Source organism: Ursus americanus, chromosome 12, assembly GCF_024610735.1.
Source record: "Ursus americanus isolate L20-20 chromosome 12, mUrsAme1.1.p, whole genome shotgun sequence".
NCBI lineage: Eukaryota > Metazoa > Chordata > Mammalia > Carnivora > Ursidae > Ursus > Ursus americanus.
The window spans coordinates 58,048,306-58,118,262 of NC_142138.1; the positions used below are offsets into that span (position 1 = coordinate 58,048,306).

The 69,957-nt window shown below is 52.8% G+C and overlaps 1 protein-coding gene and 1 long non-coding RNA gene across 3 annotated transcripts; one reads left to right on the top strand and one right to left on the bottom strand.

Annotated features, from left to right (window-relative positions):
* Positions 1-25,211: 25,211 nt before the first annotated feature.
* LOC148109199 (uncharacterized) lies at positions 25,212-28,871 on the bottom strand. The gene is made up of 4 exons (XR_015726213.1): positions 28,543-28,871; positions 28,285-28,413; positions 25,772-26,182; positions 25,212-25,652 (listed from the first exon to the last, which is right to left on the bottom strand). It is a non-coding gene; the product is annotated as an uncharacterized LOC148109199 (long non-coding RNA).
* Positions 28,872-32,175: 3,304 nt separating this feature from the next.
* Positions 32,176-51,429, top strand: CSF1 (colony stimulating factor 1). 2 transcript variants are annotated; one of them, XM_045801559.2, is made up of 9 exons: positions 32,176-32,456; positions 35,618-35,740; positions 36,994-37,056; positions 38,616-38,786; positions 42,308-42,455; positions 43,620-44,656; positions 45,239-45,291; positions 45,632-45,690; positions 49,312-51,429. In XM_045801559.2, the coding sequence occupies exons 1-8, from the start codon at positions 32,418-32,420 to the stop codon at positions 45,675-45,677; spliced, it is 1,680 nt and encodes a 559-aa protein (XP_045657515.1). In that variant the 5' UTR covers positions 32,176-32,417; the 3' UTR covers positions 45,678-45,690; positions 49,312-51,429. The 2 variants fall into 2 exon arrangements, with proteins under 2 accessions (XP_045657515.1, XP_045657516.1); XM_045801560.2 differs by having other exon boundaries at positions 32,253-32,456; positions 44,526-44,656.
* Positions 51,430-69,957: the final 18,528 nt, after the last annotated feature.

Sequence of the window (69,957 nt, forward strand, 5' to 3'; positions counted from 1 at the left end):
AGGGCACCCCCTCAATCAAAAAGGGGAGGGGCCTGGGGCGACAGGGCAGTGACCCCCACCCTGACACCAGGCACTTGGGAAGAATCAGAAGTCAACTGTAAAAAACCCGGGGTTTTCTGCCATTAAAAGAAATCGGTTGCCTTTACCACCTCACAGGGTTGTCATGAGATCCCATCACTCACACGACGAGTACTGATTGAGTTCTAGGTACCTGGGACGTCAAATGAAAATCTCTGTCCTCCTTCGCCTTCCGTTCTAGCAAGAGCGACAGACCGCAGACACTGAACAGATCAGTCCATTCCATGGTATGCTAGGAGGCATGAAGTACTACTGTGGGAACAGGGTGAGGGGGTGATGGGCTCTGGGCTTGGGTGGGGGCGACGTTAACCTCAGTGATCAAGGTGGGCCTCAGAGGGCAGGGGAGACGGAGCTGCAGGTGTCGGGCACCCCGCACCACGGGCAGGGGGGAGCCCATGCCCTGCGCGCCCCGAGGACCAGGAGTTGGCCAGTGAGGCTCAGGCAGGGGGCATGATGGGAGAGCGGTGGGAGCAGAGGTCAGAGGGGCGAGGGTGGGCAGGTCAACGGCGCCTTTGTAGGCCATTAGACAAACGGAGCCAGGGAGGGTTTGATCCCTCTAGCTACTAGGCTGAGGAAAGACCTGGGGAGGTGGTGAGAAGAGGCAGGGTGCTGGCTACAGGGAGAGACAAAAGGACTTGCTGGTAGTTTTCACGGGGGGTGTGGGAGAAAAAGGAGTCAAGGCTGACTCTGCAGTCTTTGTGTGTGTGTGTTTATTTTATTTTATTTTTAATTTAAATTTTAGATAGTTAACACAGTGCAATATTGGTTTCAGGAGTAGAGTTCAGTGACTCATCCCTTACACACAACACGCAGTGCTCATCACCACAAGTGCCCTCCTCAGTCCCCATCACCCGTCTAGCCCATCCCCTCCCCCGCCCCCCACAACCCGCAGTTTGTTCTCTGTCCAGAGTTTCTTATGGCTTGTTTCCCACTCTCCTTTTTTTTTTTCTTTCCCCCCTTCCCATATGTTCATCTGTTTTCTTTCTTAAATTCCACATAAGAGTGAGATCATATGGTATCGGTGTTTCTCTGACTTATTTCACTGAGCGTGATACCCTCTAGCTCCATCCATGTTGTTGCAAATGGCAGGATTTCATTCTTTTGATGGCTGAGTAGTATTCCATTGTCTAAATACCACATCTTCTTTATCTGTTTACCAGCCGATGGGCACTTGGGCTCTCTCCACAGTTGGGCTATTGTTGATAATGCTGCTATAAACATCGGGGTGCGTTTACCCCTTCAGATCTGTATTTTTGTATCTTTTGGGTAAATACCTAGTGGTACAATTACTGGGTCGTAGGGTGGCTCTATTTTTAACCTTTTGAGGAACCTCCGTCCTGTTTTCCAGAGTGGCTGCACCGGTTTGCATTCCCACCCACAGTGTAAGAGGGTCCCCTTTCTCCACGTCCTTGTCAACACCTGTTGTTTCTTGTGTTGTTAATTGGAGCCATCCTGACAGGTGTGAGATGGTGTCTCCTTGTGGTTTCGATTTGTATTTCCCTGATGCTGAGTGACGTTCGGTATCTTTTTATCTGCCTGTTAGCCATCTGGATGCCTTCTTTGGAAAAGTGCCTATTCATGTCTTCTGCCCTTCTTTTTTTTTTTTTTTTAAATGATTTTTTATTATATTATGTTAGTCACCATACAGTACATCCCCGGTTTCCGATATAAAGTTCGATGACTCATTAGTTCATGTCTTCTGCCCTTCTTAACTGGGTTCGTTTTTGGGGGGTTGAGTTTGATAAGTTCTTTGCAGATTTGGGATACCAACCCTTGATCAGATATGTCATTTGCAAATATCTTCTCCCATTCCGTAGGCTGTGTTTTAGTTTTGTTGACTGTTTCCTTTGACTGAGCTTTGGCCTGAGCTCCTGGAAGGATGGAGTTGCCATTCCCTGAGATCACGCGTGTTATTATAGCTACTGACCACCTACTCCAGGCCGGGACCTGGGTCACCCACTTTGCACCCTGGTCCCATTCCATCCTTATAAGCCCAGGAGGTGGGAACTGGTCCCCTCAGCCCAGAGAGAGTGACAAACTGACCATGGTCCCTCAGCACAGAAGTGGCAAAGCCTCAGGCTGGTCTGACCCATGAGGCAGACGTGCACATCTGTCCCCAGGGCTCGAGACAGCAGTTCCTTCACCTCGCCTGACTTCGTCTGGCCTGGTACTTCACCCCCTCTCCCCCTCACACCGATCCGGCTCAGAGCTACAGAGCTCCCCAGGCCTGATGTTTTCTATGTGCTGGGGACTTCTTTTGGATACACCTCAAGACGTATTTGGGTATCTGAAATTAAGCAGGGGGTGGCCAGGACTAGGATGTTTGGGGACTTCGTCAGAGGCCTCGGGCGGACAGGTGGGCTGAGTCAGGGAGGGAACAGGTGGTGGGGAAGAGAAGGAAGGCTCAGCAGCTGCCACAGTCAAAATCTGGAATTCCTACGAACACAGTCAGCTCTGAAACGCCCCTCGCCACCATCCCTGCGCCCACGCCGGGGTGCTGCTTTCCCACCCTCACGACTTCCTTTGCCCTTCCAGACCACTGTTCTCACAGTTCCTAGGCAAAACACGTGGGCTCAGAGATCAGACCCTGATCTCCCTCAGAGCTGGGGGCAGCGTGTGTGTGTGTGTGTGTGTGTGTGTGTGTGTGTGTGTGTGTGTGTGTGTAGGGAGGGAGGGGGATTGAGAGGGTGGAAATCCACAAGCCCTGCACCACTCACTTCAGAGGTCAGAACACTGCCACCTCAGCCCTGTGATGCCCCGGACCTCCTTTTTTTTTTTTTTTTCAAAAATTATTTATTTATTTATTTATTTATTTATTTATTTATTTATTTGAGAGAGAGTGAGAGAGAGAGAAAGAGAACACGAGCAGGGGTAGCGGGAGAGGGAAAGGGAGAAGCAGACTCCCCCTGAGCAGGGAGCCAGACTCTGGACTCATTCTTTTTATTTTTTTTAAGGTTTTATTTACTTATTTGTCAGAGAGAGAGAGAGGGAGGGAGCTCGCATGAGCAGAGGGAGTGGCAGGCAGAGGGAGAAGCAGGCTCCCTGCTGAGCAAAGATCCTGATGTGGGACTCGATCCCAGGACCCTGGGATCATGACCTGAGCCGAAGGCAGACGCTTAATGGACTGAGCCAGCCAGGCGCCCCCACGGACCTCCTTTTAAGGGTGACTTCAAATAAGACATAGAGGTGCTTCTCCCACATATCAGTGCCGAGCTCTGCGCGTCCAGGGCTGGGTCCAAGGCTGCCAAGAGCCGACCTAGCAGCAAGCCCAGGCCAGGAGCTCCTGGACGGATTCTGGGTTCCTTGCTGAAGTCGTGCTGAGGAGTCAGAAGCAAACCCCGCCGCCTGCCTGAGTCACGAGGGAGGCTTTAAACATGTATGAACACTTATTCTGTGGTAGACACTTTCGCGCACACACACACACACACACACACACACACACCCTGCTTTCTCATAGGGATTATCCCCAGTTGAACAAAACTGAAGTTCAGAGAGGTCAAGAGAGGTCCTGAACCTGTCCCCCGCACAGCTGGGGTCCCTGATTGTACCCTCCGCTGCCCGACTTCAAGGCTCCCGAGGCCCAAGGTCTTTGACATGCCCAGCGCCCATTCCTCAGCCCCCACGACACCTCCTTCCTCACTGGGCCCACAAGTCTGCTGAGGGGCAGCTCTGGGTCAACCTGGCTTTCTCACCAGAGGCCGCACCCTCTCTGGAGCCTCCCAGCCCGTCTTGGGATGGGGGCAAGCCTGCAGGGCTGACCTAAGCCTTGGGAATGGGAAAGGGGGTGCCGTGCTCACACAGCTTTGGGATGTTTTTGATGTCCCTGTCCTTTGGGGGAGAGCAGACCAGGACTGGGCATGCGAGTAAGAAAGAGTACCTCTCTCGTAAGGAGGTGGTCCTGGGGCTGAACGGGGCAACCTCGATCCCCTCTGATACTCTTAGACCGTCCTCTCCCTGTCCCACCCCAAAGCCTCTCCACAGCAAGGGGGAGCCTAGATATTTCTACTGGCCCTGCTGCTGAGACTCCACCTCTCCCACCTCCGTTCCCCCTTTCTCTGAGTGTCTCCCCTCTGTGCAGGCCCCTGGACCTACCCAGTTTCTCCTGGTGGAGAAGAAAACACTCTCTTCTTGGGTTGCTGGGACTGGTGGGGTAGGCACCTGCTTGATGAGGCCCTGTACAGAAAGTGCTTATCCCAAAGGGCAGAATTGCTAGAAAGGGCTTGTCTGACCTCCCAGAGGGACACTGCACAGAGTCTGCCCCTGACCTTGCCAAAGCTTCAGGGAGGTTTGATCTAGGTTCAGGGCTTTTGGACCTCAGGAGGCCAATTCGGAGGTGCTCCGAGCCTGAGATGGGGGGTGGGGGCGGGGGGATGCTGAGCGAGGTCAGAGGCAGGCCTCCAGGGTGTGACAGGACACACACTTTGCCTGCTTACCATGCTGTTGGCTGTCCCCAAATCCCACCCTTCTACCCTGTCTCCTAAATGGCCGCTGACCACTCCGTCGCTCAGATCCCATGTGTGGAGAGCTGCTACAAAGAGCCAGGGGATTTGCACACGCGGGAGGCCCCGGTGGAGGCCAGAGACAGAGCCCGGGAAGGGGGCGGGGCCGGCACACAGACAGCCTCTGTTGGCCCAGGCGGCAGGAGGACCCGAGCTAGTGCAAACACTGTTGTTTGCAAATAAACAACCTCAAGCTGGGGGGAAACAGCTCATCTTTGTTTGAACTGCTTGGGGCTGATGTGACTCCTGCAGCCGCCCACCTCCTGCCCAGCCAGGGTTCCTCCGTCCTCTGTCTACTGCCACTGGGGAACTGGGGTCTGGGACACAGCACTGAGGTGACCCTCAGGCCTGAGGCACCTGGTCTCTAGACTTGAGGGTGCGGTTCTAGCACCCACTGTCTCTCAGGAGTGACCCTTTGCACCTCGTGATCGTGGGAAGCTGACTTTGGATCACGGGCCCCCTGCCCGTCCCCGTTGGCCTGGACCTCGGCCACCTCAGTGAGTGCTCCAAGACCTTCTCCCTGTCCAGCAGCGGGGCCGCAGCTCTGTGCCACGCACTGTCAGAATCCTAGATCAGGGAGCCTTGGCCTGTGGATAAAGAACCGGAATCCAGGGGCGTCTGGGTGGCTCAGACGGTTAAGCGCCAGGCCCTTGATTTTTGCTCAGGTCATGATCTCGGGGTCCTGGGATGGAGCCCCGTGTCGGGTCCCGTGCTCAGCATGGAGTCTGCTTGAGACTCTCTTTCCCTCTCCTTCTTCCCCTCCCCCTGCCTCTGAAATGAATAAATACATCTTTAAGAAAAAAAAAAAAAAAGAACCCGAATCCAGAGAGGTTAGGTGACTTGTCCAACGTCACACAGCTGGTGAGTAGCTGAACTGGTTGACTCTCCATGCTCTTGCAAGAATCCTCTTCCCATTTTTTAATATGGGTCCCTCCCAGACCCCAGCCCACCCAGGAGAGCCCAGGCTGGGCCGGGACCAGCGCTCTCTGTGCACATGTGGTGCTTATCAAGCAAGCAGGCATGCCTCGCAGGGTTTCGCAATGCGTTCTGGTCACCCCAGCGGACTTGGAGCTGCAGGAGGACACGGGCCCTCCTTGCAGTCTTCTTGCTGCTACCCAGGTCATTGCCACACCCGTGCCCAGAGCCAGGCCCCAGCAAATTCTGCTCAGTGAGAGAGTGGGGTGTGGGAAGGCCTGGAGAAGGAGCAAGCTGAGGCCTCAGGCTTTGCCCCCCAGGGAGGGCGCAGAGGCCCGGGCTGTGCAGGAAGGCAAGGCGGGAAATGTTTGCAGGAATGGGACTTGTAAAACTGGGAGTGGCCAGATTCATTCAGATGGGCCGTGGAGCAGCCGGTTCACAGAACCCGCTGACATACTCCGAACTGCAGGCCAGTGACGTGTCCCCAGAGAGGCTGGAGGGGAAAGGCCAGCCAGAGCCAGCAGAGGCAGGATCCCGCACCGGAGGCACTGGGCTGGCAGAGGGTGCCACGGAGAGTTTTGTGGGCCCTCGGGGAGCAGGCAGCTGGGACTTTTCTAGGAGGCCTTCCTTCTAGGATTAATTAACCCCTGCTACTCTCCGCTCAGCCAGAGGGTCTCAGCAACTGGCACGTCTCCAGGCTTCCCATGAGCCCAGTGTGGGGCTAGGAGCTGGGCTGGGGTGGGGGAGGCAGACAGCAGAAATAGAAGCCAGTGTCTGCTTTCCAGGGGCCTGTAAAATAGGAGGGGAGGGTAAACAAGCACACAAATCAGATCACAGTGGGAATGGTTAACTAGCAAACGTGGGTGACCGAATACAATAGGAGGCCGTGGGGGAAGGTCCTAGCGCAGCTGACAGCAGGCATCTGGTCTTTTATTTCCATTCTTTCCTTCTACCACTCCTCCTTTCCCCCCTGCCCTCCTCCTCCACCCCACCCCCCACACAGCGCCCCTACATCACAGGGCCAGCAGAGATGCTGGACAATATCTTCCCGTAAATCAGGACTCCGTGAGGCCTTGGTGACACCTCAGCTCCATCCCTGAATTGACAGCTCTCAGGGCACTCCCACTGCTGGCCGCCACCCCAGGGCACCCCTGACATCTTCCATTTCTCCACCAATGGACTGACTATCAGCGTGGGGGCGGCCAGGACACGTGGTTTGGGGCAATACGGTGCAGAGGCAGGAAAACCTGGAAAGCGACGTGGGGATGTGCATATGGTCTCCGGCACGAGAAAGAATAAGGACTAGAATTGTTCTCTAGTGAGATTTCTCCAGCAGATGCTATGGTTCCCACTTCTGAACCTTCACACTTTCCCCAGAGCTGGAACTTCCCCACCTCCTCTCACCAGACAGGTCCCGCCCCAATTTTGAAACTTGACTTCTAGGGAAAGGCCTCCTGTCTGACTAAACTCAAGGGTCTGGCCCCCTCCATGTATTCAATCCCCCCTCCCCACCGCCCCAACTGGGCCAGGATCTCTCTGGTCTCTCCTGTGTAGAAACACGTTTTCCACTCAGCAAACTCTCTGAGCTCTGTGCCTCACTCCTCAGCAAGAGAGAAAGTGGTACCAGGGAGCCTTGCCCCCCAGAAGCTTCCAGTCTCGTTAGGGAGAGAACACATAAACCCTCCAGAATGCACTTCCCCTGACAAGGCAGCCTGGGTTGAATGTCAAATGAGCATAAGAGTCATTACCCTTTCCGGGTTTTATTTATTTATTTGCTTATGTATTTATTGCTCTATTCACCCCTCTGGAAACTAAAAACAAACCAGATGTCCCTCAACAGTCATTACTTTTAAATAGTGCAGATGAGAAAGAGGCTTCTTCTGAGGGTGGGAAGACACCCCTGCTTCTTGAAGAATCTTTTTTTTTTTTAAGATTTTATTTATTTGAGAGAGAGTGAGTGAGAGAGAGAGAGAGCACAAGCAGGGAGAGCTGCAGGCAGAGGGAGAGGGAGAAGCAGGCTCCCCGCTGAGCAGGCAGCACAACCCGGGGCTCAATCCCAGGACTCTGGGATCATGACCTGAGCTGAAGGCAGATGCCTAACTGACTGAGCCACTCGGATGCCCCTGAAGAATCTGGCTCTTAAAAGAATTTGGACAGGGGAAGAAGAAGGGTGGGGGGCTCCCAGGAAGGAGGAATTGCTTGAGTCAAGGACGGAAGGCTGAAAGAGCAGAGATCAATTTGGCAAATACAGGGCACACATGACACTTCTCTTCCATCCCTTGTCCACAGAAGACATTGTGAACTGATGGTCATACCACTTCCCACAGCCTCTGAATGCATAGTCATTCTCAGTGTCACCATCACTTATTGGTTAAAGCTGGCAATGGAAATAAGTCTGTTGGCCCTTTGTGGCCTAGAGTGTTCAGAGGCCTAAGAAAACGGGTCAGGCTGGAGCAGAAGCCATATGGAGTTGGCCACGCAGGAGCCCAAGGCAGCTGATTCCTTACTCCAGCGCACCTTCTCTCCTACCTTGTCCAAACACCCATTCCTTGTACGCTGGAGGCCCATGGTGGGGCTGTGTTGGGGAGGGGACATGCCCAGGTTCAGTGGGGTCTTGGGGGCAGAGAAATCAGTAGACTCTCTCACTGCTCTCCTCCCAAAAGAAGGTATTTTCTCCCCCTAGGCCTGCCCTGAAGGAGTGAAGCATCAGTGAAGGCTTTCCCACTCAGATCCCAGGCCACAGGGAGCCACTGGAAGTTTCTTGGCAGTGTCATGATAAAAGTGTTAATTATAAGATATTAGTATGAAAGGTGAATCTGCCCTGTGTTCTTCTAAGAGAGAATGCTTCCCGTTGGGACATTCCCAAATGAGCCTGAGGTTCTGTAGAATGGGGGTCCCCCAAGCCTGAGGGCTCCAAGGGACAGAGTACCCACTGAAGTGAAGGGAGGAAGGCTGGGAAGCAGGGTCTGCATACCTGAGTTGGGGTGGAGAGGAGAAGGAGGCCTTCCCCTCAGGAACAAAGCCATGAGGTCAAGGCCCCTGGAGGCTCCGAGGAGGGGCAGGAGCGGACGCCAGGACCCACACACAGCTGTAAGAGCTTTGGTCGGTTGTCAGACTTCCTAAATCCCACCCCCAGGTTGGATTGATTGGTCGCTTGTTTCCCGGAAGTAGATGAAGTAGAGGAGGATGTTGTAGGCTTGTCTTGGGGGATAGAACAAAGTGGAAAACTGGGGAGATGGTGGCCCTTTCTGCAGGCAGGTTCTGGGACTCTGAGAAGGGGGAGCTAGAAGGCGAACTCCAGGCCAAAGAGTGGGCGCTGGGGAGGAGAAACACAGAGAAGGATGCAGCGTGCAGGAGCCTGCTCATGAAAGGGGGGCCGTCCAGGAAGCCCCCCCGGCCTCAGCAGGGGCAGAGCGGAGCAGCAGCGCTGGAACCTCCACCAGACCGCTGGCCTCTGAAAAGTGGCGGCCATCCCACCACCTTCCTCAGCAGTCACAGGCTCTGGAGACCAGACACAGAAGCTGTGAGCTTGCTCGACTGGGGTTAACTTTCTTCCTCTTCTTGACTACTCACCAAATCCTAAACAGTTCTCTCACTTGTAGAAAGGGACACGGAGGGGAAAGCATTCAGAGTGAAGGTAGAAGGGGCTGGACCCAGAGAGAGAAGCTAACTTTTTCTCTTCAAAGGTCACCACTGACGTCCCATTTTCCAACCCCAGTTTCCACTTCTCAGAGCTCCCCCTCTCTAGGGCAGTTGACTGTTGCTCAATCTTTGCTTCTTTAAATGTTATCTCTGGGGCTCCCAGCCCGTCCACCTTCGTGATTCTCTCTCTACAGCTCTAGTTCCTCTTCTTCGATTTCATCTATAGTTTACTCTTCTTTCTGAATCCCTTAAGCAAGGCGTCTCCCAAATTCTGTCATTGATCTCGTCTCCTTGGACACCGGCATGGTCTCCGTGGGGGATTCTCACCGCTCATGCAGCTTTGATGGTCACTTGCTTGTTGGTGAACCTCGATTGGCAAATACAGCCTCGATTGCTCCTTCAGTTCTAGGCCCTCAATTGCAAGAGCCTGCTGGACAGGTGTAATTGGAAGCCCTCTGCAATCCCCAAGCTCAACACATCCGTTGTTGGGGCTTCCAGGACACTTGGGTCACCATGCTGGAGGCCACACTTCAGGAGCCGGGCCTGGAGACAAGGCTGCCCTTGTGGCTGGGTCTTAGCCTCAGTTTACCAGCATCGGTCTGCCATCATCCTGCAGGAGGCTACCTGCTCTTCCTTGTCTCTGGCCAATCTGCCTTCTGCTTTCCGCCATTGACATGCAGGGTTGAGACAACTCTGGCCGGGTCTGGGTTACTGATGTTGGACCTAGAGGACCAAGATGTTCCACTGGGAGTCGTAGTGCTGGGTAAACTCTAAATCCACTGGAAACCATTTCAGTCCTGGAGAGTGGTCTCTACTGAGACCTCACAGGAAGATAAGAGGAGATGTCCCAGGCTGAATGGGGAGACAGATTACTCTCTCGTTCACCCCTGAAATATTAATTGAGCTCCTTCTCTGGGCTAGGGACTGTGTTAGGGGTTTGGGACACAATGGAGAAGACAGACAAGGTCCTGCTCTCGGGGAGCTCACAGTCTAATGAAGGACCAAGAACAAACAGGTGAGGAGAGAGTGCTGCATGTTCCAAAAGAGAAGCACATGATTGAATACAGGGAGTGAAGGACAGGCTCTGAGACCTAAGGGATGATGAATGGCTAAGAGAAAAAGAGGGAGAAAAGATTGTTCCAGGCAGAGGTGACAGCATGTGGGAAGGCCCAAGTCAAGAGGGGGCTCAAGACTTCCAAAAGAAGCTCAGAATGGCTGTAGAGTGTAGAGTAAGTGGCCCATAAAGAAGAGGGAGAGGTGGGCAAAGGCCGTGATATGCAGGGCACAAGGGATGATGGTGGTAAGGATTTCAAACTTTAGAAGTTAAACCAGTGAAAGCCGTGATAAAAATGTGCATTTCAATAAGATATTTTGGGTTGCTATGTGGCAACCACATATTAGGGCCCAGAGAGGGCATTGTGGTGGGTAGAAGATGATGGTGGCCTCTTTAGGGTGATGGCTGTCACTGGAAAGGAGTGGCCAGATTTTAGGGATCTTTAGGAGGATTCAGGAGCTAAAGAAGAGCAGTGGAGCCAGGGACAGCTTTGCTGGTTTTCACTTATATCATGCAGTGTACAGTCGAGTTTGTCTCACGGGAAGTTCAGTTGCGGGTATGTAGAGTGAAGGTTATTGTGGGGCCTCGATAAAGATGCCAAGTCATGCTGGCTTGCAGACAAAACAAAGAATAAATCTGAATTTCAGAAAAACAACAAATAAATTTTTAGAATAAATCTGTCCTAAATATTACAGGAGGCATACTCATACTAAAACATTTTTTCATGGTTTAGCTGGAATTCAAATTTAACTGGGCATCCTATATTTTTATTTGTTAAACCTGATCACCCTACAGGCCATTGTATGCACGGATCTGAGGCTCAGGAGAGAGGTCTAGACAGAGATATATGCTTGACAATTGCCAGCCTAGAGAAGCACTTGAAGCATTGGAAATGTAGAGGTGCTTAGGGTCAATACATAGAGGAGACAAGGGCTCGGACAGAATCTGATGAACTCCAACATTTAGGGTTTGGGTAGCGAGAAAAAAGAAGGGAAAAAAAGAGAATGTTACAGAACTAAGAGTGGTAGAAATGACTCAGAACCGAAAAATCAAATGCACCTAGGCTAAAAGCTTAATTTAATATTAGAAACTTGAACTTGTTTAAATGTTGATGGGAAGACAGGAGTAGATAGGGAGATGCTGAAGATAAGGGAAAAAAGGCAACAGGCAGGATCCCTGAGATGGCAGAAAGAAAGGGTCAAGATCCAGAAAATAAGTAGCCAGATTAAACAGGATATACAACTTCCATTACACCAGGAGGCACATGGAGGGTACAGGGGGGTTGATAGAACGGATGGCAAGATGTCGAAAGATTTCCGGCCTCGAGGTTCCTATTTTGTCTTTGAAGGAAGAGGTGATATCATCCACTGAGAATCAGGGGATAAGGTTTAAAAATGTGGTTGTGCAAGGACTTGAATAGGTGTTGACCAGGGAAAACCCAGCAGGCAGTACTGAGGACCCAGTCAAGCTGGGTGACCCCCAGTGATGTGGACCCAGTGAGCTTGCTGTTGTGGTCTTCCCCAGCAGAAATCACCCTCGACATAGGTGCAGTTTAGAGGAAAAGCAGAGCTCGTTGATCCACAGTTGGGTTTTTGCCAGGTGGTGCAACAAAGGGGAATTTACATACAAGGGAAGGATGAATGAAATTCTGAGTCGCACAATCTAAGCCATGAGAGAGGAGGGTGAAGAAAGAGGAAGGATAGGGAGGAAGCGGGGACGGGGGAGGGGGCGCATGGACAGGTGCTTTGGATGGAGTGAGAAGACAGGTGCAGGCTAATGATTGAGTGACTATGCGGAGAGGATAGAAGGATGTCAGAATTAGTAATTTCAGAGGTGGGGGAGTTCTGGGTAGTGACTAAGTCTGGGGAGTGGTTATGGGAGTGGGTGGCCATGACACAGTAGGACAGAAGGTTGTCAGAGATAGAGAAGCTGAGCGACTAAGAGACTCGGGTGTGGGCTGGGTCATATCATGGAGGCTGACATCATCCACAGTGACGGTACACATCTTGCTTCTTGGGTCCTCCACACATCTTGCTTCTTGGCAACGCGTCCCTGTTTGTCAGGCCACGTGGGTTGCTATGGTGGTGGGTGGGAAGACGGGAGGTGGCGGCGGCTAAAACTAGGAGGGGACTGGGAGATTTTGTGTGAGCTTTGAACAAAATGGATTCCTCCATGTCCTTCTAGGCTGAAGGCATCCGGCCTGTTGGCAATAAATAGGCAGCAAGACTAAGAGAATCTTCTAAGAGTCCTTCTCTTCTCAGTGTTACTTAAGGAGCCCAAGGAGCCAGTATGGGTAACAACCCAGAACGGCATGCCTCATCTTTCCAACCCCGAAAGCCTGGGCCTTCTCTTGTGTTCTTTTGGGCGCTCTGGCTAGAAAATTCAGCTTGACTTCCCGTATCAAACTGGTCACTCGTTCTGTCTCTTCTGTCGCCAGTACCCCCATTCTGATTCATATCATTGTCATCTGTCTCCCAACATTGCTTCCCAAGTAATTTCCCTGCACATCCCCCATCCTGACTTTCCCCAGCTTCTCCCCCTCTTCAAGAGGCCAAGGCTAAAGAGAAGACACTCCTAGCAATGCTTTCGCCCCATAGACCCTTCACAGTCAGCAGTACAATCTTCCCAAAACACTGCTTAGTCTCCATGACTCCTGTTCTTAATATTTCCCAGAGGATCTCTGTGTCTACAGAACAAAGATCAAACTCCTTGGCACGGCCATCATGATTCCTCTTGACCTTGCCCTGTGCTCCTTGCCCCCCGCATCTTCGGCTCCTCCCTCCATGCACTGCGTACCATTCCCTCTGGGCTAGTTTACGTTTGCTGTAATAAGCCGTATTCCTTCTGACTCTGGGGCTTTGTACCTGCTGTCCCCTCGGCCTGGAATGGCCTTCTTCCCATTCATTCTCCACCTCCAGCCTGTAGGGCTTAGCTGATCACACCCTATCTGAGCCTCACATTCAGAATTAACTCCTTCCTCGGCAGGAAAGGCAGCAACCTGCCAAGATCTCTACGGAGCATGTATTTTCCGCTTTGTGATAGAGTCAACTGTTGAGAAGTCCTTTGTGTCACTTACCTTGCAAATATGTTTTGTGGCGTGAGACTCTGAGGATACCAAGAGAAAACACTAGTCCCTGCCTTCGAGGCGCTCCTGTCCTGGTGGGGGTGCTGGCTAGCTGCCAGGCCATGACAGAGCCTTGAGGCGCATGCGGAGACGGGGGAGAGACCACCGTGTAGTGCCTCCCCGGGGCAGAGCCAATGTTGCTTGAGATCAGAAAGCTGTTTTATTCATCTGAGCCCCCCGCCCCTGCCCAGAGCCTGGTGTGTCATAAAAGCCCCCTAGGTGATCTGTTCTCATGAACCTCGGGCTCCCTAAAGGCAGGAGCTGTGTCTTCTTTCCTTCTTCTTCCCTCCGGCACCTTGCACGAGGCCTGGCAGCGTCGACATTTGCTGAAATGCACTGAGAGAAACACTTGCTCCCAAGTAGCTAGTGCTCTGGGGACCTGTGAGTAAACAGTTGGCCTGGGAGTTGTCTCAGACCAGACGAGTGCTCACGATTCATGTGACTGCTGTCTAGACCCAGGCACCAGTGGGTCACGGTTTGTCCTGGGGAGCCCCCTGAGATCTGGCTGACTGGCGCCACCTCCCAGCCCACCCTCTGGCCACTCTCTCCTGCATGTGGCCCCGGGCACAGGGAAGGGAAGCTTCCAGCAAGTGGAGGCAGGGTCAGGAACTACGGGGAGCCGGCTAGAGTGACTCACTGGGAAAGCGGATGGGAGCCCTGCGAGGCACCAGCAGAAGCCTCCTCCCCCAGCTGGGATTGGGCCCCATCTTGGTTTTAGAGGTGTGTATTTGCAGTTATGGCTGTAGCCACTGAGTCACCTTGAGGAGAGTACGGATGGACCGGGGCGGGGGGGGGACCCCATTCCCTAAGTGTGGGGAGATATAAGGGCAAAGAGCAGGTACAAAGGTCCCCAGGAGACTCTGTCCTCTCCCCTCAACCCACCCTCTCCAAATTTATCTGCAGGGAGCAGGAAGAAGTTGTTATGCAGAGTGTGAAGAAGTTTTAATAAAAGCTGGAAGGTGTCCCACATTCCCGGGCAGAGGAAATTCCCCCCTCCCCCAAGGGTCCTAGGGTTCCTACCAGGAAGTGGGAAATTCCCAGCAGCTCTGAGGGGAGGTGTGGAGGAAAGAAAGTGCTAGCAGGTCAGCCCTGCAGTAGCAGGGGCATTCCTTCCTGAGGCAAATCCCTGTTTGTCCCCTGGAAGTAGAATTGGGCTTCGGGGATCCAAGGTGTCCCTTCAGGTCTTGGGGCCCACGGTGCATGGTTCCCACGGTTCCCACGGTTCCCACACAGGGCAGGCTGCCCCACCCCCTCCCCTCCCAGGCATTCCCTGCCCTTTCTGGCTCCTTCTGGGTTCCTCCTCCTCTTCCCCTCCCAGCGCTTCTCCCTGGCCCTTCTTCATTCCCCTCACAGTCTTCCTCCCATCGCCCCACCTAAACCAAGAGAAACCAAGGAGGCTTGGCTAGTTCTTTCTGTAGAAGGTCCACAGGGCACCGTGAGAAGAGCCTAGGGTCTGGTCTGTGCTCACCTGCTGCGCTCACTTCCCTGGGCTCTGGCTCCGTCTGGGCAGCCACTCAACTGCTCTGAGCCTAGGCTTGCTTCTCTGTCCAAGGAGAATACCCGCCCCCCCACCCTTTGCAAAGCGGCTGTGAAAGGCCACTGCATGTAAAGACTCTGACAATTTGCTTTCAATATTCAGTTACTCATTTATTCAAACAGCTATCCCACACAGTATTTATCTGTGCCTACTACGTGCCAGGCCCTCTTCTATATGCTAAGGATGTAGCAGGCAGGGGTGCCTGGGTGGCTCAGTCGTTAAGTGTCTGCCTTTGGCTCAGGTCGTGATCCCAGGGTCCTGGGATCCAACCCCACGTCGGGTTCCTTGTTCAGCAGGGAGCCTGCTTCTCCCTCTCCCTCTGTGGCTCCCCCTGCTTGTGTTCCCTTGCTCTTTCTCTCAAATAAATACATAAAATCTTAAAAAAAGAAAAAAAAGTAGGATGTAGCAGTGAAGAAAACAGGCAAAAATTCGTGTCCTCCTGGAGCTTACACTTTAGTAGGGAAGGTGAACAAGAAACTGACAAATAAATACAGATTTAATATATAGGAGATAGAACGTTCTGCCATGCAGAAAAATAAAGCAGAGTAAGGCGACAGACCATGGGATAGCTCCATCTTAGGGTGCTCAAGAAAAGCCTCTCGGAGGAAGTGACATTTGGACAGAGACCTGACTATACGGTGGGAGAGGGCCAGGTGACAATCTGGGGGAGAGCATTCCAGGCAGAGGGAACAACAGTGCCAGTGCCCCGAGGCAGGGAGTTTCTTGGCCCCAGGACCAGCATGGAGCCCATGTGGCTGGAGTGGAGTGAGCGGGGGCCAGCATGGGGCGATGAGGTCAGAGGAGAAGGCGGGGCCAGGGCCTGGAGGGCCTTGTTTATCACATTAGGGAGTTTGGGTTTTATTCTAAGTAATGTTTTTGAGCAGGGGAGTGACATGATCTGATTTATGCTTTTGAGATTACTCTGCATGGGGAGTTCACTGCCAAAGTGGGGCCAGGAAAGCAGTCAGGAGGCCGTGATCGTCATTCATGACCACTGATGCCCCTGTACCGCCACCCCCTCCCCGTTTCCATCAGGGGAGCTGGCCCAGTGTCTAGCACCCCCCCCCCAGTCTCTCCTCCCCTTCCCTGCCAGTCTCCCAGCTCATTCCTCACTGTGTCTGGGGTCTGGCCCCCCACACTCCACAGAGCCTGCCTCCCCTCCGCTCGCCTGCTCCCGGGGGCTTTTCCAGCAGAGAACTCTCGGGGTCCCCTCCTCCTGCTGGGACTCCGCACTCCCTGGGCATCTTGGCTCTGCACGCACTATCTGGGGCTCCGCTCCCCAGCCTGAGGTGTCAGCCTCTGCCCCAGCCCCCTCTCCCACTCTGCGTCCACTCGACTCGGCCACTGCTGCTGGCATAGCTGTCCCCTCCCCGGCGAGCTCTTCTGTCCCCTGTGTTCACCAGCTGCCTGCACTGAACAGCTCTCAGGGGCCTTCAAGGTGAGGGTGAACCAGACAGATGGAACCCCTGCACTGAAAGAAGTTAAGTTCCAGGTATAGAGACAGAAAAAAACACATAAATGATTCACAACAGAAGGTTGGAGAGGGATCCATGCTGTGGGAAAATTGAGGCAGAGTAAGCAGATAGCAAGGGATGGGGTAAGGGGCTACTCCAGAGGGATCCAAATTATCTGTGGGCACAAGCCATGTGAATGTGTGAGCAAAGAGTGTTCGGGTTGAGCAGAGAGCAAGTGCAAAGGCCCTGAGGTGAGAAATGAGCTTGTAAAGAAAGCCCATGTGGCTGGAGCAGGGAGGCGGGTGGTGGGTGAGGCTGCTTCATGTATAACTCCAGACTCCCCTCCTAGCCTCAGACTCCAGTGTCCTGGTGACCTTCTGGACTTCTCCAGTTAGAGGTTCCTTCTGCAGGCATTGCTACAAAATCAATGGTTCCAAAATGGAACCTGTTTTCTTCCTCCTGAAACCTGTCCCTCTTCCTGTCCTCTAAACTAACCCCCATGCCAGTAAACTGGGAGTAGCTGGGACTCCTCTTTCTCCCACACCCCACACACCCAGCCAATCATGAGCCCCACTGAAACGCCTTTTAACATATTTCTTGTATCTGTCCCCTCTCCCTCTGGATCAGGCTTTCACCCCTGCTATGAGGACTTTGCAAGGGTCTCGTAACCGGCTGACCTCTGAGAACTCTCTGATCAGCAAGATGGAACATACTGAGAGAACAGCTGATCTTACAAGGCAGCACGTACAACGTCAAGGGAGGGCTAGGGCTGGGTACGGTAAACTGGAGGGCGAGCGCAGGCTCCATGGGAGAGGGGCATCTCATCGTCTCCCAGTTCGATGACCCTATACATCCAGGGCCTCCAAGTCTACCCCTCCACACGGACCTCTCTCCGGAGAGCTTGCTCTGTCCACCGCTGGGGCACCTGCTGGCCCTCGACTGCCCCTCGGAGAGTCCAAACTGAACACGTTCAAGTTTGTGCTCGTCCTCCTCCTACCCACACTCTGCTCCTTGCAGCCAAATTCCCCCCTGCTTCATCGGAAACCTGGCAGCCAGGCTGACTGCTTTCCCCGCCACCCCCAGCTAGGCAATCAGCTAGTCCTGTTAGCTGCAAGGAGTTCTGGACCCTCCTTCCATGCCTCAGCTCCCGGGGCCAACACTCGGTGCTAGCCACCAAGCCTCTAGCCCAGAGGCAACCCACTGCCTCCTAGCCGGTGTCCGGGGCCTCCTGCTGGCCCTCCTCCAATCTGAGGCCTTCACTGAAGTCACTCTGGACCCTCTACGGTGCAAGTCTGCTCAGTGGGAACCTCTGCTATAATGGACCTTGCAGCATTCTCGTGGCTCTGAGGATAAAGTCCAAACCGTGCAGAGCCACTGGGAAGCTCTCAGCCTCTTCTCCCACCATGCCTCCCTGCACCCTCGACTCCGGACTTTATGACCAACGCTCAGTTCCTAGAATGTACCATCCTACTTTCCTCTTCTGCTGCTTCCCCTTCTTTCCCTTGCCTACCTAACTCCTCCTCACCCCTCGCGAAATCAGCAGTGTCACCTCCTCCAGCAAGTCCTCTGTGATCTTCTCAAGGTGGCACCACGCATTGCCCTAGCACGCTGAGCCCCCCTTGCTACGTTGCAAGTGTCTGTGTGTCTCTGTACCGTCCACAAGCCTGGCAGGTCCGTGAGCGCTCACCTTATCTAGCTTCTTGGTGGTAGAAACCTCAGCCCTTGGCACAGGGCTTGACACATCGAGGCGTCCCACAAATATTTTCTGAACGAATGGATGATGAGAGAGTGCAAGTGGGGTTTAAAGTAGGGGCACATCTGGAGAGGAAAAGACATTCAGGCACAGAAGGGGCACGCCAAAGGCAAAGGTGTGGAGGTGGCCGTGGGCACTCTCACATTCAGGAGTAGAGGAGCCGAGGGCATGAGGGCAGTGAAGGGCCATGAGGTCAAAAAGGGAGGTTGGGGCCAGCTTAAGGCATTTGGGCTTTATTCTAGAGGAAGTGAAGTGCCTCCAAAGATTGTAGGCAAGCTTGACATGTTTAAGAACGCCAGACGGACTAGAGACCAGCCCCATTTGGGGGGGGGGCTGTTGTGAGCCCCTCTCTCCGGTGGAAGGCCCTCACCTAGCCGCAGGCCCCTGGCAGTCTTGGGCTGTGGAAGGAAAGCGCACACCCTGGTGCTTCCTCCTCCACTGGCAGAAGCTGATTGCCCTTCCCGGTGACTCACCCCAGAGGGGTCGGCTCTGAGCAGAAAGTCATTGTTGACAGGAAGAGGGGTCAGACTTTCCCTTCCCCAGCCAGCCTCCTGGGTACCAAGATAGCAACACAGGACAACACAGAGTGGGGAGGGAGGTCCCCGAATAGGCTAGGAGCACACCCACCCCAACCCGTGCTGCCCGCCTACCCGTTTGGGACCCACCGCGCCACATGACGGCCAGCCTGACAACACCAGTTGTGGGTGAGTCAGGCGGTTCAAGAAACCCTCTTCAGCCAGCTGGGGAGGTAGTGAAGGCCATGAAGGAGAGAGGAGGCACCCTTCGGGCCCTCCCAGGCCTGTCAGGGTGAGAGGGGGTACACCGGCCAGGGCTGGCTCTGAGGCACGCCCTCTGAGGAAGATGCTAGAACCACTGAGGACATCAGAGTCGGGGACCACGTCTGGCCATGCTTTTTAAGGAAGTGAGCCCGGAAGGAGGAGATGGAGGCCTCCAGGCCCCCAGAAGGGTGTAACCTGGAACCAGGACCAGGTCAGGAAACCCATCCCTCTGACATAGAGGTTGGCAAGAGCAAACCTAGCATAGCTGTCGCCATGGCAGGCTGGCTCCAACTCCGAAAGTTGTTGGAGTTGAGAAGGTGTTCTCCACAGAAGAGTGATGTCCCGTCGCCTCGTTCCTGGACTCGGCCATGCCACGGAATTCTGTGTGAGCCATAATGTTTAATGGGAGAAGGCCGCGGTGTCTGTAGTGAATGACGCTACGCGGTGCCCTTAAAATTTTGTTAAGAGGGTAGATCTCGTGGTAAGTGTTCTTGAGTGAAACAAAGCAAAACAAAACACAAAGGGACACAAAGAAACTCTTGGAAGTGGTGCGTATGTCTGCCACCTTAATTGTGGTGATGGTTTCACGGGCATGCGCATGTCCAAACCCATCACGTTGTATGCGTTAAATATGTACAGTTTTTTTCTATATCAATAATTCTTTAGTTAAAATGTTTTTAAAAAGAGAGAGAGGGGCACCTGGGTGGCACAGTGGTTAAGTGTCTGCCTTCGGCTCAGGGCGTGATCCCAGTGTTCTGGGATCGAGCCCCACATCAGGCTCCTCCGCTAGGAGCCTGCTTCTTCCTCTCCCACTCCCCCTGCTTGTGTTCCCTCTCTCGCCGGCTGTCTCTGTCAAATAAATAAATAAAATCTTTATAAATAAATAAATAAATAAATAAATAAATAAATAAATAAAAAAAAAGAGAGAGAGAAGCTGCTCATGAGGGGGGGGTTTCCTTGTCACAGGGGTCTTGGCCTAAATGTCCCGTGCTCAGGGAGGCCACCCCCACTGCACCTCTCATGGAGGTCGCCCTGACATCCCTCTCCCAGCCCCTACTCAATTCTTGTCATAGCCCTGACCACCACCTGCTGTTCCTCCTGATGTGTTTCCTCATTTCTTCCATCTGCCCCCCCCCCCCACGATGCGACTCTGCCCACTCAGGGACCTGGGCTCGGTTGCTCAGGGCTATGGCCCCAGCACCTAGAACAGGGCCTGGCACAGAGTTAGTCCTCAAAGATTTAATTTATTCATGAACGAATAATGATTGCTAACACTGGGACGCCTGGGTGACTCAGTCAGTTAAGCATCTGACTCGTGATCTCTACTCGGGTCATGATCTCAGGGCCCTGAGATCAAGCCCCGTGTCGGGCTCCACTGAGCCTGGAGCCTGCTTAGGATTCTCTCTCTGTCTCTCCCTTTGCCCTCCCCCTGCTCTCTCTCTCTCTCTCAAATAGAAAAATCTTAAAGAAAATCATTGCGAACACTTACTGAGGGCCTCCTATATACCAAACACTTTCTTCATGCATTAACTCGGGCTCAGCAGACTACAGGCTTCAGGGCAAAGTTGGCTCTCTGCCTACTTTTATAAATAAAGTGTCATTGCCCCGCTTGACGAATCAAGTATGTATTGTCTACAGCCGATTTTCAAATACAATGGTGGAGTTGAATAGTTGTGACCCAAACAGTATGGCCAGCAAACTGGAAATATTTACTAGCTGGCCCTTTACAGAAAGGGCCTGCTGGCCCCTGTGTTAACTCATTCAATCTTCACCAGCACCAGTGAAGTCCGTACTATAATTATTGACATTTTACAAATAGGGCAACTGAGGCACACAGAGCTTGTCCCAGGTTACACAGTGAGTACAGAGGATGGATTTGAATCCAGACAGTCTTGCTCCGAGGCCCATATTCTTAGGTAGCTGCCATGTGCCATTACCCTTCTAGGAAGAGACCAGAAAGAGGGAAGATCAGGACAGTCCTAGGCATTATGGGGTCAGCACATAAGAAAGGAAAGGAAAATGAAAAGTAAGGAAAGCTAGGGCAGCTGGGAGGCCAGCAGAGCCCTTAGGACACTGGGCCACTTCTTTCTTTCTTTCTTTCTTTCTTTCTTTCTTTCTTTCTTTCTTTCTTTCTTTCTTTCTTTCTTTTAAGATTTTATTTATTTATGTGACAGAGACAGCCAGTGAGACAGGGAACACAAGCAGGGGGAGTGGGAGAGGAAGAAGCAGGCTCCCAGCGGAGCAGGGAGCCCGATGTGGGGCTCGATCCCAGGACCCTGGGATCACGCCCTGAGCTGAAGGCAGACGCTTAATGACTGAGCCACCCAGGTGCCCCTGGGCCATCTCTTTTAAGGTCTGACCTGACTCTGAGACCCAGAGCTCTCAAATTCTGTTCCCTGGAGCAGGAGTCCCCCCAGTAGACATCAAGACGCATCCGAAGGCTGAGAGTAGAATGTTCTCCACTTAGGACTTGAGAGTCTGACATTCTTCTTCAACCCTAAACCTGTGGCCCCTGCTACTGCTTGTCTCCAGAAGAACCAAAGATCCCATGGTCTCTGGTTTAGCACGGTGAAGGATGATTTCAGGTGGCACATACTACTTTCCTTTTTTTTTAAGTTCCACAGAGAAAGGCTTTGGTTCCAAAAGCTCCACCATGTGAACATGTTTGAGAGCTTCCCGTTCTTCTGATGTTGACATTTGGATACCATTCAACCCAGAGGCTAAAGAAACCGAGAAGCGAATTTTCTAGAATCAGAGGATGCTCTGTGGCCTTGGGAATCACAGCCTTACCCAGGAGGAGGCCTCCCAGCAGAGCTGGAAGCTTCTCCTTGCTGATAAGAAATGCAAAGAAAAGAAAAGAAAAAGAAAAGAAAGAAAAGAGAAGAAAAGGAAAGGAAAAGAAAAGAGAAAAGAGAGAAAAGAAAAAGAAAAAGAAAAGAAAAGAAAAAAAGAAAAGAAAAGAAAAGAAAAGAAAAGAAAAGAAAGAAAAGAAAGAAAAGAAAAGGAAGGAGGGGGCAAACCGGAGAGGAGTGAGCCAAGCTGAGCCGAGCTGGTGGGCTTTGTCCAGGCAGGACCACCTGATCCGCACAGAGCGTCTCTCGGAAGGTGCGCTTGGCCCAGGAACAGTGGAAAAGCACTCTACCCCAAACTCGTGGCCTCTGGAAGCTGCTTTGAAGTTCACCTAGCTCTTCCTAGGGGCACCTGCTCCTGACAAGTCCCCGAGGGAGGAGTTGCTCTGATGCCTATCAGAGAGGCCACAGGATTTGCCAAGAGTCACACAGCAAGCGGCATCAGATGACTGCCCTTCGTTTGGGTGGGCTCCTTGCTCATCAAACAACCTCCTGATGACTTACCTACCGGTGAGCCTGAGAAAGGGACAGAGGTGCTCTGGGTGGGGACTTAGGTAGTTCTATTCAATTTGTCTGTGGAGGTCTCTGCGGCATTCCCGGGGCCCTAGAGCTGGCCCAGAGTAGGTCCTCTCTAAATGTTTTGTGGAGAGTATTAAAATGACATGCTCTGGCGGGGTGCCCAGTCCGGGGAAAGGGGTAGGGCAGGTGCACATATAAGACTAAAATAAACTAGAACGTGAAAAGGGCCCTCGGAGGGATACACGATGCCATTGGCGGCTGAAAAGAAGGAAACCATGTGGGCTGGGGAAACATGAATTTTTAGAGGAGTGTAGAATGTTCTTGAAGGAGGGGTTCCTTTCCGCAGGTGGGCATGGGTGCATAGTGACAGGTCTGTGGCCCAGCCCCTGCTCACCTGACTATCAAACCCCGTATTGCCCATACCCAGCCACGCCAAACCAGTGTCGCCTCCGCCCCTCTGCCCTCACGGCTTGCACTGGCTGGAACACCCTTCCCTTCCCCTCCCTTCACTTTTTCCCTCCGAGTGCCCCTCCCCTCCCTATTAGCCCTTCTGACCCCCTCCTCCTAGCTCCCATGGCAACCAACCTGGGCTCCTCGCCTTTGGCCCTAACTATGGGATGGGGCGGGGCCCTGGGGCTGGCGGCTTCCTTGCCTCACCCCCTCCAGCCCTGCCGGCCTGTAAAGCTCCCTGAGAGTGGACTGTCGTTTATTTTGGAAATTCCATCAACTAACCTTCAGCCGGGCCAGGGTAAACATTGAATAAAGATTCATCGAGTGGGGGCGCCCGGCTGGCTTAGTCAAAGGAACACGGGACCCTTGATGTCTCGGGGTCATGAGTTTGAGCCCCACGTTGGGTGTAGAGATTACTTAAATAAATAAAACTTAAAAAAAAAAGATTCATCGAGTGGATGGGTATCCAATTTTTGTGGGGCCTGCAGGTGGATAATGAAAGCTAAGGCTGAGGCAGAATGTTGGGACCAACCGGAGGAAGGCCTGCCGTTGGCCAGGTGGGGGCGGAGGGATGGGTGGCGCAAGGAGCACCAGGTGAGACCACGGTAGCTGACGGTGCCCTCCGACAGCATGGCCCCACAGGGACATGGGGGCTGGAGCAGGGAAAGGAGAGCCCACGAGGGAGGAAGGCCGGAGAGCTGTTCCAGCATCCTGGTCAGCACGTCTCAGGAGCCCCCCAGGTTCTGCTCACACGGGCTCACTGACAGAGTGAGTTCAAACCCAGCAGCTGGGCATCCTGCCAGAGCCCTGACCTCACCCTAGTGCGGAGGGTCTGTGACAAGCATGTGACCCAGCAGCCAGCCCTGGGACAAGCAGCAGCAGCAGGAACGGAAGGGAGGAACTCAGCTAAAGGGGGGGGGGGCGGAGCAGGGCAGGGGGCTGGGGACTAGCAAGGGCTGCGGTCTTTTCCAGATGAGGAGTGACCTGGGTTCTTGAAGTCCATTCCTTCGTTCATTCATTAATTCATGCATTCAACAAACTTCTATCGAGCACCTCGTATATTTGGGTCCTGCAGGAGATAGAAAGCTGTCTCCATCCTTAAGACGCTCACAGTTTAGTTGGAAGAAGGATGGGAAGTATACACGCAAAAGGGAGAGACAGAGATCAAAGCGCCATGGGGCCCAGCAGAGGGAGAAAGCATTGTCGCTAACAACAAAAGGGAAGGTTTCCTGAGGAGGGGACATTTCAGACACCTTCAGACAGGTGATTTCAACAAGAGGACCTGGGAGGGCTGCGCCGGGGGCAGCAGGCTGGGCAGAAAGAGACCAGGAGCTGGCAGAGGCGAGAACCACAGCCCACAGCGGTCCCCGGTAATGCTCAATAATCGTTTTCCTTGTTGAATAAGGCAGTGAACTTCTGCCTCTCTTCCTCCCCTCCCCATCTGGACCCACCACTGGTCACTTGAACTTCTCTCTCCGCAGCACTTAGTCTCCTGAGCCCCTTTTCTTCTGCCAGAGCCACGTCTTCGACCTCGAAGGTGAAACATCCCTTCTCCTGACCCCTCAAACTTTTCCTTGCGTCCTTGATCTCACTCCTGCCCGCCCCTAGGACCTGGCTCCTTCAGTGGCCTTGGCTCTCTCTATCTGTTTTGCTCCTGGGCTCCGGCCCTTTAGCTGATAATAAATGTGATTAAGTCCTTGCACCCCCAAATCCCTTCGCTTCCTGATTGGAGGCTGCGAGTCCTAAGGATGTCTCTGTAGTACAATGTGCGCCTCTTCCTGGGCCCCTCAGAACTAGGAACGGCGCCCTAAGCTCAGACACCATTCATCGAATGGATGGATCTGGTCCTGTCACCCACCCCAGCTTCCTCAGTGGCTTCTCAAGGCAAAGTCAAGTGTCACGTGTGACCTACGGGCACCTGAGGAATGGGGCCAGTCTGCCTCTCTCCCACTGCATTCTTCCTCCTTAGCTCCAGTCATTCCAGAATAATTATTCTGTCCAAAGCCCGCTGCACTGTTGCTCACCTTTCTTGACCTTTGTTCATGCTCTTCCCTCTGGAATGTCCTTTCCCCATTGCTGCACCGGGTGCACTTTTGCTCTCAATGCAGCTTAAAGGTCTCCTCCTCCTAGAAGCCTTCCTGGCTCTCTTCCCACCCACGCCTTCCCCAACACTGTCAGGCGCTGCTGTTCTGTGTAGGAACAGTGTGTTTACAAGCTCTTTGAGGGTAGGCACGAGTCTTGTTCGATGATTTTAGCCTTAGTGCCAAGGGCCCAGACAGCTGGTAGGTGCTCCCTAGATGTTCATTAATTGAACGCGTTAATTAATGTCTGAAGAAATGCTAGTGATTTCAAAGGCACCTGTCTAATTTTTCTCTCTGGTCCCGGTTCCTGCCGGCAGAAAGGGAGGGGATACTCCCTAAAGACACAGTATCCAGGATGACATGAGCCCCCAGTCCAGGATCCCCCTAAAACTCAACTCTAAGAAGAACCCTCTATGAAGCTGGCTTAAAAAAAATCAGGCGTAGAGTCCATGGTCTTATTTTTAACATCCAAGGGAGAACTGGAATATGATTTTTATTGTTCTGTTCTAAAAATACATTTTCTATGGTGTTTTTGCTGCTTCACAATAAAATAGCTTTTGGCATGACAGTGTTCTTGCGTAAGTGAAAATACAATTTCGTGAAATAGTGTTTCGTGTGATTTCAGGGAAGCAAGTATCTGACCTAAGGCGGGGGTGCGGCGGGGGGGGGGGTCTCCAGGCAAGATGGTTGCATCCGCTGTAGAGCGGCCCAGGGCCTGGCGCCACCGGGAGGCTTGGAGTTTCCAGCTTTTCCAGGGATGTCGGCCCCAGAGTCCAGGATCAGTCACCCTCAATCAATCAGCAAATATTTATTGAGTGATTACAGCCTGGGGAGCTGCAGCTGAGTGGAACAGAAGACGCCTGCGAGCCTGGGTTACTTTCCGTGGCAAGTTCCTTGTCCGTGTCATCACTTCTACTCCTATGGAAAATTGTAACTACCATTCAGTGCAACCCTCGTCCCTGAGACCAGGGTCTGCTTTTTAACCTCTACTGACTTTTCATAAACTCTCTAGGGTAGGTGGCATTATTTCTACTTACCAGATGAGAGAAACTGAGGCTCCAAAGAGGGTTCTACATTGCCTCTGATCTCCCCGCCACAGAGTAGCAGATCTGGGATCTGAATGTGGTTTCTCCGGTTTCAGACCCAAAGTCCTTAGTAACGATAGCCAGCATCTGCCGGAGGCTTCCAAGGGTACAGAGTCTTTTCCAGGAAATGTCGAATTGGCTCCTATCGCTACATCATGCGAGGTCACGGTGATTATAATGCCCGTTTGAGAGATGAGCAAACAGAGGCTCAGGGGCTCTAGCAACCTGCCGAAGTCCCTCTGGGTAAATTACATACGTAGGACTTGAGCTGTGGCCAAACCCTGTGTTCCTTCTGCTACACGGAATGGAGGACTGGATCATCGAGTTTGGGCCCTGCCGAGCTTCTAGCAGAGTTCTAGAATTCTAGGAAGAGAATTTCATTCTAGGAAGAGACTTCTCACCTAACAGCCCCAAAGAGCCCTCGTGCCACACGGTGGCCCCGCCTGGACTCTGCTCCACATGCCTGTCCCAGAAGGAGAGAGATTAAGGGCCTCCAGGCCTGATGGCTGGGCTGCTCTAGGGCCAGGAGCCCAGCTGGGAGGAGGAATGTGAGGGAGGGGGAGGGAGCTGCGCCGGGCTCCCGACAAGCAGGAGGCTTTCCAATGAATGGACCATTGGTGGTTGCGGTTTCGTGGGCCAATTGTGGTTAGGAGAGGGAAGAGGCTCCCGAGGAACGCTGCATTCCTGCTCCTGTCAGCAACTCGGAGTGCTCCGGACCCGGCAGGAGCACAGGCCCATCCACCCCCCCCCGGGCTCCAGGGTGAAGCGCGTGTCCCGCACCCTCCTGGCCTCCAGAGCAGGGCTCTGGCCACCACAGGGTCCAGAGGAACGTCACAGCAGGAGAGCGGCTTTCCTGAAGTGGAAGCAGCCTTGGCCTTGAGCCTCCCTAACCCCCCCCCCCACCCTGTTCCCTAGGCCAGGGCACCACTGAGAAGGCATTAGCACAGCCACCCCGGAGTCCTCTTTTAATTGAGCATGGGGTAGCGCTGACTGGTCAGCAGACGCAGGGCCCCCCTGGCCTCAGGATTCTGCCCCCTATAGAGCATACCGTATTCCAGGCAAGGTTCTAAGCACCTTACACATAATAACAACTTTATAGAAGCCCTCTGAGGAAGATGCCATTATTACCCCCATTTTACAGATGAGGAAACTGAGGCATAGAAAGGTTAAGTAACCTGCGCAGGGTCATAGAACTAGCAGGAGGCAGAGCCGAGTTTCTACCCAAGAGGGAAGGTTGCAGAAGTAACCTCTTGCTCGCCATCCTCCACGGCTCCCCGGGTGATGGCCACGCTGACTCTTCTTCCGCCCTGGGGAAAAGCGCACGGCACCTGCCAACAGGAAGGCTTGCCACCCTGCTGGAGGGCCTATGGCTGGGCCAGGCCCCAGGCCTGGAGTTTAGGGCAGCCACAGAGATGAGTGCTGCAGGCTGGAGTGGGAGTCAGGCCTACCTCTCCTTCCCTCACACAGGAGAACCCTGGAAAAAGGCTTTCCCTCCCGCACTCACGCCCCTGCTCCGGGCGGCCCCATCCAGCCCAGCCTGGCTCTCCAGTGAGGAAGGCCCCTCTTGGATTTCCCAGTGGGCCTCAGGCAAACCAACACAGAAAACCCAGGCAAGCAATCCCTTAAATCACATGGAGTGGAAGAAAGGGGTCTGTAGCCAGTGGTATCTGGGAACTGAACTCTTCCAACCCTCAGGCTCTTCTCTCTCCAGGTTTCTGACTCCCTTCAATGACTTCCAGAAGCCAGGCCACTTTGGCCCTTGGGGCATCTCGAACTTTCCCATCATTCCTCTCCCTGACTCGTGTTGGAATGTCCCTGGTGTTCTAGGAGTGGGGGGGCATGTAATTCAGCTGGCCTGGATGAGCACAGGACCCAGCTTCCAACAAGCACTCAACAGTGAACATAAGCTTATTGCATTAACAGATGAATACAGAGAGCGTAGGTTTTTACTTCCTGTTTCCAGGTAATTCTCTGCCTCATTTGCCCTGAAGTCACACAGGACCAAAGATAGGAAGTGGGCCTGTGTGCTGCCTGGACACCAGCAGACACCTCATCCTCCTTGTGATTCTCTTTTTCCTATGAAGATTGGAACAAAATTTCATTCTAGACGTTTCCTCAGTAGAGGGATTGTGACTCTAGGGGGTAGCGAGGGGCACTTGGGATGTCGAAACTCACCGTGGGTAAGTTGCTTTATTTCTAGGCTTCACTGATCAGCTCTGAGGAGCTCCTGAGAGCAACCTGGGAGGACCCATTCCTGCCCACATCCAGGAGACGGTGCCCAGCCCGCTGGGGGCAGGAAGCAGAGGGCAGAGCTGGGCCCCTGACCCAGACAGCCTCCTAACAATGCCTGCATCCAGGGGTGAGACTCCTGGTGGCATGCCGTGACATCAGCATGGGTATTTCCCCAGCTTCAGGGACAAGGGGACTATCCCCCCAGCCAGGTGAAGAGTGCTCTTAACACCTACCTTGGTAGTCTTCCACGGGATAGAAGAGGGCTCGATCATTTGTTCATTTATCAAATACGAAGTCTCCACAGCAGCCCTGGGAAAGTGGCTGGCAGGGAGCTTCCATTCCCACGGAATTGATGAGAAATCCTGCCAAAGATCCCTCGGTTATGGCTGCTTTACCACCTTTCATGTCCTCCACCCACCCTCTTAAAAGAGAAGAAGACGTGTTTAGAAGGGCAGCCTGTGTGGGGCAGGGCGGGAGATGGGATACCTAACCTGGTCAGCCAGGGGTCTTAACACGCTCTGGTCCTCGCCGGCACTTTGTTAGGAGCGCTGGGGCAGGAAAGCCGTGTTCCCTCTGTAGCTGCCAGCAACCAAGTCTGCTGCTATCCAACCCCCCAACCCCCGCTGGGTCCAGTTCCCAAAGAGCCATGGGGCCACTCTGATGGAGGAAAGAGAGGAGAGAGAGGAGGAGGGAAGGAGGGAGAAAGGGAGGAAGGGAGAAAGAGAGAAAAGGAGAAAGAAAGGTGGGGGGGAAGAAGGAAGGAAGGAAGGAGGAGGTGAGGGGGAGAAGAAAGGGACAGAAGAAAGAAGCAGCAAGGAAGCCCTTTGCGATAGAAGTCAACTCCCTGGAAAGGATCTCAAGGGGATATTGCCTGTCAAATAATTTCAAGGAAATGACATGTCAACGCCCAGCAAATGAGGCTTTCCTCCCACTTCCTGCCATCGACCTCCATTTCTCTTTTCAGCCTCTCTCCTCTCACCCTTGGTTCATCCCTCTGGTAAGCAGGGTCCCTCTCGTACTCCCTTCTGCCCTCCTCCAGGGTCAGCTGAGTGCTGCCCCCTTGACGATGTTACATTAGGAAATCATCGGAACCAAGATCTTGGATTGTTCCAAATTCCTCTATGCCTCCCCAGTGACCCAGCTCAGGACATGACTCCCCCGGAAGTCAGTGTGGAGAACAGCAGCAAATCTGACCAGGGAGAGGACATGGGACCCGGAGCTGGTTCACTCCAGGCCTCCCTCCTGAAGACCCCCCCCCCCAACCGCCCCGCATCCAGGAGACGGATTCATTACTCTGGGGCAGGTGCCTCTGCCTGTCTGAGCCTTCATTTGCTCATTCAAGGCACTCCGGGATGGAAATGCTTCTAGTTCTATGGCTCCAACCTCCCTGCCCATGGCTGGGCACAGGCAGGCCCACACTGGTGTGAACAACTAAGGAGCTCTGTGCACGTGGAAACACCCTGCTGGATTAGCTCTGAGATCCGACGAGGACCTGCCTGCCTGCTCGCCTAAGGTCTCCCAGGCAAATGGGCAGGGAGAAGAGACAGGAGTATTGGCCCAAGTGCAGGAAAGAGCACAGGCAATGCAGCCCAGGGGAGCCCATCAGGCACGCCTCAAGCTCTTCCAGCCTCGATTTCCCCCTGTCAGGTGGTAAGACCCATCTGAAGTCGAGCAGATTCAGAGCCTCTCCTTTTAAGGTAACAGACACGAGACAGCTGTGAGTCCCCGCTGCGGAGTCCTGGTGTTCCAGGGCCCTGCTCGTCCCTCTGCAGCTCTGTGCAGACAGAGCTTCCCAGCATCCCACAGCCCCAGATTCCAAAGTGTTCTTTCATAACCAAGCATTTGTTCTGCGCTGTCGCCTGCCCTAGAGACCTCCCTCCACATGTCGCCCATTTGACCTCACAACCCTTCCTTGGGGAAAGGGCTTGCCATTGTCATTGCACAAACCAGGAAAAGAAGGGCTCGGAAGAATTAAGGGCCTTGTCTAAAGTTACACTGCAAATGAGTGGTAGAGCTGGGACTGAAATCTGGCTCCCCGCGCCACTGCTGTGTCATTGCTCATGGCCCCTGTGAGTAGACAGACGATGATAATAATAACAAGAGTAACTCCAACAGTGGGACTGACTCCCTTCAGGCCCCATGGGAGACACTTGCGTGTGCCGTCCCATTCAATCCTCAGCACTTCAGTAAGAAAGGGAAATTAATGTCTAAGTGGCAAAGTCAGGGTTCAAACCTAGATATGCAAACAGTTTCAGTCGAGGGAGGACAGGGACCCAGGCTTTGCGCCCAAGGGGAGGACAGATGCTTTCCGGTGAGCCCGAGGAAGCGTTGGGTGGTAAAGGAGGCAGCAGGTAAAATTTGACTTCCTTTCAACAAGCCAAGAGGTTTATCTCCTCACATTACTTCCTCTAACCTCGTATCAGTCCTAAGCACTATTGTGCTGTGTGGGGTTTTTTTGTACAGGGACACTTGACAAAGCACGCCTGGGGGAAGTAAATCCTTAACCTCCTTCCTCTGGCTGGGCTCTGTCTCTTATCTTCCTTCCGCAAGGCCCTGAGAACCCATCACTGGTCCACACTCCTTAGCTCTGACTGCTCCCAAGCCCATGAAAGCAGGGACATGTGGGCATGTCCGTCATCATATCCCCCGGGGGGCCAGCACAGTGCCTGGCACACAGGAGGACCCCCATGGTGCTTATCTGTCGATGAATGAATTGTTTTCTAATGGCCACATTTGACTCAATCACGGTTAACTGGGTACTGAGGATGTGTTAGGCACTGTTGTTCCAAGTAAGTGAGCGAAGGACCAGCCTGAAGGAAGTCTCGGTGAGAGTGGGGGCCCAATGAAACTGTCAGTACCCCCGTAGACACTTCTCAGAATAATGTGGAGAATGAATGAATAACAACTTATCAGGGCCACCATGAAGGAAGGAGCCAGGTCCGGTGGGAATACAGAAATAGGAACCACTGATCTGCCTGGGGAGTCAAAGAAGGCTTTGCTGGCGGAAGATGTGGTATTATTTCACTTTTGAAGGATGAGGAGTTTGCCTTGAAGACAAGGGGGGAGAGGAACATTCCAAGCAGAGGGACCAGTGTGAGCAAGGGCATGAGGGTGTAAAATTACTGCTTGGGGCTGGAGCAAGGGACAAAAGATGCCCCTTTGGGACCAGGCCACATATCATGTCCTTCCCAGGGGGTGAGGGTGGGTGGCCTCCCAGAGGGATTGAAACATTGAATCATAATGAATGGAAGAAAGAAAAAAAGCCTGAGGTTGGCATTATAATTAATAGGCTCATCCTATTAGGCTTCATTGAGATTCGCTCTCATGGAGAGACAAAATGTGATTAAGGATCTCGGAAAAATGCATTTCCAAAAGCATCAACGGAAATCTAGGGCCCAGGTGCCCATCACCCCACGTTTTGGCGGTCAGGAAGGAGCGCAGGTATCAGCCAGCATTTACATCACCGGCAGGTCAAGTGCCCGGAGTGTCTCCTGGCACTGAGCGGAGCCTCCCGGCTCTGTGCCACGGAACACAGTCCCTTCCCTCCCGGCCAGGTAGCTAGCCTCCCCGCCTGTACCGTGCCCCCGGAATGAGAGAGCCGAGGCTGGGCGAGCTGCCCGGGAAGAAGGGGGCCGCTGTGAACCGCTGACTCAAGCGCCACCAGGTGCTGCCGCGTGCGCAGCCCGGGGAGGCCCCAGGCTCCAGTGTTTGCCCCTGCTCTCAGCCCATTTCCTGCTCAGATTTGGGAATTTTCAGGCCTGGAGGGAAAGTCCCTCGAGAGGAATATTAGAAAGAGAGAGAGAGAGCACCGGATCTGCCTGGAGAGCGCGGAAGGAAAGAAAAGGAAAGGCTCGGTCCGAACGGGCGCGCAGAACGACGGGAGGCGGTGGAGCCCGTGTTACTCTGCGGAGGGCTCCGGAGCCGAGCACAGAAAACAGGGCGACTGGGAGGACCACGGGGAAGACCAGCCCCAGGGGCGGGGGAGGGGAGGCGGATCAGTGGGGCTCTGGAGTGTGTCTGTGTCTGGGTTCTGTGGCAGTGCGCGCGCGCGCGCCCGCGCGCGCGGGTGTGTGTCTGTGTGTGTGTGTGTGTATGTGTGTCTGTGTGTTTGGCGCCTATCCAAGGTGATTTCCCATAAACCACATGCCCCACAAGTCTGCTTAAAAGGCTGTGCCGAGGAGCTGGCCAGTGGAGCCCGGCTGGTGGAAAGTGAAAGTTGCCTGGGTGCTCTCGGCGCCGCCGCCCGCTCTCCGCACCCCCGGGACGGCAGCGCGGCTCTTGGCCGGGGCGCGGGCTCTGCGGCGGCCAGCGAGCGAGCGAGCGAGCGAGGGCGGCCGACGCGCCCGGCCGGGACCCAGCTGCCCGTATGACCGCGCGGGGCGCCGCCGGGCGCTGCCCTCCCACGGTAAGCGGCGGCCGCGGGGCGGCGGGGGGCCGGCAGGGCTGCGGCGGGAGCGGGCGGCGCGGCTCCTCGGAACCGACTGCCCCGGCGCGCCGGCCGGCGACACTCCCCCGCGGAGACCGCGGGCTCCGGTGTCCTTCCCATCTTTGCGTGCCGGCCGCCTGAGGCGCCCTGCAGCTGCTCCTGGGGCTGCGGTACTTCCCTGGGAAGGGGAGGCTGCTCACCCCATTGCACGGAGGCGCACACTGAGGCATCCGCTGGCAGGAGAGAGGGGTCCTAAGCCACGGGCAGAGGCTCTGTGCCAGCTCTGTGGGAGCCCCTGCCTCTCTCTCTCCTGACTCGACACCGCCAAGAGACCGGTGCAGTGGCTGTGCGCTGAGTGTGGCTTCTTCCCAGTGGGCACCTTCCCCGTGGGCCCCACACAGGCTTCCAGGCCCTGCTGGGGAGTGGGCGCTTCTGGGTGGGAGAAGTTCAGGGGTCATCCAGCTTACAGAATGCCAGGGCCTGTGCCCAGGAACCTGCTGGCAGAAGGAAGGAACCGGGCAAGCCTCTACTTGTTCCAGCAGGAGGGCAGGATCTACTGGGGACTTGGGTGGCTGGATCAAGTCTGTTTTGCAGGGCACGGGACTCCAGAGCTGCCTGGGACTAGTTCTGAATCTTTTTATTGCAAAATCTGGTTCAGTCAGCTGGGGAGATCCTGGGCTTAGCAGTGGCAGAGGAAGATGGAAGAAGGGTTTGGTGGGTGCGCTAGGGGCTGCTTAGGGCTGCATGGGGGAAGGTCCGGACCCAGCTGCAGGCACTAGCTGGGGCGGCTCCTAGAAAGTGCAGGGTGGCACTATCAATGAACAGTAGGGTAGTCAACCAGTAGGTTCACTTCTTAGCAGCCCTAGAGCAGAATGGGAGGAGAAACTTGGCTGGGAGAGAAGCAGACAGGTATTTGGAGGGGAATGGAAGGGGATTGCAGGTGGGGTTGAGATGGAAGGAGAAGAGCCGGTAGATCCCCAGGGGAGGAAGAACCCAGCTGAGAGAGAGGAGACAGGGCTGGGAGGGGAAATCGAGGAGGGGGAGCTGATAGGCAACAAGGCAAAGATAAGGGCTAGAGGGAGACCATGAGGAAAGCAAAGGTGGGGAGAACAGGGGCTGGGTTTAGGCAGGAGCAGCCGGAGGTCCGGTCCCGCTGGTCCTGCTGAGGTCCCTCCAGGGCTCTTGTTGATGAGGAGGAAGGGACAGGTGAGGCTGGACGGCGGGCTGAGATGTCTGTGGCCTTGGGTAGGGGTGCTTTCGTGGCTGTCCCAGAGGCTGAGGCCGAGGGGTGGGAGGAAGAACAGAGGGGGAGAAGAGCCAGCCCAGCCACAGGCGTGCAGAACCAGAGTGTTAACCCTTGGGTGCCCATTCAGCTTCTCCTCTGAGGCAAAACTGGGACCCCAGGGGCAGGGGTGGGGGTCCTTTTTGGCCACCCTCGAAGTCAGCTTCCCATGTGGTGGCTGCATTTTCCCCACACCAATGCCTGAAAGAGCTCTGAAAGCCGGGCAGCCCTTGGGGTGAAGCTGTCCTCACACATCGACACCTTGAAGCACCTGTGGCAAGGTTGTCTTCCTGAGTATCCCCTTTCCCGTGGACTCTTTCCTCCATACTGTCTAAAACTGGGGGCTCAGAGCCTCAGTGGCAGCAAACAGAGACATACCTTCTGCATGGCCCCGTTTCCAATGGGTCCCTAACTTAAAGTTCCGGAGGGCCTGGGCAGCCGTTCCTATCCAGGGCTACCTCTTCAACTGCCCAACAGAGCCAGAGGTCCCCGCATGATGGTCGTCCCTCTTCTCCACTCTTCCTCCCCCCCACCCACCATCAGGCCAGGACCCTCCCCAGACCCCTTTCCTGAATGGCATTGGGCCATCCCATGCCTCTTCCCTCCAGACCTCCCCTTCCCTCTCTCTGCCATCAAGTTCTCCCCATTTTCCAAGGCCTCACTGAGGCCACTCCTCCCTGCACCCTCCCTGGTGGCCCAGCCAGGGCGTCTCCTCCCTGGTAGGAGCTAACACACATTTGGGGCTTTTAGTTATATGTAAATCAGCATGTTGTGCAGGCCGATTTCAGAGCCTCCTTGTTTTTCCAATGTGCTGTTTATTTGCAGTATTTGTCTCATCATCTGGGTTAGAGACAGAGCCCAGAGCCCAGGAAGGTGCCAGCTCTCACCCCACCCTGACAGCGTTTCCCTGAATGTGGGGACATCAGCTGCTAGGAGGCAACCTTGAGCCGGGGAAAGAAGGCTCGAGAGTCCCTCTGCCTCCGGCTGGAGAAGGGGAGACCTGGGCCAGGGAGAGGGTGGAGGGGACCTCGGTGAGGAGGAGGGAGAGAAGAAGGAAGGGGAATGATGGGGTGTCAGGGGCCAGTCCCGTCACTCTGAGGGCGAGAGCTCCCGGGCCAGGTGGAAGCTGAAGGAGGGCGAGATCTCAGAGAACTTCCTGGTCATGATAAGAGCTGGCTGGCTGGACGCAGAGCCTGATGGGGCTCCGATAGGCAGGGATGGCCTAGGGCTGGCACTGCTGCCTCTGATTAAGCAGTTGGACTCCTTTTGACACACACACCCAGGGCTCCAAAAAAGTCTCCAGCATGGGATAAGTTCCCAGTGAAACTGAGTTTGGGGCCCTGGTTTTTCCAGTAACAGAGCCAGACCTGTGTGGAATCAGGTGGGAGGAAGGGCTGGGCCCAGGGAAAACGTCTCTGGCTTGAAGTCTGGAAGTGGGTGCGTGAACATGAACTTGAGAGGATCGGGCAGCCCGCAAGATGTCTGGCTCGTGTTTGATGTTGCAGGGACACAACAGTGAGCAGATGCAAGTCCTGCACTCAAGGACTTTCCTGTGTAATTGAAATTTAGACTGGTAGGAACACTTCCCATGTCGTCGTGAAATGCTCAGTGCGTAGTCAGGCTTGGCCTACGTGAATCTGGGAAAGCTTCTAGGAGGAGATGACATGTGGGGAGTTATCAAGGGAGAGCAAGACTGTGCACGCCGGTCTTGCTGGATTTGGGATACGCTGCATCCTGGCGCAAGGGGCAGAGCCTGGAGCATTGTAGGGATGAGATCCTTGTTTTTCCTCTCCCGGCAGGGCATGGGGGCTCCTAGGGAGATGGAGAGCTGGGAGTAATGAGGCACTCTCTATTACAGACATGGCTGAAGCCCCTGCTGCTGCTGGTCTGTCTCCTGGCGAGCGGGAGCATTACCGAGGAGGTGTCAGAGCGCTGTAGCCACATGATTGGGAACGGACACCTGCAGCTCCTCCAGGAGCTGGTGAGTGTGCGGCCGTGCCTATCCACCTTCTCCCCGCTGGGGAAACTGAGGCAGGAGCCAGGGAGCAGGGTCCAAGGCAAGGGTTGCAGGCGGAGAAGTACGGCTGTGCAGGCCCTGATTCATGGCTCCACTGATGCTCTCCTCATGGACCTTCTCGGGGTCAGGGCCTCTGACCCACACCCAACCCTGAGCCCTCGGTGACTCCGCTGCAGACAGTGGACAGGGTGGGCTTCCAGCCGGTTGCCTGGGTTAATGATTGCCTGGAAGGTCAACCTTGGACTCAGAAGAGGCTGGTGAGGCCTGCTTTCCCTCAGTGAGATGCTTCCTCCGGGAAGCCCGCCCGGTCGGCCTGCTACGTCCAGATGTTGATTCTAACTCCTGGACTCCCACACATGCTGCCAACCTGGCACCAGGGCCACCGCCAGATCTGGAGAGGAGGCTCCTGCCTCACTCCCACCCCTCCACCCTCCCTTTCCTGGCTTTTGCGTGAGCCCTAGGGCTGGGAAGGACTGCTCACCCAGGCCGCCATGGAGGACCCCGTGCCTTATTCTAATCGGGCTGGCAGAGAGGTCAACAATTCCAAATGTGGTTCAGCCAGGCAGAATGAGGTTACCATCATGGCCGCTGTCCTGCTCAGAAGACAGTTTACCATTCCTCTGGCCAGCCAGGCAGGGTAGAGCACCGCTGGCTGAGGCCAGCTCCAGGACCCTGAGCTTGGGGCCTATAGGCTGGGCCTGCTACCTCTCCTACCTCCACACTTTCCCTCTTGTAGCTGCTGCAACTGTCCCAGCTAGACCAAGAGCCACAGCATTCTCTGAGGCTTGGAATCACAGAACACTGCTCTGGGGCCCGAGGAGGCCTTTAAGGACGTCTCACCCCAGCCCCTATAGATCCTGAATCCCCAGAGCTTGTCTAGCCTATGCTCAAATTCCTGCCACGATAGGGAGCTCACTACCCTTCACGGAAGATTATGCCCTGTATCCTCTTAGATAGTTCTTCCTTGTAACTAGCAGCTCTTTGTCGGATTTCATGGAGTGGGAGGTGGAAGAAGGAGACTTCTTGGTCTTCTACAGCCCATCCTGGGCATGTGGGAGGCACGAGTCTTTCCCTTGGCTCTGTCTTTCCCAGTATGGTTGGTGGGGAGTTTGAGGAGGATCAAAACCTGGTCCACCCAGAAACTCTAGTTCTCATTCTTAGGCAGCCTCGGTCGAGCTGCAGATACCCTGACGCCACTGGCCTGCTCTCTCTTACAGATCGATAGTCAGATGGAGACTTCCTGCCAGATCGCCTATGAGTTTGTAGACCAGGAACAGCTGGTGAGTTATGGTTATTTACAAGGCCCATGGGCCGGCCGTCTATGTGCTCCCCAAGGTGGATACATGTGGGAGCGTGAAAGGAGGAGAAATCCTATAACCGGGCAGGGTGAGGGTGGGAGGATCGCTGGTGCTCCATCCTGGGGTGTCAGGGTCCAGGGCTGAGCAAGGTCCTCGAGTCCCCTGCTGCGCCCTTCTCTTGGCCCTGGCACCTATCAAGGTCTTAACTATGTGCCAGGCACTTTCTAATTTAATCCTGACGGTACAACTATGTGATATGCTAATCTTGGTTATTGTCCTCAGGGAGGTGAAGGGAGCATAGCTACTAAGTGGTGGAGGCCCTGATTTGAACCCAGGCAGGCTGGCTTTAAGAGCCTAAGGCAAACCAATATGACTTCTGGGTCACATGTTTTGCTTAAGGATGTCATTTCCATCCAACAGACAGAGCAGCAGCCAGGGAGTCGGTCCAGCCCTTTCCCTCTGCCTCCTACCCCACACCCAGCCAGCCACCAAGGGCTGCTGGTTGGGCCTCCCAGCAGCTTGGGTTCTGCCCCAGCCTCACCCAATCAGTTGCTTGGACAGTTTCAAGAGCCTCCCTGCTTCTAAGGCACCTATCATCCCGCCAGTAGGGGGAGCTCTCGGAACTCCAACCCATTACCTTCATTTCTCTCTCCCAAACCTGGCAGGGCCCCCCCTCGTTCCAGGAGAAAGCCCAGGTTGGTCAGCTTGGGGTTACCACGCACAGTCCCGCCCACCCCCACCCCCCGTTGCCTGCCCCTCCCTGCCTCCCAGCCTTTGCACAAGCTCTTCCTGTGCCTGTGAGGCCTTTTCAACTGCCCCCACCCCACCCCTTATTCCACACCCGCTTGTATTTGTGCCTCATACAATATCACCGCGACGTGCCCGGAAGTTGCTCCCATCTCTGAGCATTTGCACACCTGACCCCTACACACGTCTGTGAGAACTGGAGACCACCTCACGGCCCAAAGAATAACCTCAATATTTCACTCACTCGCTCACACCCTAACAAGCATAGCAAGTTTCCTTCACCAGGGAACGGCGGGACTGGGTACTAGGAATACAGAGCGAATGCTCCGTTGAGGTAACCACCATCTCTCAGGGCGACAAAACACTGAGGTTATTCTTTGGACCCTCAGGTGGTCTTTAGTTCCCCTGTGGCTTGGAGGATTAGAAGGAGCCACGTGGTAAGGCAAAAGAGAGACAGAGATAGAGAGCAGTTCCCCAGAACCCACCCTACCCATGCGCCCCCGTTCTGATTAAAGCCTCATCTTCCAGAAATCTGAGGATGTCTCTGATCGGAACCCCCATGTCTTTCCGTCTACCCCAATTCCCAGCAGTTCCAGATCCCAGAGACAGAGAGCGTGAAAGAGCAGCTGGGGTCAGCGCCCCCCTTCTTACTGGAGGGGCACGGCACCCCCCTCAGGGGCAGGCTTAAGGCAGGCTGCAGCCCTCCGACCGCCGGGGATGTGGGCACCTGTCACAGAGCCTGGGTTCCCAGACCACATTAGCCAGACCATAAACTCCAGGTTCTCGTTTTTCAGAAAGATCCCGTGTGCTACCTGAAGAAGGCGTTTCTCCTGGTACAAGACATAATGGAAGACACCATGCGCTTCAAAGACAATACTCGCAACGCCATTGTCATCGTGAAGCTCCAGGAACTCTCTCTGAGGCTGAAGAGCTGCTTCACCAAGGACTATGACGAGCAGGACAAGGTAGGAATGTTCTGGAGCTGGGAGCAGGGAGTGAGAGCGGAGGGTGGCTTTGGGGGATCCCATGCCTGCCCCTACACACAGAGTGTGTTCCCATGCCTCACCCCGCCCCCCACGCCATGTCATTGTTCACTCATGCTCTCATTCACGGATTCACCCCGCGCACCTCTGCTAAGGACTTGCCAGGCAGGAGACACAGTGCTAGGCGATGACGATGTCATCGATGTCACCGTGAGCAAGAACGGCGTGGCTGCCACCCTCACAGGGCTTCTGGTTAGGGGAGGCTGGCAACCATTAAACAAACAATGACACAAATAAGTAGCATTACGAAGCTTGAGGACTATTCGTTCGTTCAACAAATAGTTACTGAGTGCCTACTGTGTGCCAGGTACTGGTCTGGACGCTACGAAACAGCTCGGATCAAACCAGCCAGAAACCCGCGCGCAGAGAGCTTACATTTGGGGCGGGGGTGAGACAGTTCACATAACACATGAGTAAAATATGGGGGACAGAAGGTGGCAGTGACAAGGCTCTGAGAGACAAATGGCACTCTCATTTGAAAAGGGGGGGGTGGGAAAGAAGGGAAGGAGGAGGCTCCCAAGTAAGAGAATATTCATTTGAGCTCCAAAGAGGAGTAAGAGTTAGGAAGCAGTGAGGCTGGTCAGAGCATTCCAGAACAGGGAAGGCTACGCACAAAGCCCTGAGGGGGGCTACATGCACGTTCAGGAGCCCAAAAGGTGGTCACCAGGGCCAAGACTTGGAAGAGACAGAGAGAGGGGAGGAGGCCGAAGCCAGCGGGGGTGCACCGGGGTTCTTAAAGACGTGGGATGTTGTCTGAAGTGTGAGGGACGCCCTGGTGAACAGGGCAGTGACCTAATGGAACTTAACCGTGAGACGGGTTTGGTAGCCCCGCGGAGCGTGAACTGCGGGGGGCGGGGGGCGGGGGGGGGGGGGTGGGGGGGGGCAGGAATGGAGGCTGGGAGGCCAGCAGGGGGCGCAAGTAGGGTCAGGAGATCCTAGAGGCTTGGACTAGGGTGCTGCAAAGGGAGCAAGTGGCTGTGCTCTAGGAACCAGTTTGGAGGAAGGACCGGCAGGACTTGGTGGAGCAGCGGAGGGAAGGGACGGCTCCAGGACGCTTGTGTCTGGAGCACACAGACGTTCCCATGAGCCGCTGAACTTCTGACATGGGGGAGATCAGCAGGCAGAGCAGGCTCGGTGGGGGAGCAGGAGCTCAGTTGGGGGTACGTGACCCCCGAGATGCTTGGGAAACAGCCGAGCGGAAATGCGGCGCGGGCAGCTGGCCACGCGGGTCTTGAGTTGGACCGGCGAGACGCACACGTAAGACGAGGCAGCAAGGATGTCATGTGTGAAGCCAGGAGACGGTAGTAGCACAGGGCCCCGGAACCCCAGCCCTCGGAAGCCAGGCGACGGGGAAGGAGCAGCCTGAGGGGCGGGAGGAGAACGAGGGGTCTGATTTCGCTGGGTGCACGGAGAAGAGTGGCTCAAGATGGAAAGAGTAGTCACCGTTATCACCGGGGGTTGAGAAGTCAAGCAAGACAGGGGTGGAAGGTGTCCGATGGGTCACCGGACAGCTGCTGCTGGAGGCGGGTGCCCGATGGGGGTGAGCGGAGGCCACGCTGTGGAGGAGCTCCGATCCACAGGGGCACAGAAAAAGGGAGAGGTCGCCAGAGGGAGTGTGGGATTGCGGGACAAACCATTTTTACCGAAAGGTATTAAACCTGGGGTGTTCCACTGTTAAGGTTCACACGTATCCCTTGGGGAGCTTGTTTCAATTCCAGATTCCCAGGAGGCACCCCTAGAAAGTCTAATTCACTGGGTCTGTGGGTGGGCCTGGGGATCTGTATTTTCACCAGCCACCCACCCTGCACACGGCCTAGATCCCGTGTGGAAGCAGCGGGGTGGAGTCGAGGAGGGAGGGAGCCTTTGAGGCTAGAGGAACCGGTCTCCTGCGGGGTTCAGAGTCCCTGAGGAGAGAAGGCACTGCCTCTGTGTCATAGGCGGGCAGTGGGACCTTGTGTCTGATGGATGCTATCTTCTCCATGAAGTACGAGGTGAGGTATGAAGGAGATGGAGCTTTATGAAGAAAGGCGAGAGAGTGCCAGTGTCCCTCTTTCTTACAACAGCCCTGCTGGGGAGGCTGGAAGGGGTGGTGGTTCTGACTTTACAGAAGAGGAAAGAAGCCCAAACTGGGCAGTCCACTTGGCCAGTGTCATCTAGCTGGTGAGTGGTGGAGCCGAGCACAGATCTTCTCATGCCTACGTTCATTCATTCATCTGTCGGGTCCACATTTCTCCAGGGCCTACTATGCACAGTCCGTGGGCATTCGGAGATGGCTTCGAGGACCTCACAGCCTAGTAAAGCTTACAGTCCTTCCCTGTGCAGCTCAGTGTAAGGAAAAACTGGGTATTTGGAAGTCATCAGCAAGTAGGTCACCGATGAAGCCATGGGCGTGCGTGGCATCATCTGGTGTGAAACAAGAGGTGGGTCTAGGACAGCCCCGAGGAGTGCCAGAATTTATAAATCAGGTGGAGGAGGGGAGCCTGGTAAGGAGACTGACGAGCAGCTCAAGAGGTGGGAGGAACAGGAGTGCGAGAGGCTTCTCAGAGCTCCAGTGAGTGTGGGGAGCCTGGGTGCTATGAGTGGAAGAGAAAAGAACAGCTCAACAGACAGGACTGGCAGTAGCTTCAGCCCTCCTTCCAAGGCATACCGATGCCAGAGAAGGACCCAAGGCCTTGTGACCTTCTCCACACCGCAGGATGACCCTTCTAAAGCTTGAGTCTTATCGTGCCACCACCCATCTCCCCAACAACCCCTCTGATGTCTTGTCTTTGGTCTGTGGATCAAGTAACAGTTTTCAACATGGCCATCAAGGGCCTGCCAGACCTGGCCCTTGCTGACCGTTCTCAGTTGCATCTCTTGTTACCTTCTTCTTAGGTGGCACTACTGTAACCACTATAGCCGTCTTTCAGTCTTTTGACATTTCAGGCTCTTTCCTGCCTCAGGACCTTTGCACAGTCTGTTCCCACCACCCGGACAGCTCTCTCCAACCCCACCTCCTTTCCTGGTTGACTCTTGATCATCTTTCCTTTGGTTCCACGGGGAAATTCCCCCTGAGCCCTCATTTAGTTCCCCTTGTTATACATTCTCAGATCATTCCGCACTTCTCCGTGTGACTCACCGCACTTGTAATGGTGTGTCTAAGGCCAGTGCCTTGCTGGACTCGGTGTCCAGCTCGGCCAGTGACCATGTCTTTTGTGTTCATTGCATGATTCCCAGGTAATTGCCATATGCCTGGCACCTAGATATGTGTTCAATAGATTTGCAAATAAACGACATAGCTCAAGGTCTCAGAAGTGATCCCACCGTAGATCGGGGTGAGTGGAGGGAGAAAATGAAAGAGAAAAAGAAGACAGATGTGAGAAAGGCCTAGGGAGTTTGGCAAACAAGCTAGAGACATGGACCAATGCTCATCCTCACCAAGGGGGGCCCTGCTGTCTTTCCAGGCCTGTGTCCGAACTTTCTATGAGACACCCCTGCAGTTGCTGGAAAAGATCAAGAATGTCTTTAATGAAACAAAGAATCTCCTGAAAAAGGACTGGAACGTTTTCAGCAAGAACTGCAACAACAGCTTTGCTAAGTGCTCCAGCCAAGGTAAGCACCAAACGGGCCAGCGAGCGCAGGACCAGGGGAGGGTGTAGGGAACAGAGCAGGGGCCGGAGGGAGGCCGGAGGGACCCTGGGGAGGCAGCCTGGCTGCTACTCGTGCTCCTCTGTGTGCAGATGTGCTTTTCTCGTGTACATATGTGGCTTCATGTACCTCTGGGTGGTCCCGGGCACATGTCTCTTCTGACATGTGTGTGCATGCATACCAAATATGTCTGCATGTGGAGGCATCAAGAAGGATCATGCTGGTGGCTGTGAGATTAGGGAAGGGGAAAGGGGCCCCTCTCGGAGAGCCCTGTAGGCATGGAGGCTTTCCCCACCGGCTCTGCAGGCTGGCTGAACGTACAGGGGGTTCCGTGGAGAGAGCGAGGCTCCATCTGGGAGCCAGGGCCCTTGCGCCAGGAGCCCTGCTGTGAACCACCAGGATTCCCTGGCTCCAGAAGTCCCCAGGATGCCTTAAAAGTCCCCTCAAGGGAAAAGGCTGGATTTGAAGTCTGAGCATCGTTCAAAAGCTCCCAGTGCAGGCCCAGCCGCACACATGTGTACCCTGCGTGTCCTCGTCTCTGCGTCCCATGCCACGTGTGCCCTCCTATCTTCAACCTTGCTCCCCGAGGCAGGGGCCGAGGCCCCGCGACCTGCCAATGGCCGAGTCCAATCTCGTTGCTTCAATCCCAAGGCCTCAAGTCTTGGCCACGTTCCAGCCCCAGCTTGTTCCCGCCCGTGGCTGTGGCTGTGTGGCCCCTGGCTGTGCATGAAACCACCTTGCTGCTTTCCAACCAACACTGTCTATGGGACTTGAGGGTGACTTGTGTTAGCCCTGGAGGCCGCTGCTCAACCCTGGCTTGGCACCCAGCCAGCTGGAGCTCCAGGAAAGGCTGTTCCCTGGTCTTCCCTGACCCCCAGCCCCCCAGTCTGTGCCTCTAAACCCCACTCTTTGCTCTCTGCAGTCTGTACCTTCACTGCCTGAGGCCTGTGTCCTGAGCACTGGCTCCAGTCCTGTCCTCTCCTCAGCCCCGGCGCTGAATTAGGGGGTGAGGGACCCCCCAGACCCATATCCCCCTCTCCACCCCTCCCCCTGGGAAAGCTGTGCTGGAGGCTGGTGACTCTATCTCCTCCCCGTCTTTCTCTCTCCCTCTCTCTGTGGTTCTTTCAGATGTGGTGACCAAGCCTGATTGCAACTGCCTGTACCCCAAAGCCACCCCTAGCAGTGACCTGGCCTCTGTCTCCCCTCAGCAGCCCCTTGCCCCCTCCATGGCCCCTATGGCTGGCTTGACCTGGGCTGACTCTGAGGGGACAGAAGGCAGCTCCCTCTTGCCCAGTGAGCAGCCCCTCCGCACAGTGGACCTGGACCCGCGAAGTGCCAAGCAGCGACCACCCCGGAGCACCTGCCAGAGCTTTGAATCCCCTGAGCTCCCAGGGGTGGAGGCCAGCCCCGTCGTCGGAGATTCACCTCAGCCCCGGCCCTCTGTCGGGGCCCCCGTCCCTGGGATGGAAGACATTCTTGACTCTGCATTGGGCACTAACTGGACCCTAGAAGAGGCCTCCGGAGAGGCTAGTGAGGTTCCCGTACCCCAAGGGGCAGCGCTTTCTTCCTCCAGGCTGGGAGGAGGCAGAGTCCAGGCCGAGACGACCGCCGGGCCCAGTGACCTCTCGTCAGCACCTTTTCCACAGTCCTACTCAGCCAGGGGCGAGCAGCCAGAGGACATGACGGGCGTACCCCTGCCCACAGTGGGCCCCGCAAGACCCACTGGCCAGGCCCAGAGTCACACACCTGAGAAGACAGACCGTCCATCTGCCCCGCCCAGAGACCACCAGGAGCCAAGCTCTGCCAGGACCCCATCGCGGCCCCCACGAGGCCTCAGGAGTCCCTCAGCCCTCTCTGCACAGCCAAACCTTCCCAGAAGGCACTCCTGGGGCCATGTGCTGCCCCTCGGGGAGCTGGAGGGCAGAAGGAGCACCAGGGATCGAAGGAGCCCCACAGAGCTGGAAGGAAGACGAGCAAGTGAGGGGGCGGCCGGGGCCCCGGCCCCTTTTAACTCCGTTCCTTTGACTGACACAGGCCATGAGAGGCAGCAGGAGGGACCCTCTGACCCTCAGCTCCGCGGGTTTACCTTCCACCTGCTGGTGCCCAGCATCACCCTGCTCCTGCTGGCCGTCGGCGGCCTCCTGTTCTACAGGTGGAGACGGCGGGTAAGGAGAGCCCCCGAGAGAGGAGGGCAGCTCATGGGGACAGCGGCACAGCCTGGGCAGAGGAGGTCAAGCAGACCGCAGGATTACTTGGGCTCTGCCTGGGTTCTTCGGACGCCAAGATGGGGGCCCCAACTGAACACAGAAGATAGGAGGTTGAAATGGAGGGTTTCTTCAAAAATGCGGGAGACCCAGGCTTATAAGGTCAACGGGAAGGGACCAGGCGAGAATATTCTTGGGCCGAGAGTGGGAAAAGAAGCCACACATGAGGGGAGCTGGCCGAGGAAAGTGCTGCTCTGCCAGCATCGGGGCAGGGCGTTCACTGGGAGTTCTGTGGAAGCCTGGGCCCAGGGCCCCAGGGATAGGAAGCAGCCCGCATGGGGAGAGGCGAGGGGGCGTCACCAGCAGGGAAGCCTCAGGAAGCTCTCCTGGCCCTGTGGCTCATCCCCACATCTGGGTAGCTGGGGGAGACTTGGATAACTCTCTCATCTACTCCCCTGGGCAGTCCTGCCTGCGGGTGAGGCCACTGTCCCCACACCGTTCCCCAGCTCCTCAGTGAGCCTGCTCTTTACCGTCTGTCCCCAGAGCCACCGAGAGCCTCAGACAGCGGATTCTCCCATGGAGAAACCAGAGGGCAGGTGAGAGTTTATGGGGGGTGGGGATGCTCTGGAAGGCATGGGGGGGGGGGGTGCTGTCTTGGCGTCTGTCTCTCTTCTAGATCTGGGGGAGACTTTCTTTCACTTGCTCTGAGGAAGTGGAGCTCAGAACAGGAGGGGAGGTGGAAAGGAGGAAGGGCGTTTCTTCTTCCTAGATATCTGGGATTTTTCCGGATTTCTCCTTAGGGTTAGGCAGTTCTGGGTCTTCTAAATCTGAGAGGGCTGGAGCACATGTGTGGGGGGTTGGGGGACAGACTTAAGGGGTTCCCTCACTCCTTAGCCTCTGCTGAGGTCTTATGCCAGCCCTCTGCTCTGCCTGCAGCCCCCTGACCCAGGATGAGGACAGACAGGTGGAACTGCCAGTGTAGAGGGGTTTCTAAGGTAAGACTCTGATTTGGATCTCCCTCCACCCCTTAAAATGAGTTACCCCCTTTTCCAATCATCCAACCTTGGTGATACCAGCAACTCCCCCGAGGCTGGCCCACACTTGACTTCCTCTCCTCCTGCTCTCTTTTCCATCCATCACCAGATCCTGCCAACTGTCTCCTTTCAGGATCCTCAGGTCTCCGCCCCCCCCATTCCCCTCCCCCCAGCCCAGTCTGAGGCCAGGCTCCATTACCCATGCATCAGGTTATTATTTTTGTTTTTGGTTTCTAGTCTTGCTGCCACCTTCCATCCCAGAGCAACCAAATCTTGTATAAAGTCTTTACCTTCCTGGGGAATTTGCATCACCAACCACTTCAAACCCAACATTCTTAGCTGGGTTCCCAGGCTCCTCCAGCAGCTGGCCCTAACACCCACCTCTTGCATCCTATTTGACCCATCTCCCCAGCCAAGGTCGTTTCTACATCCCTGCTTTTAGATTCATGGATCCATAGACCCTTAGTCTTGGAAAGGCTCTTAGAGGTCATTTGGCCAGCGTCCTACCCTATAGGGGTCTCTCTACATCCCGGACAGGGGGTCAGCCCGCTGGTGAGCCCGTCCTCCGAGTCCCAGGCAAGCTCCCTGTCATCTCCCAGGAGCGCCGTGAGGAAGTCCTTTCTCGAAGGAGCTTCCCTCCCCCCTCCACCATGGTCCTCCCTCCGCTTCTCATGAGAGGCCTCCGGTGGCTCCGGTCAGCTGTCCATATCCCCTTTAAGAATTCTCCCCGCTAAGTGTGGCCAAGTCCCTCAAACATTCCTTATATGATATGGTTGTCAGACCCCTCACCATAGGGGTCACCCTCCTTTGGACACACTCGTTTGTCAATATCCCTCTGAAAATGGGGCACGCAACCCCGGACCCAGTGTTCCAGATGTTGTCCCCCAGCTCAGAGCACAGAGTGACTGTTACCTTCCTTGATCGGGGCAGTTCTCTTCTATGAAGATTCAGATTGCATTCGTGGTTTTGTTTGTTTTTTAACAGCTGCGTATCATACTGTCGTCATATGTTGAGCTTGTGATCTGTTAAAACCCCGAATTCCATTTCCCGTTCACCTCCGTCGGGCCTGGCCTTCTCTCTCGTACGGAAATAACTTCGTTTTTTAACCCGGGTGTAGGAGTTTGTGTGTGTCCTTGTCGGAATCACCTTGTTCGTTTCTGCCCGTGTCGCCTGAGCCTGTAGAGCTGGTTTAACCCCTCATTCTGTCTTCCTAGCCCCCCCAAGTGTGTCCCCTGCTCATTGAGCCGTGCCTTCTATTGTCGTCATGCATGTTGTTGGTCAAGATGTGACCCTTCTCGTTCCTCAGCCCTGGCTCCCCAATTCTAGGCAGCCCCTCCCCCCACCTCCCGTGCTTCCAGATTGACTCTGCCACCCCCTACTTGCTCTTCAGTTCCTACCCCTCCCCTCTGGCGTATTTGGTTAATACTCTATCAACGTTCGCTTACTTGAATGTTGTTTTTATACGTTTCCAGGCCTTCCTCTGGGTGTACACGTCCGTTCCGCATCCCTAAGAGGGCTGTAAGCCCCTGGAGGGCAGGGACTATGTCTTCCACTTTTTTGGGCATTTTCTCCCATCCCATGTTCTAATACGGGGAGGGCCTCTCGTACTTGCCAAAACTCAATAAATGTGGCCTGATTGGCTTAAGGGTTGACTAACCACCTGAGCCTGGCCGGCTGTCTCTAAGCGACCAGCCTCCTGGGTGACCCGTTAGCCAGGTAACTAAGCGACCCTGACTGACCGACTGGCTGACCAGCTGGCTAGGTGACTTTGTCGGTGACCCAATGACCAGCTGGTAACGGCTTAACTGGCTGGTTGTTGATGGGTGAGCTGACTGGCTAACTGACTAGCTAGCTGGCTAATGGCCTGATTTGTGGACTGGCTGGCTGACCGACTAGCTGGGGTAACCCTTTCGAGCTTCCAGTCCCACCCCATGCCAAAAGCAAGTGAGCGCCTTAGGACCTTTCCATGTGTACAGTGACAGGTCTGGGCCACTCCTCGACAGAAAAGGGACCTAACAAACACTCAAAATCAGAGGAGCCTATCTAGAAAAGAGCGTGAAACCACACATCTGGAACCCTGGGGTCCCCCTTGTTGGTGGGGTGGGCTAAGATGGGTGAGCGGATCAGATGGGACATGGGCAGGGCAGTGAGGGTGACCCAGACCCCCTCAGGACTGGTAAAGCAGAGGAGGGACCGAGGTCCCTGGGGCCTTCGTGGCTCAGTGCTGCACCACCCTCAGACCGGTTGCTGGCCCCCCCTCGGTCTTGGCCCTCTGCCCCATCTCCTTTACACTCCTCCTCTGCTTTCCCTGCCTGCCTGTTCTCGGGCCCTGACGAGCTTTCCTCTTCCTCCCCTCAAGAGGGAACCCAGGCCAGGGGTCACATCCAGACCCTGCATAGATCAATGGGTCCAGGCCAGGCCCCAGGAGCTCAGGAGATTCAGGGCCAGCCCCCAGACTACCTACCATTCTGACAAGAGAGAGGAAAAACACAGAGGCAGAGAGACTGATAGAGGGACGCTCAGAAAGAAAACACAGGCCCCAGCCCCTCCCCTCCAAGCAATGAGGACCTAGGGGCAGTGGAGCTCACCCACTTGGTCCTTCTTCCCTCCTAGCCCCAGCAGGGCCTGTGGCCCAGCTGTACCCAGCATGGCTCATGTCCAGTTTATGGTTCTCCCTTCTTCCCTCTCCAGAGCATGGGAATGGGCTGGGAGCCAGAAGCTGTGGTCCCATCTGCCCTCCTCGTCCATCACGGACTTCGCCAGTGGGGCCTATGGATGGTCAGGGAGGGGAGCTTCACATGGGATCCAAAGTCAAACTGTTGGATGGCGTCCAGGGGATTTCTACTCTGGGAACAAAGCGTTCCAAGGATGCTGGGCAAGGGACGAGGGTGGGGGTGGGGTTGGAGAGAGCGGGGCCCTGACTCCCGTGGCTGATGCAGGGGGGCAAGTCCCTTGGCCCATCGGGAAGGAGGCTGGGTGGCTTAAGGGTTAGCCCGCCAAGTGGCAGGATACGAGTTTCCTTGTTCCGGAACTGCCTCTGATTCTTCCTCTTCGTTACCTATGACCTGCTGTCCCGAGTATCATGTGTGAAGACCCTCTGTGATGAATGGTGTAGGGGTGGGAATAAGAAATGCTTCTTTGCTAGAGTTAGCAAGAATCACCCTTGGTTCATTGGCCCAAGGCCAGTGAGATGGTCTTACCTGAGGAGGGGTCTAAGGACACTCAAGTGCCGCCTTCTCTCCCTGTCAGACTCTGCCACTTGGGCAGTGGCCAACCCCCTCTCCCAGCCCTGCTTAGGCCTCTACCAGGCCCCGTTACCACCCCCTGTGGTCTCTAGTTCCCCAGGAGGAGGTAGGAGGTGAGGCCAGTCTGGCCAGAGGCCTGGGCCGCTGCCAGGAAAAGCCGCCTGGTCCCTTGCGGTGTCTGGGGCGGCTGGGGAGGCGAGGGAGAGGACGGGAGGAAGTCCTGCCTGCAGCACCACCGACAGCCCACAGGAACGCCATGCCTCCCCCACTCATGTCCTCAGCGACCCCTCCCTCCACTCCCACTCGGCTGACCAGCCTTTCGTTCTCTCCCCTACAGCTGGGCACACAGGACAGTCTCTCCACGGGAGGAGACACGATGGGAGGGTCCACCAGCACCCTCCCCAGCCGTTCTCCTGGGAATGTGACCTGCCCACCACAGAGCTCCTGGCTGCCGGGACTAGACCAGAGCAGCGAGGCTGGGGTCCCTCCGCCCTTGACCCTCAGACTCTGGACTGACTAGGAGAGGGCTGGAGGATGCCCCCACACGCTGCTGATATTTATCGTGGGCCCTGGAGGCTCCCATCCACTGGAGGAAGGCTGGGAAGCCCAGCTGAGGACCCTCTGTGCCTCAGGGGCTATGTCCTCCTCCCACTCCCCTCCACACCACACCCGGGCCAGGGACCCAGATGCCCGTAGGATGTGGGAGCGTAGGATGGGCACTGAGGAATGGAAGAGCCCTTGTGCCCAGAGGACCGCCTGGTGCCAAGGGATCCCAACACCGACAAGCAGGGACTTGTCTCCGGAGAGAGAAGCCTGAGATCTGCAGGGCGGGCCAGCGTCGGCTGGATTTCCCGTAAAGGTGTGCAGCCCGAAAGCCGGGAAGAGAAGGCCTCTGGGCCTGCGGGTGGGCACTGACAGCCCGGAGCGGGCCGACACCCTCTCCGCCTGCCCAAGTGCCCTCTGCGGGTTGCCAGGCGGAGAGGGGAGGTCACCCCTGCCCTCAGGACCTGTCTGGCTTGGCTCCGATGCCAAGGGGAAGAGCCGGCTCTGGCGTCTGCCCCCTCTTCCCTCCAGCTCGCCAGGGCTTCTCCGGGAGGCCGCACAGAGGCTCCCCTCATGAAGGAGGCCATTGCACTGTGAATCCTGAACCTGCCTGCTGAACAGCCCCGTCCGTCCCTGTGAGCGAACGTCTGTCCATCCTTCCGCCCGTCCAGCCTCTCGCCAGCGTCCTGCGCCGAGAGCCCGAGCTCACCTTGCCTGTCGACTGAGGGAGCCCCTAAGCCCTGACCTTCTGCTGACGCAGGCTTCGCCTCCCCAGGGCGGATGGGGTGGGAGAAGCACCTGGGCCGCCAGCCGGAGCTGGTCTTTAGGCTGTGTCGTCGTTGTGGTCGTCCGTTGTTCGCAGGTTTCTGCATCTTGCACTTTGACATTCCCAAGAGGGAAGTGACTAGCGGGAGGGAGGGCGGGGAGGGCAGAGGCAGACACAGAGGGAGGCTGCAAGGTGAGCTCCCACTGAAACTGGGCCTTCACAATTATGGGTATGATCCCGAGGTTGGGGGAGGGCATCTTCACCCCCACCCCGCAGCCTGGTCTCCTTCCCCCTACCAGGCCCCGGCCCCATCACAGCACGGCACCCAGCTCCCATCCTCTTCCCACCCTCTCTTCCCCCACCCAGGTAGGCAGTGATCCCCCCAGCTCTCGCCCACGCCCCCCCCCCCAATCTCTCTGACCAGGCCAGCCAGGATGGGAGAGGGACCAGGCATCCGCTTCCAAGTCTGCCTTGAGGGCCTCAGCTTCCTGGCCAGCCCATGGCCGCTGCTCTGAGAGCTGGCAGTAGGTGTTGGGGGAGCCATTGATGACCCCCCTTGGTCCCTTTGTGCTGTTGTGCCCCTCCTCTCCTGCAGCCCTGGGCCCTCCACCGAGAGATTCCCACCTTTCCTGGCTGCTGGGCCGGGGCCCATGAACTTTTCTTCCTGCCCTCAAAAGTGGGGCTCTCCTGGCTCCCGCCGCCCCTGCCCTGCTGCTGTCAGCTGAAGGAAGGGCAGTGGGCAACTTGCCCTGTGGGGGCACTTCTAGTCACAGACTTTATTATTTGTTGCTAGAAAATATGTATTTGAAAGGGAAAAAAAACCCAGAAAAAAGGCATTCCTCCCCCACCCCAAACGTATAGTATTTTAAAAGTCAAGAAAGCAAAACCAACCCATTGCTGAAGCTCTTTGTGGGCGCTTGGTGACACAGGTGTGGGAGGGCCCCCAAACCTCTGGGTGGCTCCCCGGCTACCTGCACAGGAATCCCTTCGTTGAGAAAGCTGAGAGGGAACGTTGGCTCACACACTGTGAGATTTTGTTTTTATACTTGGAAGTGTTGAATTATTTTATATAAAGTCATTGAAATATCTATTTAAAAAAATAGGAAGCTCCTTATATATTTAATAATAAAAGAAGTGCACAAGGTGCCACGTGTGAGTCCGGGGAAAAGTGCTTTTGGGGCGCAGGGGGCAAAAAGGGGGGTGGGCAGGCAGCAGCTCCTGGGTGAGCCCCAGCTCAGAAAGCTTTTTCCGGGATACATGGGGCAGGAGGGTTCTCTCCAAGTTCCAGTCTTGTTACCAAAACCTCCTGCAGCATTGCCGTCCCAAACACATCACTGGCATATCTGTCTAATGGGAAAGTCGACAGAAACCAGCCAAACCTCAGGCCTGGCCCGTGGCCCCTGCTGCCGCCCAGCCTCGCCCAGCCTGGGAAAATGGCTGGTTGGGCTCTGTCCAAGGGCCCCAGGCCTGCAAGGACCAGGCTCCTGGCCCCAGACCCCAGCTGTCCCCTGCTGTGCGGGCGCAGGTGGCTGCGTCCTAGCAGGGCTCAGGTGAATGAGTGCTGCCTGCCTCGGCTGGGGAGTGGGTGAGGCTGGCAGGGGGACAGCCAGCAGGCTTCCTGAAGGGCCTTAAGGCCTCATCCTCCCACTGGCCATTGTGGCCTGGAGGGGCAGACAGGTGTTGGGGAAGGCCAGGGAGACGACAGGCCCAGCACAGCCCAGACACTTACCCCAAGCAGCCCTGTGAAACAAGGGCCTCCCCACCCGTGAGAGTGTGGTGGACAGAGATTCAGATCAGTGGTTCTCAACTGGCTCACCTGAAAATCACTTGAGTTGTTTAAAAACATACTGAGACCCAAGCCCCGCCCTAGACCAACAAAATCAGAATCTCAGGGGGAAGGCTCAGGCACCAGGCATCGGAAATTTTAAAAGACATCTTAAGTGATTCCAGTGCCATCCAGGGTGAGAAGCACATAGACGGGCATTGTCTGACATGGTGACTATTTAAGCTGAAATGGATTAAAACGAAATGAAAGTCAACATCCAGTCACACTGGCAACATTTCAAAGGCTCCCTAGCCACCCGTGTGGCTACCATGTTGGAGGGCACAGAAACAGAACATTCACACCACCACAGAAATCTCGTTGGACCGGGCTGACTCAAAAGGTTGGGTCCCTGCACTTAGGGGACCAAGGTTATAGGGCCAGGACTGGCCCTAAACACACCTGGCCAGGGACTAAGGGCCCAGGTACCGCCGTCATCCCTCTTTGTACCCTTAACCCCCAACTACCATCCTATTCCCTTAAGCATTTCCCATCATTCATGAAAAGCCCCTCGGAAGAGATTTTTGAAGAAACTTACTTGCAGTTTTTCCTTCAAGGCCCAACTTAAAAGTCACCTCCTCTGAGAAGCCTTCCCAGCCTGACATGGGTCCCTGAGGCCCACCCAGGCTTAGTGCCTTTCTCCTCAGTGCTCCCACAGACTGAGAGTCCGTTAATTTGTCTGTCTGTCCCACTGGGCCATGAACTATAGCAGGAACTGTTCTGCCACCCTCCCCGCATCCCAGTGCTTAAGAGTACCCAGCATACAGTAAGTGTTCAATAAATGCGTGTCAAAAGGTTAATATGGAATGAGTGGACGAAGGCATTACAATGCAACCTCTGACCAGAGTTTGTGGGTGTCCTTTTCTAGGGCCTTACTTGGTATTAACCAATAGAATGCATATTGAATAACTATGTTCATTCTTTAACCAAGCAGAGGAGGGACATTCAGCGGAAGGTTCTCGCTGACTTCTGATGGACATGGGCTTAGGTTAGAACCCTAACTAATCACTGGGCTATGGATGGACTGGATACTTCAAAGCAAGGATTGACGAAAAAAACCAATCAAACAAGAAAAAACACCCCCGTCCCTCACCTGCCTTTCCAGAAGCCTCAGGAGGCATCCAGAAAAAAAGACCAGAGAATCTCAGCAGGCCTCTCCTGGGTTCCCCAGGTTGCAAGCAGCTGCTTGAGGAGTGTCGTATCTATGGAACGATAGTTACTTTGGATTCAGAGCAAGAGAATGTAGGTAGGTAGTTGGCTTGGCTCTCCGACTGCTGAGTGGTGTGGACTGGGGCGAGTAACCTCCCTGAACCTCAGGTTTCTCCTCATCCTTAGAACTGGTTTCAGAATACAGGCCAGGTCTACCTGTGTGTCTGAGGGGACACACCGGCAAGGACCATGTGGACTCTAAAGGGCTGCCCCTCAAAAAAGCAGGTTCTGGTCTGCCCTTGCCAAGTGGAGCCCGGGCTAAACACAGCTCCCTTCTGGGCAGGTACCGGGGAGCCGGGAGGCTGCCACGGCCTGTCTCGTCTCAGCTGCAAGTGGCAGAGCTGGGTGTTTCCCGACTGGGTGAGGCTTCAGACACTTCGGAGCTCAGGCATTTCTGAGCGGAGGCAGGAGGCAGGTAGGAGACCCAGGGGAAAGTGGCCCTGGGAGGCAGTGGGTGCCCATCGGCAGGAAGGGTCAGGAACTCTGTCTTCAAGCATGCCAGCAGCAGGGCCCAGCCAAACCCCAAACCATTATCCGGCCAGAGGCAGGAAAGTGAATCAGCGATGACCAGGAAGAAGCCTGAGGTTAACCTCGTGCAGACTGCGGGCCCTGGTCAGGAAGGGGCTGGTGGGGGCCTGGGGTCTGGCTGGGCATCTGACGACCCCTTGAACAAGGTGCTAAGGTGATTAAGGCACGGGCAGTGCCCAGGTCAGCTGCTGGGCAGCCATGGGGAAAGAGCCCACCTTCCCCTCCTCCAGTGAATCCCCCCCTGCAGGAGCAGCACATTTGGCCCTGGCTTCCCACTTGAGCTTCTGGGAAGGGAGAATGACCAGGCTCTGCGGGCCTGGATGCTGGGGCTGCTGAGGGAACAAGGTGGACCACACCAGCCGGGAAATCCCCGTGGCAAAGTGACTGACCCACAGACAGGCTCACTCTGAGGCCCGCAGGGACTGTGGCTGCTGTGGCCCTGTCTGAGACCACAGGAAGGCCCATACGTGGACCCCCATGACCCTGTCCGGAGTCCGCACTGATGCAGCCCTGGGACTGGGGGGGCAGCGGGGCAGGAGAGGTTACAGACGGGGGAGATGGAGGAGACTGGGGCAAGGGAGTGGCCCAGACAACTCCTGGAGGAGAGCTGGGTGAGAGCCCCAGGCTGGGCTCCAGCCGCTCTGGCCTCCAGGTCCCAGCACTGCTCTGAGGTCCTGGACACCTGCCCCGAGCCAGTGTGCTCTTGGTCCCTTCAAGTGTGCGCGCCTAATGAGGTCTGTGGAGGCCAGAGCCTCACCTTCACCTACTCATTCGTCCCCATGTATTGCTAGACACTGAGCACAAAATGGCGAGTATTAGACACACGAATAAGTATCCAACCGGAGACTGAAACGGAGGTTGGAAGACACAGGTGCTGGGAGAGCGTATAAGAGAGGACCCGACCAAGGACGCAGGGCCGAGCAGGCCTCCAGGAAAGTCAAGGCAGAGGAAGCCATAGAGGGTTTCAAGCAGTGTGGTCTCTTCTTCTTCCTTATCCACCACTGCTGACAAGATGAACAACTTGCACTGACTAATTGCCTGGTGTGAGTGAGGCACTCTAGACACATGCAATGCATTCCACCCTACTATAGCCCCACGAGTGGGTGGTCAAATGCTCTTTTATAGATGTAGAAACTCAAGTTTAACGACACTTTAAATTTGGCCAAGGTCACAGCAGGTGGGAAGTGGCGGAGCCTAGCTTGGAACCCCAGCCTGCCTGTTTTCCAAGTCTTGTCAGATCACACTCTAGTAGGCGTTTACCAGATGCTTCTTACATCTGTCACAACAAATGGACACTTCATGCCCGTCTGGCAGGCTTTGAGGGTCCCCAGGGTCTTAACATCCTCCTTCTTCTTCCCCTCAGAAGGATTGTTTCGTCGGGCACTGGGCAGGGGTACCAATGACAGATTCCTACTCAGATTCGTATTTGGCCCCGCTGCTAAGCCTCCATCTACCAGGAAAAGAGGAGGGGCCTTCCAGGGTGATGTGCCCCCCACCTGAGCCTCTGGGAAAGGCCCTTCTTGACTGCCAACCCCTCCTCTGACTTCCTTTGGCTGGATCCTTTGTGACCCTTGTGTTTTCTCCCCGCCCACCCTTTGGGCATCGCGCAGGCCCCTGGCTAATTATTGGCCCAAGTGACATCCGGGCACTGATCGCTTTAACTGGCAACAGGCTTTGACATTATTCTTATTTTGCCTGATCATGATCTTCTTGGGAGAAGAGACTGGAAATATACTCACCATACAACCAGCCAGATCTCCAAAGGAGGTTGTCATAGGCTGGGATTGCATGAGCAAGGCTGAATCAGAATCACTGAGTGTGACACCTGCAGGTTTGACACACTCTAGTCATTCTGGGGAGACAGGGAAAAGGCTGAGGACATAACCCTCCGTCTGCCTGCGGTATCTGGGGGGCCTCAAAGAGGCATCCTTATCAGAGTGCATTGTGGACACTCAATCCACGTTGGTTTTCCTCAGATGAGCTCCATGCCTACATGCAAGAGGCTCTCTCCACTCTCCCGAAGAACAGCTTTAGTCTTGAAGAGAATTTGGCCCAAGGCCTGTGCTGTGTGGAGTATTTAACTACAGCAGCGACAACAACAAACCCTGGGGAGGGAGTAGAAATCTGATTTCCAGAATTGTTGCATTATATTCCTTTGAAAACCTGGTTCTAACAACAACAGCAGCAAATTACAAGGTGTGTAAAGATGCAAGAAAGTTGGTTCATACCAAAAAAAAGCAATCAGTAGAAATTGTCCCCGAGGAAGCACAGACATTGGACTTATTAGGCAAAGACATTAAATCAAGTATTGTAAGTGTGTTCAAAGACTACAGGAAACCAGTTCTAAAGAACTAAAGGAAGGCGTTCCTGGCTGGCTCAGTTGGTGGGACATGCAACTCTTGGTCTCAGGGTTGTGAGTTTGAGCCCCATGTTGGGTATAGAGATTTCTTAAAAAGAAATTCCTAAAAAAGATAAAGAACTAAAGGAAAATATGAGAATAATATCTCACCAAAGAGAGACTGTCAACAAAGATATAGACATTATAAAAAAGGACCCAAATAGAAACTCCGGAGTTGAAAAGTACAATAACTGAAAGGAGAATTTCACCAGAAAGACTCGACAGTAGGCTTGAACAGCCAGAGGAAGAATCAGTGAATTTGAAGATAAACCCATTGCGATGATCCTGCCTGAATAACAGAAAGAATGGAGAAAAACCAATGAACCTCAGAGATCCACAGGGTAACAACAAGCCACACCAACATGTGCATCATAGGAGTCCAAGAAGGAGAGGATGGGGTGCCTGGGTGACTTAGTCTGTCAAGCATTTGACTTCACTCAGGTCATGATCTTGGGGTCCTGGGATCGAGTCTCATGTCGAACTCCCAGCTTAGCAGGGAGTCTGGTTCTCTCTTTCCCTCTGCACTCCCCCCACCCCCGCCACCACTCCTACTCTCTCTCTCTCTTTCAAGTAAGTAAATACAATCTTTTTTTAAAAAGGAGAGGAAAGACAAAGCAGTAGAAAGAATATTTGAAGAAATAGTTTAACACTTTCCAAATTTGATGAAAAACATTAAACTACACATTCAAGAAGCTCAATGAACTCCAAGTAGGAAAACTCAAAGACACCCACACCTACACGCATCATAATCAAACTTTCAAAAGACAAGGAGACCTTGGAAAGCAGTTAGGAGAGAAACGACTCACACAGTGCAAGGACCCCTCGATAAAGTTAGCAGCTGAGTTTTCATCGGAAACCGTGGAGGCTAGAGCGCAGTGAGATGATGTATACAGAGTGCAGAAGGGAAAAATACCTGCCTACCAATAATCCTAGGAATTCTATATCCAGCAAAAATTCTATACGCAGCCTTCAAAAGGCGAAATTAAGACTTTTCCAGATAAATGAGAACTGAGAGTTTGTCACTGAGCAGATATGACCCATGAGAAATACCAATGGAGTTCTAGGGCTAAAATGAAAATATACTACATAGTAGGGCACCTGGGTGGCTCCGTTGGCTAAGTGTCTGCCTTCAGCTCAGGTCATGATCCTGGAATCCTGGGATCTAGCCCTGCGGCAGGCTCCCCACTCAGCAGGGAGTCTGTTTCTCCCTCTCCTTCTGCCCCTCCCCCCATCCATACAGGCTGTCTCTCCCTCTTTCTAATAAAGAATTAAATCTTAAAAAAGAAAATATACTTCATAGTAACCTGAATCCACGTGAAGAAATAAAGAATGTATAAAGGTAAACATGTAGGTAAATACAAAAGACAGCGTAATTTTTTCCTACCTGATTTAAAAGAAAACTGCATAAAGCAATAATTATCGATCTATGTCAATGGGCAAAAAATGTGTAAAGATGTCATTTGTGAATATAACAGCATTAAGGAGGGGGAGTATGGGAACAATATAGGAGCAGAGTTCTGGTGTACTGTCAAAATAAGTTAGTGTATTTCCCTAATTGCCTCATTTGTTTGTTTCCTGGTTTGTCATTTCACTGGATTCAAGATCTTTGTAAGATCCATAATTTGCAACTGGTTGATCTGTATGTGAACTCCCTTTTTTTCTTTCTTTTTTTTTTTAAGATTTTATATATTTATTATTTGAGAGAAAGAGAGAGAGAGAGGGAGCATGAGTGGGGGGAGGGGCAGAGGGAGGTAGAGAATCAACACGGGGCTTGATTTCACCACCCCGAGATCATGAGCTGAGCTGAAATCAAGAGTTGGACGGTCAACCCACTGAGCTGCCCAGGTGCCCTGTGTATATGAAGTCTCTTTCAATCTCTGGAACTCTTCCATGTTGGGTCTTTAAGAGATACCAGAATATTCACAAATAACATCATGGTCGGTTGGTTAAGCTTCCCGTATTTGGTTTCAGCTCAGGTCATGATCTCAGGGTCATGAGCTCCAGCCCGGCATGGGCATCCCCGCCCAACACAGAGTCTGCTTAAGATTCTCTCCCTCTCCTTCTGCCCCTCCCCCACTCACTTTCTAAATAAATAAACAAACAAACAAACAAATAAAATCTTTAAAAAACCCATTGTGCACTCTCAGGAATCTGCTGCAGGTTCATTCCATGGGAATAGAACCCAAATCATCTATGAGCTGACAATTTTCAAGGCAAAACGATAGATGTATGGGAGTTGGTTTTTCTCTAATCTCTGCTTTTGCAGATTTTTGAAAATTTCCAGAACAATATTTTAATATAAATAGTACACTCAATTCACTGTTCACATCACAATGCTTGAGAAAAATTAAACAGCACAAATATTTCAAAAATTAAGTTGGTGTAATCCAAGCCAGATTGTTCTAAAATGCTAGTGGTAATCCCCAGGACAACCACTAAGAAAACAATTGAAAACACACTCACACACACACACACAAAAGAAAAACAAAAGAAAAACAAAACAAAACAAAAATTCAATCCCCCCCAAAAACAAAAAGAAAATAATTCAAAAATATGTAATAAAAGAAACCACAAGGGAATTAAAATGGTGTACCTGAGTGTTTTTCTATGAAAGGCTCACTCTCAGCTGTCAAGGAAAAACTGGGGAGCCTTTACCCCCTGAGGAGGGGAAAGGGGCAGATGCTCCTGGACCTCATGCTGTACTCATCCCTTGAGATAAAATACTCAATGTTATTTAGTTTTCCAAGCACTTTCCCAGATACGATCATGTTTCCTCCTCACAACAACCTTATAAGGCAGACTTTATAATATTAGTTTTATAAGTGAGGGCTCTGGGGCTCAGAGAGGTTACCAGGGACACACAGCCAGTGTGGGAAAGGTGGGACTAAAATGAGGTCTGTCTTATTCAAGCGCAGGACTCTTTCCTCCAGAGCTCAGCTCAGCACTTGGCCATCAGAGATACTCGCTTCCTTTCCCTTTGTCCCTTTTCTAACTCTTAGTTCTAGAAAATATCAAACATACACCCAAGTAAAGAGATAGTAAAATGAACCTTAACGTGCCCATCGCTCAGCTTTAACAACTATGGCCAAGCTTGACCCACCTATATCCTGACTCACTATCCCCTGCCCCCTTCCCATTATTTGGAAGCAAATCCCAAATATATCCTTTCAAATATGAAATATTTAGCATGTGTCTTTAAAAAGTAAAGATTTGTTTTTAAAACATAACCACGAAGACTCATTGCTTCTGAAAAATTATTAATTCCTTAATACTATCAAATATCTAAGTTAGCGTTTCAATTTTCTGTCTCATAAATATTTTTTTGGAGTTCGTTTGCATATAAACCCAAATATCATTCATACACTGCAATCGGTTGATACGTCTCTGAAGCCTCTTTCCGTCATAGATTTCCCTTCCCTCATCTCTCCCCCCGACCCTGGCAGTTTCCTTCCTGAAAAATTTGCTTCATTTGTCCTAAGAGTTTCCCGGAATCCAGATGTTTCTGAATGTGGTGTCATAGTGTCACTCACGTGTTTCTCTGTCACTCATTTCATATAGATTGGAGGTTAGATCTACAGACTCTATCAGATTCACGTCCAATTTTTTTGACAAGCATCCTTCACAGCTGCTGGTGTGGACTTTGGTCAGGAGTACCCAGGGCGGACTGTCTCCTTTTTTTTTCATGACATTTTTTTTTAAAGATTTTATTTATTTATTCGACAGAGAGAGAGACAGCCAGCGAGAGAGGGAACACAAGCAGGGGGAGTGGGAGAGGAAGAAGCAGGCTCACAGCAGAGGAGCCCGATGCGGGGCTTGATCCCACAACTCCGGGATCACGCCCTGAGCTGAAGGCAGACGCTTAACCGCTGTGCCACCCAGACGCCCCTTTCCATGACATTTTTATTTTTAAAATGCAGAAACAGCTTCAATGTCTGATACCAGGAGAATAGTTACATGATGGTGGTTCATTGTTACTGTGGAATTTTATGCAGTCCTTGGCAAATCACAGTTTTCAAAAAATATTGAGTGATAGGAGGAAAGCTTATCATATCATTTTAAGAGAAAGAGACAGGGGTAAAAAATATATACAGTATGCTATATCTCTGCATTATGGTAATAGAGGCTGTTAGTAAAGGGTAGGATTATGGGGGATTTCTTTTCTCTCTTTTTTCTTCATTTTCTAATTTTCAATAAAATGTTCCTATGGCTTTTATACTCAGAAAAAATAATTCAAAAACTTTTGTAGAACTTCTACGTCCGTGTGCAAAGTCGTGATCTCCCTGAAGCCATTCACCAGACCACAAACTGTTACCTTCCGAGGCGAGGTCTAAACAAACAAAAGCAGTTTGACCAGTTGAACAAATTATTGGTCAGTTGCTGGCTGGTGACCGGTTGTTTGATGTCTCTGAATGGTCATTTTGGTCACAGACAGCAGTCTGCTGGTTGGTGTGCACGGGCCTAGGAAAAGTAGAGAACATCTCATCGGAAAGGCCAACCGACCCGGTCCTTTAGCTTAGCCCGCTGGGCCGGTGGGCCTGAGTTTTCAGAGAGCCCAGTCCCACCGCCCTGGGCCCTCCTCCAAATTACTCACAAGCCCTCTCACACACAGCCACAGAAACACGGTCACGATGGCCCCAGCAGCAAAGATAAGTGGGGACAGCTACAGGTGCCTGGAGCAGGGCTGGACCGGTGCCGCCGCCCACTGTCGGAGGTGAGCCTGAGCGGCCCTCGGCCAGGACAGCAGGACCAGGCTGCAGGGTGACCCGACAGAGAAAGAAGGGAGAATTCCATGTATGATTTCCACCTTCTCCTTCCTGTCTAGGTTAACCCAGATCAATTCCCTGAACAAAGCAGGCATTGGATACTGATGTATAAGAGGAAGAGATTAGATTTTAGGATCTCTATGGCCTTTTCCAGCTCTGACACTCTAGTGTCTTCTAGGACCAGTTTCCTCCAAAGCCTATGGGCCATTTGAACTATATTAAAGGGAGAGATCTTTCACTTTCTCATTCATAAGTAATCACTTCACTATGTCCTCGTGTGTATACCATCAGATTGTGACACAGATGTCACAGACACACACACACAGAGGCTATGAAATCCACACCACAACCCAAATTCCACTCAACCCCCCAGGGAGACCACAGATCACCAGGGCAAACTGCCAGCCACGTTGTTCTTGCTCTCCTCTAAGTGGATGATACATTTGAAAACTTTCATTTTTCTGTTTATGAAGTTCGCATAAGCCAAGATTATACATAAACGGGTAAAGACAAAAAGTATACATAAGAAAATAAAAAAACACTCTTAGCCACACCATTCTGTGACAACTACTGCCAACATTCTTTTGTATTTCCTTCCGGTAGAGGACTAGTACTATGTTTATATTTTTATATAGTTAATATCATAATGTGTCTTCTGTGTTATATCAATTTTATCCTTAATATTATAATCGTGAAATGTTTCCTACATCATTACAACTTTTACAGGTATTCTTTTATTCTTTTAGCTTCTATATTTTTTTGAGCTGATTCACCTAATCCACAATTATTTACTGAACATCCGCTATGGACAAGATAGACGTGGTGGAGTATTCAAAGGGACCAGACCATAACGGCGTATCTGTCCATGATGACGCAGATGTGCAGAACTTTCAGACAAGGCCAGGGAGGAATGGAAGAGACAGGATGGGTGACTGTGGAGACCACATTTTCTGAGCTGGAAATTGGTCCGCAAGATCTGCTGACCCGGGCGAGTCATCGAATAGCCCTGTGCCTCAGTTTCCTCATCTGTAAAGCAGGGATGACAATAGTACCTATCTCTAAACTGTCCTGGCAAATAGCACTAGGCAAGTGTTTGCTGTTTTTATTATTTGGGGGATACAAAAGTATTTCGGAAGCTGTTGCTTGGTCGTCAAAATATTTGCATTTCTAGCACATTCTAATGTAGGGATTGTGGAGCGAAATATTTGAACTATGAAGTGTCCTGGGAGATGCAGAGTAAAGGCCATCCTTGGAGGAAGAGGGGATGGGGAAGGGAGGGAGAGACAGAGAGACATAAAGAGACAGAGGCAGAGAAAAAGAGACACAGAGAGACAGAGTCGCGCCGGCTAAGGATCAGTGAAGATACACAGAGGAAGAAAGATTTGAAATGGGCTCTAGAGTCTTCCTGAAAAATTATAACCCTTTGGGTTCAAAGTTCAAACACTGAGGTAGAGGAACCACATCTGACCCATAGCCTCACCAGGTTTGAACCCCATCCCCAGAGCCTCCCCACCGCGCAGCGCACGGCTGGGCGGAGGAGACACTCCGTTCACCTCTGTGGAGCCGAAAGCCACAAAACAGAAAGCGAGGACAAATGCAACTTCTAAACCGATGATTTCCCTCTTTAGTTTTCACCAGGAGCCAAACCCTGAGCTGGGACTTTTGTCCCACTGCAAACATTTACCGCCAATGTTTCAGCACAATGGCATCTGATGGGGGAATATCAGCAGAGGGCCAAATGGAGCATACTTCACACAGCGTTTGACTTTTCGGCTTACAATAACAGATCATCTTTCCCGGAAACTATTCTTTTCATCCTTTTGCATATTTGACAACAAGCAACTTTCTCATTAAAAAAAAAAAAAAAAAGATTTCACCTGAGCAGTATTTTTTTAAAGAAAAAAAAAAAAAAGATGAACGAAGGCCAGCGCCTAACTCTGGATCTGTTGTTGAGACAGCGTGGATCGTGAGGTGAGCCCTGATTGCAGTCCCACAACCCGGGTTCAACCCTGAACACCTTACGGAGCAGCCGGGAGCCTCCCCAAGGTTAAGGTGGTGGGAGCAGGGAAATCTGCAGACTTAGAAGGGTTTATGGAGAACCTGGTACTCAGCCCTGTAGTGTGATTCATAGGTTACAAAACTGCTTTGCATGTGTTTTATTACTTGGTCCTCACGATATCTGGTGAAGCGGCTCTTTTTATGATTTACCCAGAAAGAACCGAACCCAAAGAATTGAAGGAACTGGCCCGATGTGAGGACACCGCAGGGCTTTCATGCCAGGTTTTCCCCTGCTGGGCCGGAAACTCCTCGAGGACAAGAAGGCTTCTGTAGTCATCCTCAGATCCCCGTGGAACTCAACACAGGCCCTCGCTCAGAGCAGGTAATGAATGTGCGCTTGGAGAATGTGTGTGCATAGGCCTCACACGATGCGCATCGCTCCACACCCAGCACGGGTGATCGGTCCTTCTCCACTCGGAAGAGTCCACGGCCAACGCCTCTCCTCTCTGAATTCCCTTCGGACACCCGTGTGCACAGTGTCAACCGGGCACTAGGTCATCCGTTCCGTTCTGTGCCCCATACTGCACTGAACACTGGTGTATCCATTTCCTATTGCTTTTGGACCAAATTATCGCAAACTTAGTGGCTTCGAACAGCACAAACTCATTGTTGTACAGTTTTGGAAAACATGAGTCAGAAATCAGTTTCCTGTTTCACTGCGCTAAAATCTTGATCAGGCTGAAACACTTGATCAGTGTCTTGATCAGGGCTCGTTCCTTCTGGGGGGGGACAATCTCTTTCCTGGCCTTTTTCAGCTTCCAGACGACACCCACATTCCTAACCCTGGGGCCTGGCATTCAAAATGCTTCCCCCCCACCCCGCCTCTGCTTCTCCCCTCACATCGCCCTCTTCTCTTCTGGGGTCACATTGCCACCTGCCTCTTTCTTGTAAGGACACCTGTGATTCCATTTAGGTTCACCTGGAACAGATAACATTCTCAGGGAGGAAGATTTGCCTATTTTTAGGAAGCATTATTCAGGCCACCGCATTTACCGTTCATTAGGACTGACAATTTACCTTTTAATTTTATATGTGCCTGTCTTTCTAGGACACTGAGCGACTTGAGAGCGAGGACTGTACCTTGTTTACGTCCATATTGTTACCTCCTGGTACAGTGCCTCACATCCAGCTGAGGCTTCATAAATGATTATGTGAATAAATAATCCCGTATCCGCGGATGGCTTCTGCCCGAGGGTCATCACAGTACAACATTCCAAAGAAGTCTAAATCTGACTTCAAAAAGCCTTAAAAGATGAGTCAGTCTTTTGCAAAATTCTCTTGGGGACATAGAAGAGGAGGTCACAACGCACAGTACATAGCAAAGCTTCCTTAAAAAAATGCCCTGGAGACATTGCTCCCTTCCTTCCAGACCCCTTCACTCAGTCTCTCCCTTCTTCTGCCCAGGCACTGCCCCAAGCAGCCAGATTTGTCATCTTTCCCAGGGAAAATGCAGGAGCATCAGGATTTAATTTTGACACTACCCGTTCTTAGCCAATGGGCAGGGTCTCACTAGCAGAAGAAGAAGAAGAAAAAAAAGCACTAAGCACTTCCTAAATTCCTGGGTGTGTTCCTAGATCTGTCTGCCACACAGCAGGGTCTTCGCGGCATTGTGTCTCGTTCCCAGTGATCCCATTTGGACCATATTTGGGCCCAGCCCTCTGTCCCAGGAAGCAGTTCAAGCGGAACTGCCTCCAGCCAGGGCCCAGAGGCCGTCTTGGAGGGGTGAGGGGAGCGAGCTGCCTGGCGGCCTGTCTGGCCCCAAGACTCTGGAACGTGCAACCTGGCCAAGGCAGCCCAGCATCTCCAGTGCGAACGCCTTGAAGGCCTTCCTTCTTCCTCCTTCCAAATTAAAGTCAAAAACCAACAAATGAGTCTGAGTAAAATCTCACTTGGGTTAGTAACTCTTGGCTATAAATTCCTGATGCTCTGACACGATCCAGCCCTTCCCGATTCTCCAAGCTCTGCTTCTGGGCCCTTTGCTTGTGTAAGCAGGTCACTCTGAGGGCATAATAACGACAAAAGTCTCAGTGTTTTATTTACTTTCTTGTGGGTAAGTTTCCTAAAATGGAAAAAATAGTCCGGAAGACATGACTGGACTGTATGAAAATTTTTATAGCTTTTGGTACATATCATTTGATTGTTTAAGGAATTACCCAAACATATCATCACCAGCAACATGTAAGTACATATTGCCCTGCAGTTCTGTTAACATGAGATTTATCATTTTTATTTGTTTTTACTAGTTCAATACTTCCAGAATGGTATCTTAAAGTTGTTTAGATATGTTTTTCTTTATTGCTTTCAAGGCTGTATATTTTTTATGTGATGTTTGTTCTTCCTTTTAGTTTGTTAATAAACTACTCATCTCCTCCGGCAACTTACAAACTGGAATCCAGACACAACTCTATATGTACCAGTTCTTCCCTATTTTGGAATAAGCTTCCAATGCTTACGTTTTTCACATATGTTTTTTTCTACAGGCTGTGTCTACCGTAAGTTTAAAAATAATCTTTATTTTTTTAAGAATAATGTTTATGTATTCATATTTCTCTATTTTGCCCTCAGTATCTGTCATTTCTTCAGTAGTCAGAACTTTATCGCTCCTTCAAAAACAAGATTTTTTTCTTATTCTTAAAAATACTGGCATGTGTTTTCCTCTGAAATTTATTATTCAGTATGCTATAATGTATTACTTTAAAGTAATACATAGAAGAAGGTACTGAACTTCCCTTCTATCATCCTGTTGCCTGAACAATTAGCAAGCGATGAAATCTTTCTGCATTGTTGTATTGTTTCTCGTTTGTTTTAAATTAAGTTGATAGGGGCGCCTGGGTGGCACAGCGGTTAAGCGTCTGCCTTCGGCTCAGGGCGTGATCCCGGCGTTATGGGATCGAACCCCACATCAGGCTCCTCCGCTATGAGCCTGCTTCTTCCTCTCCCACTCCCCCTGCTTGTGTTCCCTCTCTCGCTGGCTGTCTCTGTCCTGTCGAATAAATAAATAAAATCTTAAAAAAAAATTAAGTTGATAAAGTAGGACATCTGAGCCACAGGAATTTGTTTTGTTTCATTCATGCCAACACATTTTTTTTTGAGCACCTACTATATGCCAGGCGCTGTTCCAGGCGCTAAGGATACTTCTATGAACAAAGCAAGCATTTCTGCCCTCACGGAGCTAACATTCTGGCAAAGGCGTGGAAGGAGGGAAACAAATTTTAAAAAATACATGATCGTTGGATAAATAAATAACAAATAAGGTAGGAAAAATGTGAGGGAGCCTAGCATGGGGTTGAAATTTCCAAAGGGGAACTTAAGGACCTCACTGAGAAGATGACATTTGAGCAGAGACCTGAAGGAAGGCGGGGAACAAACCTGAAAATCTCACTTGGGTTAGTAACTCTTGGCTATAAATTCCTGATGCTCTGACACGCTTCAGATTGGGGGGGGGGGGGCGGGTAGCGCCTGGGTGGTTCAGTCCATTGAGCGACTTTGGTTTCGGCTCAGGTCCTGGTCTCAGGATGGCAGGATTGCCTACTCGGGCTCCCGCTGAGTGTGGAGTGTGCTTGGAGAGTCTCTCCCTCCGCCCCTTCCCCACTCGTGCACGTGCTCCCTCGCTCTTTCTCTCTCTCAGGTAAATAAATAAATCTTTAACCCACACGCACACACACATATCTGGGGGAAAGCAGGTTCAAGAAGAAAGCAGCAATTGTAAAGGAACATCAATCCCTAACGTGCTCTGGCTGGGGTGCTAGAAAGCGGGTAAGAGAGAATGGCAGCCAGCGCATCTGGGATGAGGCTTCAGGCTGCGGTTCCTGGGGGTGCGGGAGGTGGGCCAGCCACAAGTGGTGGGTTCTGGATCTATTTTTGACCTGAAATAAAGAAGGTCAAGGATGACTCCGCATATTTTGGCCGGACCGTTGGAAGGGTGGTTTTGCCTTTACTGGGATGGAGCTGACTGAAGGAGGAGCAGTGGGAATTTGGAACCGGTGTTCCGCTGATTTTTTTTATTTTTATTTTTTTCTGTTTGGGGACCTATCGTTTTGATGAATGTGCTTTTTACAGTGCATTTTCAGTCCTGTGAGAGAGTCCTTGTTTTTTTCCCACTGTTCTCTAAGACTGGTATCAATTATCCAGCTTCTATAAGTATTTTATAAGGCCTTAAACTAATATTGCATTCAAAGTGTCACCTTTGAAAACACTGTCGCATTTATTAGAGTTTGTTTTTCGGTAACGATCCAGTATATCTCTCCATTTGTTCTCATCCTCCTTTCCTTTTCCTGTTATGGTTTAATAATCATCTTGGAATAAATATTGTGGCTCAAAGAAAATCCTCCACCAAATTTATTTTTGGTTTGTGGTTATAAATGGACTCTCTCTCTCTTCTTTATTTTGTCTCTTTATTAATATGCGGCTGTATTTCGCTAACGGCTAGAAACGCAATTGTTCTGTGTGGGTTTCTTTTGGCTACATCTTTGCTGGATTCTTTTATTATTTCTAGTAATTTAGGGGTTGCTTTTCTTGGAACTCTCAGGTATATAATCATGTCAACTACAAAAAGTAGTATTTTTTTTACCCCTATATTTTTATGTCCTTCCCAAATAGCTATTACCAGCATTTCCAATACCATGTTGAAAGAATAGTGCTGGGTGAAACTTCTGCTGCTGCTTTCAATGGGAGGAACCATCCTTAATCTCCAGTAAGTGTGACATTGACCCTTCAGAAAAAGTACATGGTTCTTATCGAAGAATAAAAATCTCCATGTCTTATTTTGAAGCCTTAATGAGGAATAAATATTAAACTTTATTGACTGTCTTTTCATCAACTGTTAAATTAACGAGTACGCACTTAAAAAAATCACTTTTTTTTTCACTCCTGATTTTATTTGCTCCATTTTCTCTCTCTCCTTTTTTTTTTTGTTGAAGAATTTAGCTATTTATTTGACAGAGAGGGAGACAGCCAGGGAGAGAGGGAACACAAGCAGGGGGAGTGGGAGAGGAAGAAGCAGGCCCCCAGCGGAGCAGGGAGCCCGATGCGGGGCTCGATCCCAGCACCCTGGGATCACGCCCTGGGCTGAAGGCAGATGCTTAACGACTGAGCCACCCAGGTGCCCCTAACTAGTTTTCTTATAGGTAGTGAATAGTTGTATTTATTTTATAACCCAGACTTTAAATTTATTTTCTCCTCATAGGGAGGTTTATCTCTGCGACGTGTAATACAAATGATATACTTGTATGAACTTTCCTTAGTGTTTACGTTTATCTTTATTGCTTCTTATTTTACTTGCCTATTTTCTTTTACTTGTCTCTGTGGAGAAACAGAAGCGCTGACCTTTGTGGTAATATTTTAACAGTCTGGAATCCTTTTTGAGTTTCTAGGTTTTCTGAATAGGATTTGGCAGGTATTTGAATGCAGGCTCCCCCCCACCCGCACCCCGTGTCTCATTGACATGTGGTAACAGATCTGGGAAACAGGTATATTTATCCTCATTTTACAGATGTTGAGCCTCAGGGAGGTTTTACATCTAATAAGTGATAGAACCATAAAGTAAACTTTATTATATTACCCGTTGGTTTTACTCTGACTCATTAGCCTTGCCATTCAGCAACGTCCTCGTAGATTACTTTGTCCTCGGGGTTTCTCTGCTTCATGGTCTTCTCTGTCCCTGGCTGTGGTCTCTGCCTCTGTAGGGCTCTGCTGGGAGATAGCACCCAGCCTCTCCTTCAGTCTTCAAGAAGAAAAGATGGAATCCGTCAATCTCACTTGCTTATTGGCAAAGGGGAGGCTCAGATTCAAGTGTGCCCCTCTCCAAAGTCTTCAGGTAGCCTCTATGATGACGTTTCTGTAGATGTGGCCTGGTGACCACCCGCCTCAGACACATCAGAGACATGAACTGCTCACTAGTCAAACATATTCCTAGGCCCCAGCTCAGACTGACTGAGGCAGAAAGCCTGGGAATATATCCCAGGGATCTTAACTTCATCTTAACTGAATGGGCTCCTCCGGCAGTTCTCACGCACACTCAAATCTGAGAACCGCTGCCCAAACAGACGGAGATGTCCCCCGATGCGTCATGTCCCTGTGTAGGCCTCTCCCTTGAGTGTGGGCAGAATGTGTGTGGCAGACGTAGTGGTAGAGATGCTTCTGTGTTTACGGTACGTTTTAGAAGACTGTCTTAGAGGACTGCAGAGAGAGGGTCTCCCACTGGCCTTCAAGGTAAGCGGCCATGTTGGGGAAGCCTATGAGAGGGCCACATGCCAGGAAATGTGGGTGATTTCTGGACGCTGAGAGCAGGCCCCAGATGAGAGCCAGCAAGAAAAGAGGGAGCTCAGTCCTACAGTCAGAGGAACTGAATTCTGCCAACAGCCATGTCAGCCTGAAGAGGACTCCAAGCTCCATAAAAGAATGTAGCCCCAACCAAAACCTTGATTGTAGCCTTGTGTGACCCTGAGCAGAAGGCCCAGCAAAGCCATGCCTGGACTCCTGACCCCAGAGACTGTGAAATAATAAATGTAGGGTGTTTTAAGCCGCTACATGGTGGTAATTGGTTACACAGCAATAGAAAACTAATACACCTCCCTTCTCAAACTTTCACCACCTACCTTTCTTATCACATTATTTATAGACTTGAGGGTAGAGGCTATAAGTTATTATTTATTTATTAATTTATTTTAACCTTAAATGTATCTTTTAAAATAGGTAAGGGGCATCTGGGTGGCTCAGTCAGTTAAGCGTCTGACTCTTGACTTCGGCTCAGGTCATGATCTCAGGGTCATGAGATCAAGCCTCGCATAGGGTTCTGCACTGGGCATGGAGCCTGCTTCGGATTCTCTCTCTCCCTCTCCCTCTGCCCTTCCCTCTCTTTCTAATAAAACAATTGTTTTAAATAAAATAAAATAAAA

Bases quoted from the DNA above. Each gene is read 5' to 3' on its own strand.
- CSF1 (XM_045801559.2), top strand. From the start codon at position 32,418: ATGACCGCGCGGGGCGCCGCCGGGCGCTGCCCTCCCACG. The intron at 35,741-36,993 runs GTGAGTGTGCGG...TCTCTCTTACAG, and splicing joins TGCAGCTCCTCCAGGAGCTG to ATCGATAGTCAGATGGAGAC. The intron at 37,057-38,615 runs GTGAGTTATGGT...CTCGTTTTTCAG, and splicing joins TTGTAGACCAGGAACAGCTG to AAAGATCCCGTGTGCTACCT.